Source organism: Arachis hypogaea, chromosome 14, assembly GCF_003086295.3.
Source record: "Arachis hypogaea cultivar Tifrunner chromosome 14, arahy.Tifrunner.gnm2.J5K5, whole genome shotgun sequence".
In the NCBI taxonomy this organism is placed as follows: Eukaryota; Viridiplantae; Streptophyta; class Magnoliopsida; order Fabales; family Fabaceae; genus Arachis; species Arachis hypogaea.
In genome coordinates, this window is record NC_092049.1 from 118,466,523 (window position 1) to 118,538,611 (window position 72,089).

Consider the following 72,089-nt stretch of genomic DNA (forward strand, 5'->3'; position numbering starts at 1 on the left):
GGTGGTGGGTTTAAGTACTGTGTTAAAAATGTTCAGAGAGAGAGTGGAGTATGATAACGAAAAAACATGGAAAGAAACTGATACATGAGAGACGGGTAAAATTGAAAAGAAAAATATTGACCACACGTTTACTATTAAAAATTAATCATAAGAATAAAATTAAAATTTATTGAAAACGTTGAGGATAACATTGAACAAAATTAAACGTTAAAGGTATTTTTTAAAATTTTCGAAAACATTAGGGACAAAAAGTATACTTTAGCCGATATATTTTTATTCATTATATTTTAACTTATTTGTAATTTTAGATAAGATGTATTTGTAATTTTGTATGTTGTTCCAATATATTATGATTTTTTTTAAAAAAATTCAATATTTTTAAGACATTCTCATTAGAATTTTCATAGAAAATTGTAAAGAAAATATGGAAAATGGACTCCGCGGAGACTACAAATGGCAGTGGGGTAAATATTATCCCATGGTGGGAATGGGAATGGAGAAAAGGATCCTCTCCAGTTTTTTTAACAATTGATAGAATATAGTGTGATCTATCACTTTTGATTCTATGAGTGGGACCAAAAATAAATAAGAGAGAGAACAATGAATAGTTAGATTGAACACTGGATACCATCCAGTTTTTTTCTCATTAGAGAGGATCACTCCCTGAGAACGGGTACAAAAAAAAAAAGGAGCCCTCTGCTGAGGATGGTGTGGCTGGCATTGATGATTGTCTATCATCCAAGGAGGCAATACATGTTCCTACTAAGAAGGATGAGCCACCCAAGCATGATTTAAAGCATCTGCTTCCTTCTGTCAAATATGTTTTTTTTTTGTGATAATAACAATTTTCAGTGATTATAAGTTTTTCTTTGAGTTTGTTGAGGAAATTGAATTGCTTAGGTAGCGTTTGGTAGAGAGATAGAGACGGAAAGACTAAGACTGAAAGACTGAGACTAAGAGACAGGGATTGAAATAAATCTCAGTATTCTGTTTAGTGCAAAATGGGAGATAGGAATTGAAACAAGAATGAAACTCTAATTTAATTTGCACAAAGGGTAAAATTGGAATTAATTAATTGAAATGAAAGTATTTTAGGTATAAAATGTTATTAAAGTTTCAGTCTCCATCTCTAAAAATTTCAGTCCCCTGTGTCCCTACTTTTTGGAGGTACTGAAATACTGAGATTTTAGAGACAGAGACAGAAATTTTAGTACCAGTCTCTAAACTAACAAACACGATCCTGAGTCTCAGTCTCTCAGTCTCTGTCTCAGTACCTCAAAACAAACGCTACCTTAAAGTACTAAGAGACTACAGAATAACAAGATCAAGATTTGAAGACTGGGAGCATGGAAGCATCCCCGCTTCCGTCTTGTCTCTAGGGGTGTCCGCGGATCGGATCGGATCGGATATGGCCAAAAATTCGATCCAATCCGCATTAAAATTATCGGATCGGATCGGATCCAATATCCGCAGCTTTTAAGGTTGGATCCGATCCAATCCGATCCGCACATTTGCGGATCGGATTGGATCGGATATCGGATATATCCGCAAAACACAAAAATATTTTTAAAAGCTTATTTTTATTAAAAAATATCAATAAAATTCATTTTTTCTATTCTTTTAAATATGTTTACTCTTAAAATAATATTAAACATACTTTTTTTAAATAATAAATTAAAATAATATAACATATATGATAATTATTAATTGAAATAAAACATAAAAAGAATATTTATTTATTTATTTCTTTAATTTTGCGGATACGCGGATATGCGGATCGGATATGCGGATACCAACACAAAATCCGCAATCCGATCCGATTAGTGTGCGGATCCAATCCGATCCGATCCAAAAGCCTTGCGGATCGGATCCATATCCGCAATTTTCGGATCGAATTCGGATAAATACCGTGGATATACGGATCGGATCCGATCCATGGACACCCCTACTTGTCTCGTTGATATACCCTCTCGAATCACATACATAAAATAGCTTATTTCACCACAATAAATCTAATTGTTTGTTAAAGAAGGATCCATATACAGTTATTAGTTACTCTTTATAAAATTTATGATAAAAACTAAAAAATAAACTTAGTATTTAGATATTATAAAAATATATAATGAAGAATAATTATTTATAGGTGAAAAATACAAGCAATTTAATTATAATAACAAAATCAATCTAATATCAAACTAATTAAATATACAATCAATTAAAAAAATTAAATACTATGTTAATTTATTATATCCTAAATATATTATAACATTTTTTTTTAAAATTCATGCAGCAAACTTATTAAAAGTAGTAAAATTAGAAAACTAAAATACTATTAAGAAAAATGATCAGAATTTAAAACAACTATGAAATTTGGAATATAAATAGAACTGCCAAACAAAGTGCAAACAATTATGTGAGAATTTTGTAGATGTAGATAGAACTGCGAAAAACTCTAGAATAAGAAGAACGGGTAAAATTCAAAAAGTATATAAAATTATTGAATCATGCAGAGATTGGTTCTCCCAGTGACAAATCAAATGTCAGAATAATAGTAAATTTAATGATTGAACAAGTAACAGGACATAAACACCAATTGGAGCTGAATTACATGAGTGGTGAGTCGAGGTGTGAGATGCGTAATAGTCATGTTGAAAACTGGCTTGGCAGAAAATATAAACACTTACTTCATATTCTTAAGTTTTGGATGCAGAAATATTTTTATTTTAACTTTTAATTTTGTTAGGAAACTAACTTTTATTCATTCAATAATCGGCCAACAAAATAGTAAATGAACAAAAAATTAAGGTAAGGGAAATAGAAATTAAAAAAAAAAAAAGATAAATTTTTTATTGTTTTACCTGTTCAAATAATTGATAATTAATTGATAATTACTTATGCCACCAAAATCAGAAAATTAAAATAAATATAACGAACACTACTAATTAAGAATGCATAAGTGGTTAAAATGGTCTCTAAAATTTTACTGTTACTCAAGCTGATGATCCCCTAAATTTTCACTCAATTAAATTAGTCTTCAAAATTTTGTAACATTAAAAACTTTCATCCCTACTTAGGAACCTCCCATTCACACTTTGTTCTTTCTTGTTATTTTCTTTTATAAGTAAATTCACACTTTGTTCTTTTTCATTCGTTTTTTGCTTTGTTATTTTCTAACGTTAATCATGTTCGTTTCTACTCAGATAAAGTTGTTTTTCTCTCATTTTTGTTAGAGAATTGAAATTTTCCAAACAGAAATTTTGCTAATACACATTTGTTTTTCCGAATTTCCTTGCATCTAATTATTAAGAAGCCTATAAAAATAATTGGAATGAGATACAATGTATTAAGATTATTGTCAAACGCTTCTATCTCATTTTGGTAAGACCGTTAGCTGTTATTAGCTGTACAAAATTGATCATAGTAATTGAACACATATTAAACAGCCGCCATTGATGCTCATGTTCACAATCTATCTAAATCAATAATCCGATGGACCCCAGAACAAGTAGAACAACAACCAGTGAATAAAAATTAAATTGGAATATCTAATTACAATTTGAGAATATTCCTTTTATTAAACGTGCTTAAATTGGAGACCATAGTCTCAATGCAACTAGTACTACAAAATTCGTTTCACTTATTTTAATTTGTTTCAGGGATACAAAATGTGTACTTTTTTAGACTAGGTACGATGGCGTTGCTAATTTACAGAAAATTCCAGCTTAGAGTTCTGTTCTCAGTTTGCTTGATGTAATTCAAATTTGACCAAAACAATCCTTATTAGTTATTAATAATTGAAGTCGCCAATGCAAATGCCACCTGTGGAAATTGAAACTGTGGAAATTGAAAGGTGAAAGCAATGGCTTCACCGTGAAATTAAAGCTTAAAAATCAAAGATTTGTTGAATAATATTTTGGCGTCACTTTCCATTTACTTATTATTATTATTATTATTATTATTATTATTATTATTATTATTTGTTTATTAAGTTATTTGGAGCAACATCTTATGATATATTATGTTACGGCCTGGCCCAAAACTCGCGCGGGTCGACCCGACCCGAGTTCGCGCCGGCCCGATGGTTCGCCCTCCACCCGACCCGAACACGTGTCCCGTACGGCTTGTGCACAGCCGTGTAACAACACCCTCGAGAGTGTGGGCCTGTCCACTGGAAGGGCCCACTACTGGCATGTATATAAGGGGAGACTGGCTCTCCCCCCAAGGTACGTCACCTTTCACACATCACTCTCTCCGCCTGCACATATTCTGACAAGGGCGTCGGAGTGTCTTTGCAGGTGGCCCCCCCCCTTTCTCCATCAGAAGTGCTCGGGACCTCGCTCACCCGGAATCTGGAATCCGCGACCAGACGAGCTATCCCATCAACCGAAGCATTGACCTCAGAGTCCTAACCCGAAACGTCCGGTACCCGACCAACCGAACATTGGCGCCGTCTGTGGGGAAAGACGTTCATGGATTTCGTACTGGTCCAGACTGGGACTGGTTCCGAGGTAGCGCCTCCCATACTCGGGGAGGCGCCGTCGCGACGGAATCCCGGCAGCAGCAACGATCGCCCACGAGGGATGCGACGCAGACTCACGAGAGACGCCCCTTCGGGGGGACGGGTGACAACCACGCCAGGATAATGCAAGAACTACGCCACAGAATGCAAGACTTAGAGCGCAGACTAGCAGAAAGAGAGCGCGACCAACGCTCCCCAGAGCGGAGCCCCACCCGTTCCCGTTCAAGAAGCCGCTCGAGGCGCACGCCGAGCCCCCATTGCGAATCGGAGAGCACTGAGGAACGGATACGCCCCCGAAGAAGAAGTCGCGACCCCATTATCTACGCCCGGCACGAAAGGCGGCGCGCGTCGAACAGAGGCAACGAGGAACGTCACCGCGAGAACAATGAGTCGAGAAGAACTGCCCGTGGACCTGTCATAATAGGAGCGACCCCTTTCCACCGCTCTGTACTCGAGGTCCGATTACCAAAACATTTTGACAAACCGACAGACATGAAGTATGACGGAACACAAGACCCCCTAGAACACTTGACGGCCTTCGAGGCCAGGATGAACCTAGAAGGGGTGGGAGACGAGGTCAGATGTCGCGCTTTCCCGGTCACCTTAGCGGGCCCGGCAATACGGTGGTTTAACAACCTCCCGCAAGGCTCGGTGACCCAATTTACCGACATCAGCCGCGCCTTCTTGGCTCAGTTCACAACTAGGATTGTCAAAGCCAAACACCCAATCAATTTGCTGGGGGTGACACAGAGACCCGGAGAGCCGACCAGGAAGTACCTGGACCGTTTTAATGACGAGTGCTTGGAGATTGACGGTCTGACGGACTCAGTGGCAAGTTTGTGCTTAACGAACGGGCTGTCAAATGAGGATTTCAGGAAACACCTCACCACGAAGCCCGTCTGGACGATGCAAGAGATCCAATGCGTGGCCAAAGAATACATTAATGACGAGGAAGTCAGCCGGGTCGTGGCTGCCAATAAGCGGCAGCCCGCCTACAACCCATCCCGGCACTCCGAAGCCAGAGAAAGACCAAAGGAACACGCCAAGGATGGCGGTCCGAGCAAACCATCCAAACCGTTCCCCCGAGTTGGGAGGTTCACCAACTACACCCCCCTTACGGCATCGATCACTGAAGTTTACCAACAGATAGCAGAAAAGGGGATACTGTCGAAGCCCCGACCACTGAAGGACAGGACGGGAGGAAACAAGAACCTCTACTGCGAGTACCACAAGGGTTACGGGCACAAGACCCAAGACTGCTTTGACCTAAAGGACGCCCTCGAGCAAGCTATAAGGGACGGCAAACTCGCCGACTTCTCTCACCTTATAAGGGAACCAAGGAGACGCAACCGGGACAACGACAACGAGGACAGATCCCGACCAACAAGACGACGACAGGAGCCAGAGGGTGACGACCACGGTCTCACGGTGGTAAACGTGGTGACGGCCAGGAATACCGCCCCGAGGTCGAAATCGGCGCAGAAGAAAGATGCCAAGGTCTTAGCGGTCTCCGCCCCACCTGGTAGAGGCCTTAAGGGTCTCCCACCTATCTCTTTCGGCCCGGAGGACCAATGGTTCGACGAAGCGCCGGAAAGTCCGCCCATGGTCATCACGGCTAGGGTCGGAACTGGCCTCGTCAAACGAATCCTGGTAGACACGGGGGCAGACTCAAACATCATGTTCCGAAACGTTTTCGATGCCCTGGGATTGAGAGATTCCGTCCTGACGACCCACCAGCACGGTGTGGTAGGGTTAGGAGACCACTTCATAAAGCCAGATGGAATCATCACACTCCCGACCTCTGTGGGGCAAGGGCAAAGACGAAGGACAATCATGGCAGACTTTGTAATATTACGAGATTCAACGGCCTATAACATCATCCTGGGGAGAAAGACCATTAACGACCTGGGGGCGGCTATCAGTACGAAACTACTGGTGATGAAGTTCATCACCGATGACGGATCCGTGGGATCCCTCCGGGGCGACTTGGAAACGGCAGTCGCTTGCGACCATGCCAGCCTCTCTCTCAGGAAAAAATCAAAGGAGGCGTCAGGAGTTTTCCTGGCCGACCTGGACGCCAGGGTAGACGACAAACCCAGACTAGAGCCAGAAGGAGACTTGGAGAAGTTCAGAGTCGGCGAGGAGCACGATAAGTTCACATTCATAAACAGGAACCTCCCGCACGAAATAAAGGAGCCTTTGATGGAGATGATCAGGGCTAACGCCGATCTCTTTGCCTGGACGCCTGCCGACATGCCAGGAATAGACCCCCAGCTCATGTCACACCACCTGGCCGTAAAGACAGGAGCCAAACCAGTGGCCCAGAGAAGGAGGAAAATGTCGCAGGAAAGGGCGGACGAGGTAGCCAAGCAAACGGCCAGCCTCTTAGAAGCGGGATTCATCCGGGAATTGGATTACTCGACTTGGTTGTCGAATGTGGTTCTGGTTAAAAAACACAACGGGAGGTGGAGAATGTGCGTAGACTACTCTGACCTCAACAAGGCTTGTCCCAAGGACTGCTACCCCCTACCTAATATTGATACGCTCGTTGACGCAGCGGCAGGGTACAGATATCTGAGTTTCATGGACGCCTATTCAGGGTATAATCAGATACCGATGCACCGACCTGACGAGGAAAAAACGGCATTCATAACGCCAGGAGGCATCTATTGTTACAAGGTCATGCCATTTGGCCTAAAAAACGCAGGAGCCACATACCAAAGGTTGATGAATAAGATATTCAGCGAACTCCTGGGTAAAACAATGGAAGTTTACGTAGATGACATACTCGCAAAAACCGCCCGACCTGACGACCTCCTGAGTGACCTTAACGATGTTTTCTCGTCCCTACGACAACACGGCATGAGGCTTAATCCACTCAAATGCGCGTTCGCCATGGAGGCCGGAAAGTTCCTAGGCTTCATGATCACTCAAAGAGGAGTGGAAGCCAATCCCGAAAAATGCCAGGCTATCCTTCAAATGAAGAGTCCGGGTTGCATCAAAGACGTCCAAAGACTCGCTGGGAAATTGACAGCTTTGTCCCGCTTCCTCGGCGCATCGGCGGCAAAGGCCATACCTTTCTTCAACTTAATGAGAAAGGGAGTGACGTTCGAATGGACACCAGCATGCGAAGAAGCATTCAACCACTTCAAGCAAATCTTGGCGGCACCACCAGTCCTCGGGAAACCCAGAGCCGGAGAACCACTCTACCTCTATCTATCAGTAACCGAGGAAGCGCTTGCCGCGGTCCTCGTCACAGAAGAAGCGAGGACACAACAGCCCGTCTACTTCGTGAGCAGGGCACTCCAGGGACCAGAGCTGAGGTACAGCAAACTGGAAAGACTAGCGCTGGCGCTCCTAGTATCCTCCCGAAGGTTAAGACAATACTTCCAAAGTCACCGTATAGTTGTAAGGACAGATCAGGCGATTCGGCAAATATTGCAAAAACCTGATTTGGCTGGAAGGATGATGACCTGGGCCATCGAGCTCTCACAATATGACCTGCAGTATGAGCCTCGACATGCAATCAAGGCACAGGCAATGGCTGACTTCTTAGTGGAGGTAACGGGCGATCCTTCCGAGGAAACGGGCACACGGTGGAGGCTTCATGTGGACGGAGCCTCCAACCAAACGTTCGGAGGAGCAGGGGTCATCTTGGAAAGCCCAGCAGGGGTCATCTATGAGCAATCGACCAAGTTCGAGTTCCCAGTGTCAAACAACCAAGCTGAATATGAGGCTCTCCTAGGCGGATTAGTACTGGCTCGGGAAGTCGGGGCGACAAGGGTTGAAGTATGCAGCGACTCCCAAGTCGTCACCTCGCAGGTAAACGGAAGCTACCAAGCCCGGGACCCCCTCCTCCAAAAATACTTGGAAAAGGTTAAACAAACGATGAGCCAGTTCCAGGAGGTCATTATCCAGCACGTTCCAAGAGAAAAGAACACACGAGCAGACCTTTTGTCGAAGCTAGCGAGCACAAAGCCAGGATCGGGTAACCGGTCGCTCATCCAGGGCATGGTGAAGGAACCAACGGTCGCCCTCCACCTGACGGGGGCGAGCCCCTCATGGCTAGACCCCATTACCACCTTCCTGGAACTTGGCAAGTTACCCGAAGATGAGAAGGCGGCCAAAGCTTTAAGAAGGGAGGCGGCCAGATACGCAATCATACAAGGACAACTATTCAAAAAGGGACTCAGCCAGCCCCTATTGAAGTGTTTGCACCCCGACCAAACGGACTACGTGCTCAGAGAAGTCCACGAAGGGTGTTGCGGACATCACATCGGGGGCAAAGCCCTAGCAAGGAAGCTCGTCCGAGCAGGATACTACTGGCCAACAATGATGAAGGACTCGAAGGAATTTGTCACAAAATGCACAAAGTGTCAACAAAACGCCAACTTTCACAAAGCACCAGCCTCCGAGCTAAGCTCACTAACGACTACGCGTCCTTTTTCACAATGGGGAGTCGACCTCCTGGGACCCTTCCCGGTCGGCCCAGGACAAGTCAAATACCTCATTGTAGCCATTGACTACTACACCAAATGGGTAGAGGCTGAACCACTAGCCACCATATCGTCCTCCAACTGCCGGAAGTTCATGTGGAGGCAGGTGATAACCCGTTTCGGCATCCCAGAGGTCGTTATCTCGGACAATGGAACCCAGTTCACCGACAAGAAATTCATGGAATTCCTCTCTGGCCTGGGAATAAAGCAAAAGTTCTCTTCAGTAGAACATCCCCAAACAAACGGGCAGGTAGAGGCCGCAAACAAAGTCATCCTTCTTGGTCTAAAGAAGCGCCTAGACAGCAAGAAGGGAAACTGGGCCGACGAACTCCCCTCCGTCCTATGGTCCTACCGGACAACCGAGCAAAGCGCCACGGGAGAAACCCCCTTTCGCCTAACCTATGGGGTCGACGCGGTAATACCAGTTGAAATCGGCGAACCAAGCCCCCGACTACTCCTCGCGGGCATGAGCGAAGCGATTGAGAAAGACTTGATCGAAGAAACAAGGGAGATGGCTCACCTAACAGAGACGGCGCTAAGACAAAGAATAGCCCTGCGTTACAACGCAAAAGTCCTCAAACGAGACTTCGAAGAAGGGGACCTCGTCCTGCGACGCAACGACATCGGCGTCCCGACGCCAGGAGAAGGCAAGCTGGCGGTAAACTGGGAGGGCCCCTACAGGGTAAGGGAGGTACTCGGCAAGGGCGCTTACAAACTCGAAAAATTGGACGGCAAGGAAATACCCAGAACATGGAACGCAACCAACCTAAAGAGGTTCTACTCGTGACCCACCGGCTCAACGACCAGAGAGCCTAGCCAGAGAGTTAGTATTCGCCCCGTCCAGATGTTAATTCAACTTGTTTACTTACCTTGTCAAATACTTACCCAACTGTCGACTAATTTTAACTTGTTCAAATTTTTTGTTTAAACTCTCTTACTTGATATCTGTTCCTCGTGTAATCTAAAACGGCACCCCGGGACTGATCACCCCGGGAGCCAGACGGCACATAGGCCTCAACCAATTCAACGACTACGTGACCAAACCGGTCCGAACTGCTACCAAATACGAAAACGGCAAGACGGGCACAAGACATAAGCCCGCCCAGAACAAACGGTAACACGAAAACGACAACACGACAAAATAATGAAATAAGCAAGAAATCATAGCAATCAAACGATGATAACTTACAAAGCGTCAAAACGTGCAACGAACACGTAAAATTGTTCAAGGCAAACAAAACGACAAAGCATCAACAGGTTGTTCGACAAATACATTACAAAATATCCTAAGTTATAAGACCTCACTTCCTCGGCATATCGACAATTTTCCCGTCCTGGATAGTCTTGAAAACACCAATTGACGAGATCTCGAAATCGGGAGCAGCAATCTTCAGCTGGGCCTTCAGGGCATCTTCGGTCATCAAGATGGCACTCTTCCCTTGCTCCTTGGCCACCTTAAGCTTCTTCTTAAGATCAACGGCCTCTGCCTTAGCGGCCTTCGCTTCCGAAATGGCCTGCTCCCGTTCCTTCTCCAAAGCGACAACTCGACCCTGAGCGGCGTTCAGTTGATTTTCTAATGTCATCTCACGCTCAAGAAGCCGAGCCACGGTCTCATCAGACGCCTTCAGCCTCTCCGCAATAAACGACGACTTCTCCTCGGCGGCATTAAGCTTTCCCCCCATCTCGGACAGCTGACCCTGGAGGAGCTCAACTTGAGCCTTAAAGTCATTATTCGCCTTAACAGAAGACTCAAGCTTCCTCCGAAGCGCCTCCATACCAGATAGCTCAAACTCAGCCTTCCGAGCTATCACGGCCCCACGAAGCAAGGTGCGATACATCCACCTCGCCTGTCCGGACAGCTCGGTCGCATGAAAATGCTCTTCCGTCCCGGGTATCAACTGGGAGTCAATGAACTTGGAGGCATCAAAATTCCTCTCCATCACGGTAAGGACCCCTTCCGGGCTGGAAGACATCTTTCGCTTCCTAGGAGTATGGATAAGCTCCACATCGCTATCCGGTTGAGGGGTGTGAGTCACCTGCTCGTCAGCAGGTCCCTCCTCATGAAGAGGGGAAGCCTGATCCCCCAAGCCCTGCTTTCCCGACGCTTCGGCATCCTGAGCAGGGGAAGCTTGGCCCGTTTTTTCCCCCGATGGACCCTCCGACTTGCCGGCGTCTTTCCCTTCGGCATTCTCATCATCACTAGCATCAAAAAAGGTCTTCATTAGGTTCTCAAGACCAGTCACGGTAGCAGACATTTCCACTGCGATAAACAACAAGAACGTTAGCCGTCAAGCCGACAAACGAATAAAGCAAGAAACATACGCAAACAAGAAAAGGAACTCACGAATATAGCTCCGGCCGGCCTCCCGTTCACCCATGAGAAGGTGGGGGTTCACGGGATTCTTTTCAAAGATAGCAAGAAGAACATCCGCTATCTGCCTATCTACAGCCGACAACCTCTTGTACGACACTTTCACAAAAGGATTCGACCCCGCGCCAAAGCTCCAGTAAGTCTGGATAAGGCGCTCCCCCTCTAACGACAACCAGAAGGGATGGCGACCCTTAACGGGACGAACCTTGAAATATTTATCTTTGAAGCCATGGTAGGAATCCTCAAAGAGGCTAAAAATCTTCCTACCCTGAGCAGCACGGAAAGAAAGAAACCCCTTTCTTGCTTTCCCCTGCTTGGAGGGATTGGTAAGGTTGAAATAATAGAGAAAAACGTCCACCGAAGCCGGTAGCTCCAAGTACTCGCAGACCATCTCGAAGCAGCGGATCGAAGCCCAGCTGTTCGGATGAAGTTGAGACGGACAGACGGATATCCGGTTCAGCAACGCCATTTGGAAATCGGAGAACGGTATCCGAACACCGACTTGTGTGAACATGGACTTGTAAAACCAAATCCAATCGGGAACGCGAGGAGAATGGAAATTGAGCTCATAAATACGCTCACGAGGAAGCGGGACAATGGCCTCGTAGTTGGCCTCCTCGTCAGTTCCCCCACATAGGTAACCGGCTTGCCGGAACTCCGTCAATTCCTCCAAGTCCATCTGGTTGGGTGAACTCCTTATATCATCAGTTACCCAAGCATACGGGTCGTAAGCCGCAGCAGATCCGGAAGACCGGGAGACAACACGAGGCATACCTACAGCGGGGTACCACTCCGTTAGTCTATGAGGTCGGAAGCTCGAAAAAACTCAGAAACTACGTCTTTCCAACTCAATCACAACCAGATACGGCTAAAGACTACACCTACTTCACAAACCACCCAAAAAGCCTATCCTGGAATGGTACCCCTTCTCTAACCCACCTATCCCAACACTAGAAAAACCTCTTATCAAAAACAAAACCAGTCATGCAGTAGATGCAAACAACAAATCACGCAATAACAGAGCATAACGCAGATATCAGAAGAAAGAAACCAGAAGATTACCTGGAAAGATGAAGGAAATCTGGGCTGAAAGTTGAAGCAGGAAGGAGTTCGCGCAGGAAGCTTTGGATGTTAGGGAGAGAAGAAGTTAGAAATGATAAGAGTGGGAGGTGGATAGGGCGAAAACCACTTAAAAACCACCCCCAAAGAAGCGCGAAAGGAAGCAGGGGTAAGATAGTCTTTACGCACGGGTTTTTTCAAATCATTATGAGCATTAAATGCCCAGCGCAGAAAACGAAACGGCAAACAAATGCCACAGCAAATCAAGGGGCACGCGCACAAGAGACGCGTCCCTCCCACGACCAGACGACCCAGCGACAACACATGAAGGTAAACGTCACGCGCCACCCATGGCCCTCACGACCATCGCTGACGCGTCGGGGGCACTGTTACGGCCTGGCCCAAAACTCGCGCGGGTCGACCCGACCCGAGTTCGCGCCGGCCCGATGGTTCGCCCTCCACCCGACCCGAACACGTGTCCCGTACGGCTTGTTCACAGCCGTGTAACAACACCCTCGAGAGTGTGGGCCTGCCCACTGGAAGGGCCCACTACTGGCATGTATATAAGGGGAGACTGGCTCTCCCCCCAAGGTACGTCACCTTTCACACATCACTCTCTCCGCCTGCACATATTCTGACAAGGGCGTCGGAGTGTCTTTGCAGGTGGCCCCCCCCTTTCTCCATCAGAAGTGCTCGGGACCTCGCTCACCCGGAATCTGGAATCCGCGACCAGACGAGCTATCCCATCAACCGAAGCATTGACCTCAGAGTCCTAACCCGAAACGTCCGGTACCCGACCAACCGAACATATTATTTAGTAGTAATCTGACGTTGCACACATGAGATTGAACTAATTTTAAGGTTTAAGGTTTAACAAAAGATTCATTCCCATTATTTGTGTGCCATATATTAAAAATTTTAGTGGTTCAACATTAACAAAATATAATTATTGACAAAGCATATGGATATAGTCATATTGAAAGGGAAATGAAGGCAATAATGCAATGAAATATGATTATTTGCAATAAGTGGGATCTGGTTCAACTGGGCCCTTCGCTTTTTTTCACCACACCATATACTCTAACACTACTGTGTTGTCAACTTGTTATCATTGAAATTGAAATGGTTAATTAATAATAATTATGTAAGGAAGAAGCAAGAAGGATACATAAAATCCACGCTGACTTATGGGTAAACCACATTTATTTTCTCACGATTAAAAGAAAAATAAAATGTAAAATTAGAGAAAGGATAAAAGAAGAAGTAAAAGAAAAAAAAAGTTAAAATATATTTTGTTTTTCAAAATTGTTAAAAGTTTTAAATTTTATTTTATTTTAATTTTGTTCAAAAATTTTTATTTTGTATTAATTATATTATTCCTGCCAACTAAAATTTTAAAAAATTTAACACTAATTTAATTATAATACCTAATAATCAGGAATTACTGACAAAATTTTGTATCTTGTTTATGTTAAAGGTTATAAAAAATTAGCTGTCAGAATATATTTGATACAAATCAAAATTTTTTTTGAATAAAATTAAAACAAAATAAAATCCATCGAAAGCAAGAATAATGTCCTTTCTTTCTAGTTGAATTATACATTAACATTCAAGTTAAACAGCTGTATATCTAAATATATCTTAAGCATAAACAAAAACAGTAATTTTTGTGTGTAGCCATGACTCTTCTTTTGTCTTTTTAATATATAGACTTTTTTTTTGAAACAAAGGAAGCTCAACGCAGTAAAGTGAAGCAAAGGAATCAAACAACAAGTACTACATAGAAATACGAAAAATCTCTGTCATTTCCGGCATTGCCATCAACAACCAAAATGATCACTATCGGTCCATTCTTTGTAGCTCAGAAACGTCCTCCTTATTACGAACTCAACACTGGCTTCCTTATTATTGAAGATCCTAGCATTACGTTCCACTCAGATGTTCCAAATCACTGCGAAGAACCCAGTCAGCCACCTCTCCTGCTCTTGTTTTCGCTTATGTCTACCAGTCCAACTCTCAAACAGTTCTCTTATGGTACCAGAAATAGCCCAAGCTTCACTAAAAGACCTCAACCAACTGCACCACACCTGCCATGTTAGTTCACATAGAAGAAATAAATGCTTGACTGATTCTATCTCCTTCTTACAAAGAACACAGATATTATCACTGGGCATAACAATGCCTAGCCTACTCAACCTCTCCTTGATATTAACTCTACCAACAAGCACAAACCATCCAAAAAGCTCAATTCTCGGAGGTACCACTCCTCTCCAGACTGAACTTGTAAAGCTGTAGCTCGTTATCTCATCTGACAGAGTCTCCGATTGAAGGACCTGCATAATAGACTTGGTAGAAAATACCCCTTTACTATCTAACTTCCACACCATATTATCCTCTTTACCATCTGACAACTTCACCGGCCTTAGCCTCTCATGAAACTGGTGGACAAGTTCCATCTCCCATTTGAACAACTCTCTTCTCCACTGAAAATTTCATATCCACTCAAGCCCATCCCAAAATCCACAATCCCCTATCATAGCTCCTTGTTGGTTTGAAATAGAAAAGAGTCTTGGAAAAGTCACTTTCAGGGGCCCATCTTGCAGCCAGTTATCCTCCCAAAGCAGGGTGCTCCTTCCATTCCGTACCTCCATCGCCAGGCCAGTAAGCATTTTGTCTTTTATCCTCTGCTCTTTTATGTTCAATTGGCAGATGTCTTTCCAGGGCCCTCCTTTAACCGGTAGCTGTTGATTTACTAGCATTACATCAGGGTTCAGGTTGTTACACGAGCATACAATCTTCTTCTACAAGGGGCACTCCTCTTTTGAAAACCTCCACCACCACTTAAACAGGAGCGCTGTGTTTCGAAGCATTGCATCCCCAATCCCCAAGTCCCCAGCCTTTTTCGGTGCCTGAACCAGCTCCCACTTAACTAACGGGATACCATCGTTACCATCCCCCTTACGCCACATAAATCTCTTTTGCAACACAATCAGCTTATCCACAACCGCCTTTGGCATCTTGTACAGACTAAGGTAATATATCGGTAGGCTATTCAGCACTGATTTAATGAGAACAAGCTTACCCGCTTTGTTTAGGACCTTTGCTTTCCACAGGCTGAGTTTCTCTTCCACCTTATCTATTATCGGTTTCTAAGTCTTCACCATACGCGGATTCGCACCCAAGGAAATCCCGAGATATCTAACTGGTAATACCGCTTGCTTGCACCCCAGCAGACCACACGCATGATCTATCCATTCCTGCTCACAATTCACCGATATCAGATTTGACTTATCAAAATTGATGCTCAGTCCTGACATCAACTCAAAACACCGCAACAGTCTCTTATAATTCACGATTGTCTCTATTACAGGGGGACAAAATAATATCATATCATCTGCAAATTGTAAGTGCGACAATTTGATATGCTCTCCTCCGACCAGTAGCGGATCAATGCGCCCGTTCCTGACAGCTTCTCCCAGCATCCGATGCAATACATCGACCACTAGTACAAACAGAAATGGAGAAAGAGGATCCCATTGTCTGAGGCCTCTCTCCATGTTAAACGGCTTGGATGGTGACCCATTTACCAGGACAGGCATAATGGCCGTACTAACACACTCCTTCACCCAATTCCTCCAACGCTGTCCAAATCCCATTTTCTGTAACACTATATCCACAAAACTCTATATGCCTCTATCATAAGCTTTATGAAAATCCAGCTTAATGATTGCCGCTTTCTTTCTCCGCGCCTTCAGCCAATAGACCGTCTCACAGGCGATGAGAGCACCGTCATGAATTTTTCTGCCTTTTACAAATGCAGTCTGAGTCTCTCCCACCAAGCCCGGCATAATCGATCTCATTCTTCTCACCAGCACCTTCGAGACCACCTTATACACACATCCCACTAAACTAATCGGCCGAAAATCCTTGATCTCCTTAGCCCCCACAAATTTTGGGGCTAGCATCACCCATGTTATATTCAGATCTGAAGGTAACTTTGCCCTTTGGAAGAATTCCATCACCGCCTCAGTGAACTCCTGACCAATCTCTTCCTAGCATTTCTTGATGAAATTCATATTGTACCCATCACTACCTGGGGCCTTAGAAGATTCACAATCCCATACTGCCTCCCTGATTTTCTCCGCAGACGGTAGAACCTCCAAAGCTTCTGCCTCAGCTCTATCAATTTGCTTCAACAACCCATCCCGAACACCGATTCTTGGAGCATACTCCTGGCGATACAACTCCTTGTAGAATCCCCTGATTGCATGCTTTATTCTTGCATGATTCCTCACAAGCCTTCCGTGAATCATCAGAGCATCAATCCTGTTATTCCGCCTTCTAGCCAAGGCAATGTTATGAAAATATCGAGTATTCCTGTCCATGTCCTTAGCATGTTTGGACCGAGACATCTGCTTCCAATTGATTTCCTTCCTAATGTACCACTTTTTACAAAATCTCACCAACGCCTTCCATCTAGCCTCCGTTGTACTCTCATAGATCCCATCACTAACCTGATCGTCCAGCTTCCTGATCTCATCCTCAAACTTCATCAGTCTGTTTTTCATATCACTAAAATTATCCTTGTGCCATTGCCTCATAGGTATCGTCAAGGCCTTCAGTTTACCAAGAAACGGAGCACCTCTCAAGTTTTGCCATTCATTTTTTACCCTCCTTAGAAAACTTTCATGGGTAAATCAGGAATCTAAGCTCCTGAACAGTCGAGGGCCCCCTCTTACTCTTATATCCTCCACAATCAACGGGCAATGATCTGATAAGCCTCTTGGACCACCTTTCAGTCTAATGTCAGAAAACTCCTCCACCTATTCAATATTAACCAGCACCCTATCAATTCTGCTACAAGATTGACCCCTGAACCATGTGAACTTCCTATCAATAAGGAGTAGATCCACCAACTGCATTTCTTGAACCCAACTCTTAAACTCATTCGCTGATACCGGCAAACTCATCACCCCTTTGCGATCCTCAACTTGTAAAATCTCATTGAAGTCTCCCAACAAACAGAAAAGAACCTGGCACAATTCTGCAATATAGTTCAATTCCTCCCACACCTTCCGTTTTTTCTCTCTCCCATGTGTCCCGTACACCAAACAATAAACACACTAAAAGTTATTTTTTATTAACACTTCTTCAATGCACAACCACCTCTCTTCTTTATAATAATTACTTTTTTTAATATATAGACTTAATTTGGGTTAGTCACCTTTTTTAGTGTATGTGATTACTGAATTATTAGTGAATGTGAAAAGAGTATCTAGTTGTTATATATAGACAAAGTTTTGATTATTTCACCAAAATATAATGAGTCGTTATCATGTTATAGGGATAAAAATCAAATAATAAGTAACGTAATTATGAAAAGAATACAAAATATAATGATTTAATGTTTCATAATACAATATTTTTATTTATATATCATTTAATAAAAATAATTTTATATTTTTATATTCATATCTCAATATCATGTATTTATAAACCAAACGCATCCTTATTTTCTCTTTTTTCTTTCATCTTTTTTACTCTCTCACGAGTTTTATCTTGTTCTCAATCTCATCTGACTCTTTCTCCCTCGTATTCCTAATATTCAGGCATTTTTTGTACAAAATTCCTCTTTGATTTTTAATTTCATCTTCAATTGACATCAACATTGATATAGAAGTTTTAAGCACACATAACGAGGTTGATATTTGAATCAGAAAGTGAAAAACACCTATTTCCATTAATTTTCTTTGATTTTCAATGGCATCTTCCATTGAAATCAACTGTGATGCATAAGATTTCAATTCAAACGACCATTGGTTATTTGGCCCGTGTATTGTGTTGATAATTTTGTTAAACCTGACTAAAATAATAATCTGAATCACTGATAACATAATTATCATAAGTTTTCAGTGACAAACAAAATATTTTTGAGAAAAAAAATATGTATTGAAATAAATTTTTATATAAAAATCAAAATCAAATGTTTAAACAAAATTTGTAACAAAATAAAAATAAAAATTTTAGGAACAACCAAAACTAAGATTTACAAAACACTCAAAAATATATTTAAGTGAATTACTGTATTTACATATTATTAGCAAACTAAGTGGGTATTATAACTCCTCCTCAATTTTTTCCCAAAATCAACAAAATCAACAACCAAATAATTAAAAAATGGCATCCAAAGCATAACTTGTAGCTACCAATTAATTATTCAGTAACCTGAGAAATTAATAAAATAAATTCCTCTAAAATTCTAAAGAGTTATGCCCGTTATCCATGAGGCAACTCATAAAGTTGGGGTTGCAATTCATCTTTCCAATACTCTTGACTTCAACCACCACCAACTCATCCGTTAACCGGTAAACCAACACAAGGGCAACTAAATTACCATCTTGCCCTTCCAACCTTGCACCTTCACATTTCTCATTCCTTGTCACTGTTAAATTGGTCCCCTTAGCCACCTCATCCACCTTCTCTAGTATCCTCTCTACTTTCTCTCTCAGGACAAATCGCTCCACATGATTCAGAACACCGTTATTCACAAATAGACCCGACATGTCCAACCCAGTCGAAAAAGATATCAAGTCAAATGCATTTAACGTTTTAATTTTTATTTGACTCTTCTCCCATTCGGGTTCTTCAACAAGAACCCGATTAAGTTTATACCCACCCGAATTAAACCACGGGTCTTGCATAATCTCGTCAACGGTAATTCGCGTTTCTGGATTTACATCCAACAACCGCGATATAAGGTTTCTTAATCCACAAGATATCCACTTTGGAAACCGAAATTGACCGCGGTAAATCTTCCTGTACAAAACTGTAATATTGTAATCATTGAAGGGTAAAAAACCCGCGGTCAATGCAAACAAAACGACGCCGCAGGACCACACGTCCACCGTGGCGCCATTATATCCCTTCTTGGCCAAGATCTCAGGTGCCACGTAAGCAGGGGTCCCACAAACTGTGTGGAGCAAGCCATCGGGTCGGATCTGGTTCTTCACGGCGCTCAACCCGAAATCGGAGACTTGAAGGTTGCCGTCATCGTCAAGGAGGAGGTTGTCGAGCTTGAGATCACGGTGGTAGACGCCGGCGGAGTGGCAGTGCTTTACGGCGGAGATGAGCTGCCGGAAATATTTTCTGGCGACGTCATCCGTCAAGCGGCCGCCGTGGGCGACCTTCTGGAAAAGTTCTCCGCCGGCGGCGAACTCCATGACAAGGTAGATTTTGGTCTTGGTGGCGAGGACCTCAAGGAGGTTGATGATGTTTGGGTGGTGGCGGAGGCGGCGCGTGACGGAGATCTCGCGCTCCACGTTAGCTGCATGGCAGTTGGAAGCGATGTTGCGTTTGCTAACGGCCTTAACTGCCACGCTTCCACCGTCGGCCACGCGCGTCGCGTGGTATACTTTAGCGGACGCGCCTACGCCCAGAAGTTCGCCGAGCTCGTACTTGCCGAACAAAACGGTGCTGTCGTTTTGTGTTGGCGGTGTCGTTGGCTCGGTTTCCACGACGGCGTCGTTTTTGGAGTAGCTCATAGTTTGGGGTAACTAACTAACTAACTTAACTGATGTAACTAACCAAACTCGCTGGGAAGAAGTGGTTTTTGGTGTGAGAAGATTAGAATAGAAAGAGAAGGAACCAAGTGGCCTGGTGACATAGAAGAATAGGTGGGAAGTGTTTGTTTACTATTTGGGTGTAGGGAGAGAGATAAAGAATGAGTATTTAAAGACTCATCTGGTGTGTGTTGTATACTATTTTTGTATTTCATCATTTACTTTTAAGACAACGATATGGTTTTAAAAAATTGATAAAAATTCTATTTGCGTGCTAAGTAAAATTTGTTGGAAAAATAAAATTATGTATACATTGCGCATAAAACATATTATATACATATTTAAAATGATAAAATTTAGTTGAGAATTATTTGATGGTAATTTAGTTAAATTTATTAAATTATTTAATAATTTTTAATTATTAATTTTATATTAAGACAACTGTAATATAAATTTTTACTATTAATAATTAGTTATTAAATTAATTATTATATATTTGTAAAATTTACATATTGATTTAGATTATTTTTTAATTAAATAATCGATTATTAGAAAAATTAAATTTATCTTAATAAAATAATTAAATTTTATCAAAAAATAATCCTAAAAATTTTTAATCGTGATACAAATTTTTTTTTTAAATTTTGACACAATTTTTTAATCGATACATGAATTTTTTAATGAATAAATGATCATTTGTATCCATAAAAAATGAAAACACTGACATATGTACCCACACTAGATCGAAACTAAACTTGTACCCATGTAAGATGCCCTTTGTGTGACAAAAGTACCCTACGTGGCGCTCCAACCCTCCAAAGACAGGGTATTTTTGTCACACGGAGGGTATCTTACGTGGGTACAAGTTTAGTTTCGATTTAGTGTGGTACATATGTCAGCGTTTTCATCTTTTATAGATACAAATGGTCATTTATTCTTTTTTAATCGTGTCATTTCAAATTAAATAATGTACTTTTCTCAATATTAAACTAGTTTGAGTCATATTAAATTTATATATAAGAGGTTTAGTTATTCCTATGTCATTTACAATAAATTGATTTATATTTTAATTCTAAAACATATTTAAATGTATTTTGTTGGTTGAGTGAGTTTAGATTTTGGAATTGTAATATTTTAAAGATTTCTTATGTCATTTACTAAAAATTTATGCGTCATTCTAATTAAATAATGTGTTTTTGTTATTATTGAATTGATTGTGTGACATTAAACTAATATATAAAAGATCTAGTCATTCAGGTTTCATTTGTAATAATTTGATGTGTCTTTTGAATTTAAAATACATTTAAATATATTTTGTTGGTGAAGCGAGTTGGTTTTGGACTCGTAGTCTTTTGAAGATTTCTTGTGCCATTTACCAAAATTTTTTTTGTCATTCATAAAAAAATTCAGTGTTATTTACAACTAAATGATGTATTTTTATTATCGTTAAACTAATTGTGTAATATTTAATTAAAAAGAAGAAGAAGACGATGATGATGATACTAACGAAGGAGGAGGAAAAAAAAAGAGAAAGATAAAAAAAATATTAGAAAAATAAAAAAAGAAGCAACGAACACAGTGCACGTAAAAAGAAGAAGAAAACACGTAAGAAAAAAATACACAAAATATTTTGATTAGACTTGATTAAAATTTTTTTTAATTGTCTAACTTTTTTGTTTAATAATAACATTAATCTACTAAATCACTCGCCATAAAATAAATTTTTAAAAATAAAATTTATTCTTCATTTTTATACATTATACATTATGCTAAATAATATATATATACATACATGTTAATAAAAATTTAAATCTTAACTCAAGAAAATAACTTAAATAGAAAAATAAAGACTTCAATAGAAAAACAAACAAATATGAACCAAGAAAAAAAATACCCTATTCGATTTTGGACTTTTTTTTTATGAGTTATAGTGCACCTTAATTATCTTTAAATTTAAAACAGGTTTCTGACCATTATCAAAAAAAAAAAAGACAAATCAACCCCTCCTACCGGATGACAAATGATTACTCGCTGACGTGTCAGAAAGTAATACCAAGTATTAACTCCAAATAATTAGAGAGACTAAAAATTTCTACTCTACCTCTTTTTCTTCCTTTCCTTTCTCTTTTTTTTCTTCTTCTTTCATGAATCTTTTGCTCCAAGCTGTTAAGCTTGTTCCTTTAGTCTAAACTCTGATACCAATTGAAAGTTTTCAAATGAATTGAGAAAGGAGATTGAATTAATGAACCACTTTTAGAAATTATGCCGCGGACAGATAAATTAGGAGATTATTCGTGATTTTGTCTCTCTAAAGTGAAAAACAGAAAGTTCAGCAAATAGAAAAAAAGAAGAGTGACACATCGATATATCCTAGTAGAATTTTCACTATAATCAAGATTAATACAATCACCAATTTCTAGAGGCTCACATTCTTGTAAACCACCTAAGCTATCTTAAATTTAGTAAATCACCTAGGTGTTAACCCAATCTAGTTAAAGGGAGCCAAGTGGACTCTAACTAAGTACACTTTCAAAATCAAAACACTCAAACAAAAGATTAAATGACTTTTGTAGCACTAATTTTTTTTGTCAAATTATATAAAGATAAAAGTAAAGCATTTAAAGCATGCTAAAATATCAGAGCATATGATAATAGAACATAAAGCAATAAAAGATAGCAAAATGCTCCAAAAAATAGTGCTCTATTCACCACGTTTAGAAAAATTTTGTTTCGATCTGAGAGATAAAAATGATTTTTCTGTAGAATTTTCTAGTTCAAGTTGTAACGGTGCTGTCTTCTCTTGAGTATTAGATGAATTTGTTGTAACTCTTTCACATATTCTTTAATCTTATCCATTTCAATGATTTCGCCTTTTTCATCAACTATAACAATCTCAAATCCTCCGTCATATTTGTTTAACTTGATGAAAAAAATTAACTATCTTATTATATGTCTTGAACAACATCTACTTATCAAATATCATATTTCTCTTTTATTTTTAGATGTAAGGCAAACTTGCAACATCTTTTTTAAAACTTTTGGTATTCAAATTCTTTTGAATTCTTTTATATTAATTTTTTTTTATTATCCAAAAGCATTATAATCATGAACAATCTTATAATTTTTATCACCAAATTTTTTTTAAATGAAACTTGAGGTAAAAAATGTCTAATTTTATTATAATTAGAACAAATATTGCTTCTTGCTGAAATTTTAAAATGATAAAGAAAATTTTTGTTTTTGATAGAATTGGCCTTATGATTTTGATTAAAAACAGGATCGTCTCTTTTGGTTTTGGAAGAGGATGCTTCATAAGCATTTTTAAAATTGATTTTTCTTTCCACCACAAAATCAAAATCAGATTTTATAAAAAGAGACCTTTAATTAGTAAAAACTTTGCCCAAATTTTTAGAACCTTGAGCAAATCTTATTAAGTCAATATTTAAGTTCTTGATATTCTCTTGCAATTTTACATTTTTAGCAAGAACATCATTTGATACCACAGTCAAATTTCTCATTTTTAATTCATCAATTTCAATTTTTAAAAAGATTTTTTTCTGTTTTAAAACACAAGAGGATTTGGCCATATGATCAATTGCTCTTTGAGCTGATTGCTTTTCAATTTCAAACTTTCATTTTCGTTTTTGCATCTAGTATATTTATCAAAATTTTTTTTAGAATTAACAATTAAATCATTAATGATAATATACAATCTACTAGGTGATAGTTCAGAAAATCTACCTCATCAATATTATCTTGATTAGTCATGAGACAAATGTGAGCTTCATGATAAGATTTTTCTCTTTTATTGTCGCTTTTTAAGTCATCCCATGAGGCCATCAACAACTTTTTTTTGTGGATATTCTACCTTGTAGTGACTTTTTTTTTTATCAGCTTTCTCAATCTTCTAGCAATAAATTTCATCTCATCACCAGATAGGTTGTCTTCACATTCTTCTTCTTTTGATGTGATTTTTGATTTAAATGCCACTCTTATTTTCTTGTTATCATTGCTGAGATGTGTAGATTCATAGGCCAACAGGTTTCTTCTCAATTCATCATAAGCAATCTTGTTGAGATCATTAGCTTCGGATATGACAGTGCTTAGGGTCTCCCATTATTTGATAAGACTTTTTAAGATTTTCCTAACAAGTTCTACTTCAGAGAAGTATTTTTTTATTGTATCAAGATTATTGATGATGACAGAAAAATTCTCAAATAAAACATTAATTGATTCATCTTCCATCATGAAGAACATTTCATATTCCTTCATAAGCATGTCAATATGGTTTCTTTCACTTGCTCGATTTCCTCTTGTGTGAGCTGCAACTTGTCCCATATCTTTTTTGCTGTTTTGCATCTTGAGACCTTTTTGAATTCTTCAAAGTTAATGACGTAATGCATCATATTGATGAATTTGGCATTTAGTTCCACTTTCTTCTTTTCTTCATCCGTCCATTCAAAATCTTTGTTTGGAAGAACATTGCCTTCAACATTGCATTTGGTAGGAAAATATGAGTCATTCACAATGATCTTTCATAGGTTGTAGTAAGTTGATTGCACAAAAATCCTCATGCTTTCTTTCCAATAAGAATAATTGATTCAATTAAAGAAAGGAGGTCTATAGTATGATTGTCCTTCAGTCAACGTGTAAGTTACAAAAGTTGCCATGGATCTTTTGCTCTAAGCTGTTAAGCTTGCTCCTTGAGTCTAAACTTTGATGCCAATTAAAGGTTTCCAATTGAATTGAGAAGGGAGATTGAATCCAGAAACCACTTTTAGAGATTATACAGCAAACAGATAAATCAGGAGATTATATGCGATTTTGTCTCCTCCGAAGTGCAGAAAATAAAAAAGAAGAAAAGTGACACAATGATATATCCTAGTTTGGCCACGAAGTGCAATGTGACCTACGTCCAATCTCCTCCACAACAATAGTAGAATTTCCACTATAATCAAAATTGATTACAATTACCAATTCCAAGAGACTCACACTCTTGTAAACCACCTAAGTTATCTCAAGTTTAGTGAATCACCTAGGTGCTAACCCAACCTAGTTAAGAGGAACCAAGTGCATACTTTCGAAATCAAAACACTCAAACAAAGATTAAACGGCTTTTGTATGCACTACTCTCTTTTTCCTTTGTATCTCTTAAAATAAGCTTGAATCTAGACAAAAGAGAAGTAAGAACACACTCAAAAATAAGAAAAATAAGGCTTGTTTGTATGATCTTCAATATACACAAAATAGTTGCTTCTTTCTTGAAAGAAATCTTTATATATAGAGCTTGGTTGCTCATTTAATGTTGGAATAATTCCTAATATGATTAAACTAGTTGTTGCTGCTTTAATGCTCTTAGACGTTAGCATTAAAAGGAAAATCTTTCCTTCTTTGTTCTTGAATAACAAGTGCAATAGCTTTCTTTTCTTTTTGTTGCCTTTTTATTTTCGTAAGAATATATGACAACAAATATTGGAAAAGTATTGGTGAATAATGATACTAGTGAACAATGGAACTAAAAAGAAAAGTTAAAATCAAAATATTTAATTAGATAATTAATTAATTTCTAATAATATCATATTTTGAATTAAAAAAAATCAGAATTTTCACATTTGGCAGTTACCCATTTGATCACCTCTAACCCACGTTCTGCATTCACTACAACATTTTGGATCTATGGCCACGGTTTTTTTGGTCACGGTAAAAAATCGTGACCATAGACCCTCTATGGTCACGATTTTTTAGGGTGACCAAAAAAAAAAAAGCTATGGTCACGATTTTTTTTGGAAAGGGTGACCATAGAGTACCTATGGTCATGGTTTTTTAAAAAAGGGTGGCCTAAAAGAGCCTATGGTCACGGTTTTGAGGGGTGACCTAAAGGGGTCTATGGTCACGATTTTTTACAGTGACCAAAAAGGGTCTATGGTCACGATTTTTCAAAAAAGGGTGACCTAAAAGGGTCTATGGTCACGGTTTTCGGGGGTGGCCTAAAGGGGTCTATGGTCACGGTTTTGGGGGTGGCCTAAAATGGTCTATGGTCATGGTTTTTGAGGTGACCTAAAAGGGTCTATGGTCACAGTTTTTTACAGTGACAAAAAAGGGGCTATGGTCACGATTTTTCAAAAAAGGGTGACCTAAAAGGGTCTATGGTCACGGTTTTAGGGAGTGACCTAAAGGGGTCTATGGTCACGGTTTTGAGGGTGGCCTAAAAGTGTCTATGGTCACGGTTTTGGGGGGTGGCCTAAAGGTGTCTATGGTCACGGTTTTTTACAGTGACCAAAAAGGGGCTATGGTCACGGTTTTTCAAAAATAGTGACCTAAAAAGTTCTATGGTTACGGTTTTGGAGGGCGACCTAAAGGAGTCTATGGTCACGGTTTTGAGGGTGGCCTAAAAGGGTCTATGGTCACGGTTTTGGAGGGTGGCCTAAAGGTGTCTATGGTCACGGTTTTTTACAGTGACCAAAAAGGGTCTATGGTCACTGTTTTTCAGAAGGGTGGCCTAAAAAGGTCTATGGTCACGGTTTTGGGGGGTGGCCTAAAGGTGTCTATGCTCACGATTTTTTACAGTGACCAAAAAGGGTCTATGGTTATGGTTTTTCGGAAGGGTGGCCTAAAAGGGTCTATGGTCACGGTTTTGGGGGTGACCTAAAGGTGTCTATGGTCACGGTTTTTCAAAAGGATGGCCTAAAAGGGTTTAGGGTCACAGTTTTGGGAGTGATCTAAAGGGGTCTATAGTCACAGTTTTAATCATTTGAGTTTTAATTAATTAATATTTTTATGTATTTTTTATTATTTTAAATATTTTTTCTTTTTAAAATTAAAAAATTTTAATAATTAAAAACTAATAATAATTTTATATAATTTACTTTAAATATTAAAATTTTAAATCTAATTTTATAAATATAAAATTAGGTTGAATACTATTAATAATTTTAAATTAAAAAATAATTTAAAACTTATTAAAATGATTGTAGAATATTAAAATAAAAGATTCATCATATCGGAATTAATTTAAATTATTTGAGTGGTTAATTTTGTTCGTTTATTTAAATGCATATGATAAATTAATTCTTGATATGTTAGATAAAATAATTTTATAAAAAATAAAATATAAGGCTCATTATATATAATATATCAATTTTATTATCTTAATTTAAAAAAAATTAAAAACTCATTTTCTTAACCTATACTACTCGTAAGTTAGGTGAACCGTGAACAAGAACTGAAGGAAATTCAAGCAACCCCCCTTCTTTCTTTCCCCAATTCATAACCCTAGCCCCTCATTGCCGCCGCCGTCCGAAGCTCGTCGGCGCCGTCGCCGTCCCAAGCTCTCAGCACATCGTCTTCATCTTCGTTGGCTTCTCCGTTCATCGAAGGTTAGTGGTGTCCGCTCTTGGGGTACTGCGCTCATTAAGATCTCTCCTTACACCTTTTCCGCCGTCGGCATCGGCGTCTCCATCGGTGTCTCAGTTCTCAGTGCTGCTTGGTACGCCGTTTCACTTTTCCGTTTTAGATTTTGTTAATTTATTTTCCTGATAATCTTCTTTTTGGATTTGCGAAGGGGGATTTATGTGCTGCAATCAAGGCTCTCTGAATCACTTCTACGAATCTCATTAGGTACGAGCCATATATGAAATAAAATCGTTGCTGAGGCATCTTCTTCTTGTTGCTATTAGCCTTCTGTTGTGCTGATTTCACATGGTTCTTGGCACCTTGAGCTACTGATTTCATGGTGGTGTTCCACCTGCAATAGCCTTGATCCTTCAGCACCTCCACCACTCCAATAGTGGTGGATGCAACAGCCATAACTCCGCGACACATTTCGGTGTTTAAGTAGTAGTTGAAACTATGTTATCAACGGTAGAAAATGTTGCTATGATTGAGAATACTTTCAATAACAATAACTGCTTTATATAGAGAATAACACTTCGATTTTTGAGAAAAACCAGAGCCTGTTGTTTTAGTGGATGGTGTGGACCCAATGCAGTTGCTAATGAGTTACATCTTGGTTTCTTTTCTTTTGTGAAACTTCCTTTTCTTTTTTAGTATATAAAGCATTTTTATTGATGGAGATGATGTATTTCATTATTTCTGATATATGATGAGTTGCCGAGTAGGCTTTTGTTTTGTGCGGCACCGCACATTGTTTTTTGGCATCAGCAAATATAGTGAAGAGATTGAAAACTTTAAGAATCATATATGGCTCCTATGTATACTTCAAGACTTGTTAATAATCGTATAATTTGAAAGGTAAATGACGATGAATTAAAAAAACTTCATTCAAAGAAAAGTTCAATTTATCTTATACCAATTTTTTTCTTCAACTATCTAAGATTCTGAGTACCTTTTAACACTCATATTCAAATTTTTCCAGGTCTTATTTTTCTATCCTCCATAAAAAAGTGGCCTCTTAAATGCCTGGATCTTCTCTCTTTTTGCTTCCCTGGAATATTGGAGGTTAGATGTATGGTTAATGAACTTTTATCTTTCCCATATTCAAATCAACAGCTAATGATATTCTTACTTGTATTTAAACTCTTGTCAACAGTAGTTTATATATGTATTTGTACAGGGAGCAGGAATAAAGTCTTCTACTTGTTTCTCTTACAATTTAAATTTATGTTCATACGATCATTTAGTTAAGTTTCAGTGTTTTTGGTTTCAATTATGGTCCATTGAGTGAACCCCTTCCATGAGTGAGTTGAATGAAAAAAAATGCTTGTAAATTGACTTTAATATAAAAATACTAATTTTTGTGTTTAATTCTTAAGACTAAATAATACATTTCTAGCATAAAGCCCATATCATAGTCCCAACTACTCAATGATTTTTTATTTTTCAAAGGCTACAATTGAATTCAAATCCAGGTCACTAGACCCAAGTTTTGCAATATATATATATATATATACACCACGTGCGTGATGCCGATTGAGAAAGGTTTCTACAATCACATATGCCATTTCTCTCTGAGTACTCCTGGGTAGGGGGAAAGAGGATGGACCTTTGGGAGTGAATCTGGCTAGGGCGCCCTCGTAAGGCGTAGGGTAGGGATTTGAAACCGTAGCGTAGGCAAAACCTGGCAGCCCGCCCAGAGTTTGACCTTATCCGGTCCTGGAAGGAAAGCGACTCTTTTCTTTTTCACCAGGAACATGAACGGCATTCGTCAGACTTGCGCAGTAGGTTTTGACTCGGATATATATATATATATATATATATATATATATATATATATATATATATATATATATATATTGTGTAGATGGGCCACAGTCACCGTGGATAACATGGCCTTCAAATTGGAGAACTCTTATAATAGCCTTCTTACAAATAACTTTATTCTCCAAAACCCAAAAAGAAAAAAACGATTCTTAATATTAGTATTACTTTTAACTTTTAAAATTTTTGTAAGCTTGAAAATATATTTTCAGATGCACATTCTAATAGATAGTTTACACAAAATAAATAAAGTAATAATAAAATATTGATTAGTGACTTGTTAAGCTGCTGTTTTGTTATGGACTGATGGCACTGAGTGTTTTAAATTTTGAATTTGTGATAAGTGATTTGTGATTTGTGATTAGTGATTAGTGATTTTGTTATGCTGCTGGTTTGATTTAATTTAGGGGTGATTATTTTGACTTTGTTTTGTGTACAGGATAATTTTTTCGTACTGGTAAAGACAACAGAAGTTGCTGCGACACCGTTTATAACAACTTCATATGGCATCTCAAAATGAAGGAACTAAGCAGTAAGTTTATCTTGTAATTGCCATATATAATAATTTGATAGCACATTTAACTAGGGTAGTAAGCGGATATATGGTAGTTAGATTGTCTCTATAATTGACCTATTAGATCATGTTTAGTAAGTTCAGATATTTGCATTCTTAGGTTTAATCATGTTTTGTCAAAAGATTGGATGGATTTACCAAGATTTGAGAACGAGTACATAGTTGGTGTAAATAATTTTTTAGAGTTTGCCTTCGTAATTGGAAAACCGGTTGGAAAAGAAATCCAATGTCCGTGTGCAAAGTGTGGAAACACTTATTGGCGTGATTGACTTAATAGTGGCTGATTGCTGTTTGCTTAATAGTGGCTGATTGCTTAATAGTGGCTGAAGGGGTAGCAATCAGCATTGAATCAGTACTCAGTAATATATAGCAATAAGCATTATTATTATTTTAAATTTGACTTTGTCTATTGATTTCATACTCGATCTGGTTTTTCTGTTTCGCTGGTGTTGATTACTTGATTTGTTTGATGGGTTGGAAGCTAATAATAGTATTTCGGTATTACCTTGTTTTTAAGCTTCTATTTTGGTTGTGGTTGTTTCTTTGTGCTGGATTTTTTTCAGTTTTAAGCGACTTCAACAGGGCAGTTGAAGTTCCACTCAAAGATAGATTAAAAACATATAAACATTACTAAATGGCTCAAAACCTTAGCAAATGCTCCTTGTTATTTAGTGGTTGAAATTTTCATATTGATTGACTTATTTAACTTGTGCTCCATATTCATTACTCAACTGCACTGCATGCATCATTTAAAACATTTTCGTTCTGTTCTAACTTCTTTATTTCTTTTGCTAACAGGAGGATATGATGTGAAGAAAATATGTTCTATACAAATATAAGATGGGATGGCTCTTATAATGATTTTGGTTATCTAAATGTATTATTTTGATGTGTTCTTTACATTTTGATAAGAGACTTTATCCGATATTACATGTAATGGATAAATGACACCCTATTTTGATTAGTGTTGTAATGGATATCTACTTTTTTATGAAACTTTTATGATTTACATTTATTGAATTTTTCATTCTAAGATTTATTTTGTGATTATCATCATTTTGGAATGTGATTATGCTTTAAAAAAACAGGTTACCAAAGATAAGTTATGGCTACGGTGAAAACCGTGACCATAGATAAGCTATGGCCACGGTTTTAAGGCAGGGTGACCATAGACGCTATGGTCACGGCAAAAAATCGTGACCATAGATAAGGCTATGGTCACGGTTTAAGGAGGGGTGACCATAGGGGCTATGGTCACGGCCAAAACCGTGACCATAAATAAGGCTATGGTCACGGTTTTTAGGTGGGGTGACCATAGAGGCTATGGTCACGGTTTTGAGAAGGGGTGACCATAGAGGCTATGGTCACGGTTTTTGGTGGAGTGACCATAGAGGCTATGGTCACGGTCAAAACCGTGACCATAGATATGGCTATGGTTACGGTTTTGGATGGAGTGACCATAGAGGCTATGGTCACGGCCAAAACCGTGACCATAGCCTTATCTATGGTCACGGTTTTAGGAGGGGGTAACTATAGAGGCTATGGTCACGACCAAAACCGTGACCATAGATAGGCTATGGTCACAGTAAAAAAATGTGACCTAAAGTGCCAGAATTTGAACATTACAACCGTGACCATAGAAACCGTGACCATAGATAAAAAAATCGTGACCATAGGTCTATGGCCACGAGAGAATAGGCCACGGCAGAAAAACCGTGACCATAGGTTAAAAACCGTGACCATAGACCTATGGTCACCCTTTTCACTAGCTATAGTCACAGTTTTTCACTGTGACCATAGACCTTTTTTTGTAGTGATTGGTAAATTGTGTTCTTCAACCAGCCACCAATTGTCTCCCACTATCGCCAGATTGTCGCCGCCCAGATCACGAGCCACCGCCGCCCACCCGCAACCGACGCCGCTACCTCTATGGCAACGTCCGAGCAAGAGCCCCGTTCGTGTACAAGTTGTTGTCCTTTGCACAACCCACAAACATGCTCACCGTGCAGTCCCCACGCAGCCCACCGCATCCACCGTTTGTCCCCCTTGTGTTTCTTCTGTTGCTAACTATTGCGGCACTAAATGATCAACACAACGAAGAGAGCATATACTTTGGCAACCACTACTGCTACATTGTGAAGCCTAGAGTGTTTGCAAGGTGTGCAATTTTATCCTTTACAAGTGTTGCCTTTGGTATTGTCTATTATATTACCTTAGTTGAGGAAAAAAATTGTAACAACTCTTGTGATTCCATGTATCCAAATCATGGGGGCATAGCCATGGGACAACCTCAGATACCAACTCAAGTTAGCCATGACCCAGTGTTTGTGCATGAAAACAAATACGTCAGAAGACAGATCACATGATAATTAGCAGTAGTCCCTATTTTTTATAATTAAAAAAGGTCTATAATTATATTGTTGTGCCTAGCAGGTGGATTAGGACACAAATATAGAGATAGTATAAAAAATACATCATTTATGTTTTGAGATATGTACATATTTATCTAGTTTTTCAAGGTAAGCCAAGCTTTATGTGGAGGTTGTTTGAAATTTGATGATTGTTTTCAATAGCTAAATAAATGTTTCTCGCTGAACAGAAGAGACTCTTTGAGGCTTTCTTGGGTTCATCATCAAGTTGGCAGCCTTGTAAGGATCATCATACAAGCATGATGCCATCATCAATGATGAACAATAAGGTAGCGGCACAGAATGAATTCGTCGATGAAAACATCAATTCCAACATACAACAATAAATCCAGCACCACCACTAATGTAGAAAAGTACCAAACTTGTTAGTGCCATGTTGGGGAATAATTCACTCAATGTTGCAGCCCCACCATTTTATGTATCAAAATCTTCTTTGTCTTTCAAGGAGCAGCCTATGCCACAACCACCTATTGAGAATCCTTTCTCGGAGACCCTTAAGAGAACAAGGTCTGAAAATGCTACAGGATCCATGAGGGTGTTGAATGATGTGGGAGAGCTCAATAACAACAAGTTGCATAGGGATTGAGATACATCATGTACTATACTTTAAGCCATTTAAATTGAGGCAGATGTTTGTTTTACTATGATTGCGCATGGTTCTTTCCATTCTAAAGTGAATGGTTATTTTGGGTATACCATTTGTAGTATAATTTATTACCCTACTGTGTTAATGTAAACAAAAAAATTAAAAGAAAATCTAAAATAGGTCGGATGTTCTTTTTACCAGGTACGCCGACGGTTATTTTCATTCTAATTTGGATGTTTATTTTGATTTGGATTGGATTTAATATAATTTTTCCTGATTAAAAAGCTTTGTTATAGAATATTATGAGTATGGTGCCTATTATAAACTGGAATTTTACAAACACGCTTAATTCTATTTAAGTTAGACATTTTCTTGAAATATAAATTAATAAATTATAAAATGTATGTCACTATTAAATTAAGTGTCTAACAAATGAGAAAATTAATTGGTATGTTTAAAACTTGTGGTCAATCCAAAATAGGTCGGATGTTCATTTTACTAGGTAGGTGGATGATTGTTTTCATTCTAATTTGAATGTTTATTTGATTTGGATTTAATTTAACATAATTTTACCTGATTTTGCAACAATAGAATCATCCAAGTTGAAAAATGAATGAAGCATCCATACGTTTGTGCTTGGAACAACATAAATTCAACAAATCTAAATAACCTCTCAATCGAACATCCGTGCACACTACCTGAGTTCTAGATTCACCAAAAATATCGATTCAAAAATGCCAACCTAAGTTGTACCTTTTATTTATTTATTTATTTATTTATTTTTAAATTCCAAGACAAAGTGAGAAACATATAAAATTAGGTTGATTCTAGCACAACTAAAATAAGTTTCAACCAATTATTTAATTAACTCACAATCCACATAGTGAATCAAGTAAAAGACCAAGTACATAACCAAAACAAACATCTATATATTGAATGCAAGCAACCATCCGTATACATAGTAAACTAAACATCCGAGGAATCAACATTGGCAGTGCTTTTCGATTGGTCTGATCACATAGTTTTATTTTGCTGTATCTAGCTAAAATTATGTGATGCTATTGCAGTTCCTCTTTGTATCAAATTCCTTGATGTGTGTCATTTACTATTGGTGAGGCACTTGTGTTGGGCTAGTTGCTATCTTCATCTGCATATATAAGAAATCTTAGCCTCAATATTCAAACTATCTATTGGTAGCTTGCTTAGGGTAGAATTTGATGTGACCCTTTTTTAAATTTTATGTAAAGCATACAGCTTTGGTGTTGCTAGAACTTTTGTTTGTTAATCTTAATTATAGAAATTCTGTGTTGCATAATTGACAAGAATCATAAAGGTTTCATGCTTTAAAATAATGAGATCAAACAAAGTTCTGTTATTAGAGATTTGACGTGAGTTGATGCAAGAAATTACAACTAATAGTTATGAGTTCTTTGTCATTATAAAGAACTATTCCTTATCTAAAAGGGTTATATATCAATTAAACAATCTTAGTGGCACTGAACTCTATAAGAGGCCAAAATAGTGTAATAATGAGTCTCCAAAGTTTCAAACACCTTTAACAACAACACCATTTAGTGAGTTATTTAGGCCATTCTTGCTTAAAATCTTAGTGGCACTGAACTCTAACGACCCCAAGAGCACGACACACAGAGCAACATGACATTAAAATTTATAACCAATAATTATGGACGCCTTTTCACATAACCAGAGCAACTAATGTTGTGAAGTATTAATTAAACCAATGATGAATCTCAACAAAAAAATGTTAATCAATCACATGATCAACCACTAGAACAAACAGGCAAACAACCAAACACCGGGTAAAATAATCATCTGGCTTAGTAAGCAGTTCAAGTAGAACATCCATAGTCAAAAGGTACCATACTAACAAAGTAAAGGTGTGGAGAAGTAGCATATTACACTTTTCATTGTGATTAAAAACACAAACAAATAATACCAACCCAATTCCAGAACCATATACATATAGGTTTTGTCGACATTATAATTTGGCTTCCATAATATTAATAAGCGAATTAATACGTAACAAGTTAAACCACCACCTATGATGCACAGACACTGACACGGACACGAGACACGACATGACATGACACGGGACATGTCGACACGCGAATTATAAAATCTTATATGACACGGGGACACGTATACATATAAAATATAAATTAAATTTTTTAATTATTTTTAATGTCTTATTTTAATTATATCAAATATTTATAATATTTTTTGTTTTAATAAACAATAATATATACTATATCTAAATTTATTTTAAGAATATATATGTTAAGAATAAGACTAGATATGCTGACACGTGATGGTATTTAGGTGTGTCCAGGCGTGTCCGGAGAAGAATTTTTTATTTTTTATTGAGACATGGTTGGACACAGCAGACACGCGTGTCGGACGAGTGTCGGTGAGTGTCGTGTCCAAAATGTGTCCGACACGCGAACACGACAACTTAGCGAAGTGTCCGTGCTTCATAGACCACCACAAAAGGCCTTCACATGTTTGTCTCATAGAGTTTTAATTTTTAAAAAACTAAACATACCTAATGGTTAAATTTCAAAGTAAATCACATCTAACACACAAATACACAAACTAAAGCAAGCTAAAAATTGGCCACTAAACTCAAACAAATTTCAAAATCTTGACTTTAATCTAAGCATCCAGGCACTGGGTAATGTAACCATCTGTGTTACAATGAATAAAAAATGGAGAACAACAAGGGTACAATATCAGTAGTGAGCAATGTGATTAACCAGGCAAACAACCAAAAACCTAGTATAATAATCTTCCTGCATAGTAAGCAGTCAAAATTAAACATCCAGGGTCAAAAGATAACATAATAACCAAGTTATCGTGTGGAGAATAAGCATATTACACTTTCAACTGTGATTAAAAATCTAACAAACAAATCCAACCGAGTTCCAGAACCGTACACAGATAGGTCTTGTCACATTATAATTTGGCTTGCACATTATTCTGAAGCTAAAAAATATGAAACCACTAAAACCAGAGTTTTACAAAACCAAACATACCTAATGGGTATATTGCATGGTATATCACATGTAACACACAAATAGATGAACTAATGGAAGCAAAAAATTGGTCACTAGACTCAAACTGTAAATCCCATTAAATTAGTAGATAATTAGTCAATAAATTAGTTTTTAATAAGAAAGATTAGAAATATGAATATTATATCAAATTAGAATAGAGCTCATCGAAACGAGAATTTTGACACTAATTTTGAAGAAAACGGCCCAAGATTGGACCGAACGGACCGAACCGGTTGAACAGGACCCAAACTGAGCCCGTGGGCCCAACCGGACCAGCCAATTAAATGAGCTTAAAGCTCATTTCTTTCTTTATGTGCAGCAGAAGCAGCAACGTAAATGGGGCAAGGAGAGGAGAAGCGTACCGAAATCTTACGGTAACTTCAACCGCCGTAGCTTCTCCGTCCGAGCTCCGATCGCTGCACCGTTTGTGGCCACGCGTCCACCGCGTTGAGCTCTACATTTCTACCGGAACAATTTCATAGGTAACTCGTTTTTCTGTTCCCAGCCATCTTTTCCCCCAATTTTGGAAAATAAAGTGGGGATATTGAATTTCTTTATTCTTTAATGTTTTAGAATCCAATTAGCTTGAGGAAAACATTCACTCTTGCTTATGTGAAGCTTGAGTGAGGTGAGGAAACTATAATTCCATTTTAATTTCATTGAATTTGAGCTTTGAGTATTAAATTAGGTATATATGCATTATAAATGTGTATTAGGTTGTGAATAAATAATTGGAGCTTGAAATTATAAATATTGGAACTTAGAGGAAGCTGAGCTTAGAGTCTGTTGAATTTTGAGGAGCTGCCTTGGTTTTAAATAAATTGATTGGGTCGTTACGTGGAAATCGGTCAAGGTATGGTTTAGGTTTCTTGCATTTAATATATAATGTTCTGTGAAAACTTAGGCTAGATGACCTAGGATAATTTGGATTGCATGTGTATATTTAATATTTAGTATCCTGTTGATGAACATGGTTGGTTTGGTACTTGTTGAGTAACTGGTGCTTTGGTGAATTATTGATTTGAGGTATTTTGTGTTAAAAGCCTAGGATTTGTGAACTATGATTCTTAGTTGAATTTTGGTTGTTGGATTTGAATATTGTATGAGTATAATTGTTGATCTGAGGTAGATTTATTGTGGTGATTGTTATGATGATGAGGAAGGGTATGTTGAATTGAAAAGAATGTAGGTTTGGACCCGAAAATGGTGGCAAAGTCCGAGTTTTAGAGGAAATGCTGCCGAAATTTTATACAAATTAGAGATTTTGTTTAGCTGATTATTTGAAAAGATTTAGATTCAAAGGTAGGTTTGATTTTGAGTTATTAAAAAAATGAGTATGTTTTAAGTTTGATTTATTTAGAAAGGAATGAATTATGTTTTGAATTGGAACTGTTGATGGACGGAATGGGGGGTGTGTTAATGAAGGATAAGGATTGAATATGATTGATATATGATGATGAATGAGATGCGATTGAGAATGATGTGGATGTTGATGAATTATAATTGAATTATTTATATGGCTTATGAATTTGAATGATCTGAGATACGAGATTCTCTGGATTAAGTGTCGTGGCTTGCCACCACGTGTACCAGGTTGAAAACTCGATACTCTGTTGACCTTACGACGTAAGTCTGACCGGGCACTATATAAATTCCCGGGAATGTTACCCCCATTGAGCAATATTGATTATTTGAGATAAAGCTATGCATAGACTCTTGGGGATGCACGTTGGGGGACAGTCTAAGTCCAATTCAGACTTGTCAGGTTGGCTGGATAACCGACAGATGAGCCCCATCAGCCATAGGACAGGCATGCATCATATGCATATTACTTGAATTACTTGCTTGTGCTTTAATTGGGTGTGCCTACATGTACTTGTCATGTTAAATGTGTATTTGTTACCTGCAGTATTTGTAATCTTCTTGTGCTTGCCTTTATCTGTCTATTTGTCAGTGAAAATGCATGATGGAGTTGGAGGTATGGAGGAATGGCAGTATGGGACTTAGATTTAAGGTTAAGTTAAGTTATGTTTAGATACTCTTAGAAAACCACCTTTTATGGCTTCTGTTTAATACTTTAAGCTCTATAATCTGAGTGTCGGCATTTTAGGATTGCCTCTGGCATTCCCAGGACCTTATATATTATGTGTGTGGCACCTTTACCATACTGAGAACCTCCGGTTCTCATTCCATACTATGTTATTGCTTTTCAGATGCAGGTCGAGAGGCGTCTCGTTAGGCGTCTGGGCTCCTGAAGCAAAGTGGTTACTGGGTTATGTTGTTGTACAGTGGTATATATATATGTACTTAGCTTTCTCTCCACATAACTTGTTCTTTTGATTCTCTTAGAGGTTTATGGAGAGGCAGAATTTTGTTTATGTATATTTGGGTTTTGGATATGTATATATATATATATATGTGTGTGTGTGTGTGTGTGTGTGTGTGTGTGTGTAAATATTTTCCGGCCAGCCTTGACTTCGCGGGCTGAGTTAGGAGCTTGCTATTTTGTATCTTTGGCACTCTATTCCTATTTTTACAATCTTATGTTTGATGGATATAGCTTTCTTAGCACGCAAGTTAACTCGTTTCTTAAGCGTTGCGCTTTTATTCCGCGATTTTTATTCCCTCTATTCTTCAAGGCTCCTAGTATATTATAATCTTTCTACTATTATATGTACACGTTTTATTTTAGAGGTCGTAATACCACATCACCTCTGCTTTATGACTTAAGCGTAAAGCTCAGAATGGTAGGGTGTTACATTATGGTATCAGACAATTCGTTCCTATAGAGCCTAAAGACGGATTGAATATGCTTTTGTGCATTCTCTGTGTATGTGTCTATACATGCTGATTAGGATATCTAGCTGATATATGTGGCATGAATGTTCATGAGCATGCACTTGGGGCTTTGAAACACTAGACTTGCGATATTAAGACTGATCACCTTAATATCACTTGTTTAATGTGTATAAAGACCATATGTCGACTCGCGGTCGCGGTCGCGGGCGAGGTAGAGATAGGATAGGCACCGTTACTCCTAGCCTAGCAGGGACTGATCCAGTAGACTTTATGGCTGCCCTGGGAAATATGGTTGCAGCTATGCAGGCAACAGCCGAGGTACTGGGTAATGCAATAAACCAGGGTAATGACGGGAACAATAATGAGGAAGACGGCGCTATGACACTTGCTACATTTCTGAAATTTCACCCTTCGATTTTTAGGGAAACCTCAAATCCCACTGATGCAGATAATTGGATTCAGGCTATGGAAAGGGCGTTGCAGACTCAGCAGGTTCCTGAGGAGCAATGGGTTGAGTTTGGAACTTATCAGCTGCAAGGCAAGGCTCAGCATTGGTGGTAGGGAATACGTCGTATCCTGCAGCCAGATGATGCTTGGATAACTGGGAGGTTGGTTATCTAAGAATCATGTTTTACCTGATTGCTCTGAGAAGCCAGTACAGTTTATGCCAGAAGGGTCAGAAGCACCGGTTGTAGTGAACCGTTACTATTTGAACTCTATGATAGTAATTCTGAAATTGAATATCAGGGTATTATGTTACTAATTGCGGGAATATCAGGTGATGATCAGAGTTTAGAGCAGATTCCGGTTGTATGTGAATTTCCAGACGTGTTTCCGGATGATATTAATAAATTTTCACCTAATCGGGAGGTTGAATTTGCAATTGAATTGGTGCCTAGAGCCGGTTCAATTTCGATTATTCTTTACAGGATGTCACCTTTAGAAATATCTGAACTAAAAGCTCAACTAAAAGATCTGTTGGGTAAGCATTTTATCCGACCAAGTGTTTCTCCGTGGGGAGCTTCAGTGTTACTGGTAAAGAAGAATGACGGAAGTATGCGCTTGTGTGTCAATTATCGGCAATTGAATAAGATTACTGTGAAGAATAAATATCCGCCACCTAGAATCGATGACCTAATGGATCTGTTACAAGGTGCAGGTGTGTTTTCTAAGATTTATCTGTGATCTGGGTATCATCAGATAAGGGTTAGAGATGAAGATATTCCAAAAACTACTTTCAGGACACGTTATGGTCATTATGAGTATACGGTTATGTCTTTTGGGTTAACTAATGCCCCAGTAGTATTCATGGATTATATGAACAGGATTTTTCGACCGTATCTGGACAAGTTTGTTATTGTCTTCATTGATGATATTCTTGTTTATTCTAAGACTGAAGAGGAGCATGCTGATCATTTGCGAACTGTGCTACAAATTCTAAAGAATAGGAAGTTATATACTAAGTTATCTAAATGTGAGTTCTGGAAGAGTGAGGTGAAGTTTCTCGGTTACGTGATGAGTAAATAGGGAATAGCTGTAGATCCTGCTAAGGTGGAAGCAGTAATGAATTGGGAGCGACCAACTTCATTGACAGAGATCAGGAGTTTCCTAGGTTTGGCGGGATAGTATCGCATATTCATTAAGGGATTTTCACAGCTCGCCTTACCTTTAACTAAGTTGACTAGGAATGATATGCCTTTTATCTGGACTCCGGAGTGTGAGGAGAATTTTCAAGCATTGAAGCACAGGTTGACTACTGCACCCGTGTTGGTATTGCATTGCCTGAACCTAGTGAACCATTTGAAGTGTACTATGATGCATCACTGAAGGGTTTGGGGTGCGTTCTAATGCAGCACCGGAATGTTGTAGCATACGCCTCACGGCAATTAAGGCTGCATGAGATGAACTATCTGACTCACTATTTAGAACTTGCTGTTGTTGTGTTTGCTCTGAAAATCTAGAGGCATTATCTCTATGGCATTAAGTTTCATGTCTTCTCAGGCCATAAGAGTTTGAAGTATCTCTTTGAGCAAAAAGAATTGAATATGCGTCAGAGGAGATGGATGGAGTTTCTGAAGGATTATGATTTCGAATTGAATTATCATCCAGGAAAAGCAAACGTTGTGGCGGACGCCCTGAGTCGGAAGTCCTTATATGCAGCTTGGATGATGTTACGAGAAAAAGAGTTACTAAAGGTATTTCAAGGTTTGAACTTAGGAGTTAGAGAATAATCTGGAATTCTGCGTTTGAGTCAGTTGCAGATTTCAAGTGAATTTAAATAAGAACTTCTGAAGGCTCATCGAGACAGTGAAGCGTTACATAAGGTATTACCAGCAGTTGAACAGGGGAAACAGTGGAGAGTGTCAGAAGGGCAGGATGGTTTGTGGAGGTTCAAGAACCGGATTGTTGTGCCAGATATTGGAGACCTGCGACAGAGAATCTTGAAGGAAGCTTATAAGAGAGGGTTTTCAATCCATCCAGGGAGCACTAAAATGTATCAAGATCTGAAAGCGATGTTCTGGTGGACAGGTATGAAGAATGATGTGGCATTACATGTATCTAAATATTTAACGTGTCAGAAAGTTAAGATTGAGCATCAGAGACCATCAGGGACCCTTCACCCTTTAGCTTTTGGAGATTCCACAATGGAAATGGGAGTGTATCACAATGGATTTTATGATAGGTTTGCCTAGAATCCGATCTGGTTGTGACGCTATTTGGGTGGTTGTGGACCGACTGACAAAACCAGCTCACTTCCTTCCCATTCGAATAAGTTGCACAATGGAAGAATTTGCTCGAATGTACATCAAAGAGATTGTCAGGTTGCATAGTGTGCCTTCTACCATTATATTTGACAGAGATCCTCATTTCACATCAAGGTTCTGGGGAGCTTTTAGCGTGCATTTGGGACTCAGTTAAGTTTGAGTACTGCGTATCACCCTTAGACAGATAGCCAGTCAGAGAGAACTATTCAGACCTTGGAGGATATGCTAAGGGCTTGTGTTTTGGACCAACCGGCGAGCTGGGACCGGTATATGCCATTAATGGAATTTGCTTATAATAATAGCTACAATGCGAGCATCGGAATGGCTCCATATGAAGCTCTGTATGGCAGAAAATGTCAATCTTCGCTATGTTGGTATGAAACTGGAGAAAGAAGTTTGTTAGGGCCTGATATGATAGCCAAAACTACTGAGCAAATAAAGAAGATTTGTAACCGAATGCTTATAGCCCAAAGCCGCCAAAAGAGCTATGCTGATCAGAGGCGAAAGCCTTTGGAGTTTGAAGAAGGGGAACATGTCTTTCTAAAAGTTACACCAACCACTAGAGTGGGAAGAGCTATTAAGACGAAGAAACTAAATCCCCGTTATGTTGGACCGTTTGAGATCCTGAAGAAAATTGGGCCAGTGGCTTATAGAATTGCCTTACCACCGTATCTTTTGAATTCACATGACGTGTTTCATGTGTCACAACTTCGGAAGTATACTCCTGACGCAAGTTATGTTCTGGAGCCGGAACCAATTCAAGTGAAAGAAGATCTAACGCTTCCAGTAATTCCGATGAGAATTGATGACACTAGCATTAAACGATTACGCGGGAAGGAAGTATCATTGATAAAAGTAGCTTGGAGTCGAGCTGGTATCGAGGAACATACTTGGGAACTCGAATCAGATATACGGAAGGACTACCCATATCTTTTTCAGGTAACTAAATTTGAATTTTGAGGGAAAAATTCTTTGTTAGGTGGGTAGGATGTAAACCCCGTTAAATTAGTAGGTAATTAGTCAATAAATTAGTTTTTAATAAGGAAGATTAGAAATGTGAATATTATATCAAATTAGAATAGAGCTCATCGAATTTGAGCTTTGAGTATTAAATTGGGTATATATGCGTTATAAATGTGTATTAGGTTGTGAATAAATAATTGGAGCTTGAAATTGTGAATATTGGAACTTGGAGGAAGCTGAGCTTAGAGTCTGTTGAATTTTGAGGAGCTGCCTTGGTTTTAAATAAATTGATTTGGTCGTTACGTGGAAATCGGCCAAGGTATGGTTTAGGTTTCTTGCATTTAATATATAATGTTCTGTGAAAACTTAGGCCAGATGACCATAGGATAAGTTGGATTGCATGTGTATATTTAATACTTAGTATCCTGTTGATGAACATGGTTGGTTTGGTACTTGTTGAGTAACTGATGCTTTGGTGAATTATTGATTTGAGGTATTTTGTGTTAAAAGCCTAGGATTTGTGAACTATGATTCTTAGTTGAATTTTGGCTGTTGGATTTGAATATTGTATGAGTATAATTGTTGATCTGAGGTAGATTTATTATGGTGATTGTTATGATGATGAGGAATGGTATGTTGAATTGAAAAGAATGTAGGTTTGGACCCGAAAAGGGTGGCAAAGTCTGAGTTTTAGAGGAAATACTGCCGAAATTTTATAAAAATTAGAGATTTTGTTTAGATGATTATTTGAAAAGATTTAGATTCAAAGGTTATAGGGTTTGATTTTGAGTTATTAAGAAACTAAGTTTGATTTATTTAGAAAGGAATGAATTATGTTTTGAATTGGAACTATTGATGGACGGAATGGGAGGTGTGTTAATGAAGGATAAGGATTGAATATGATTGATGTATGATGATGAATGAGATGCGATTGAGAATGATGTGGATGTTGATGAATTATAATTGAATTATTTATATGGCTTATAAATTTGAATGATCTGAGATACGAGATTCCCTGGATAAAGTGCCGTGGCTTGTCACCACGTGTACCAGGTTGAAAACTCGATATTCTGTTGACCCTACAATGTAAGTGTGACCGGGCACTATATAAATTCCCGGGAATGTTACCCCCATTGAGCAATATTGATTATTTGAGATAAAGCTATACATAGACTCTTGGGGATGCACGTCGGGGGACAGTCTAAGTCCAATTCAAACTTGTCGGGTTGGTTGGATAACCGACAGATGAGCCTTATCAGCCTTAGGACATGCATGCATCATATGCATATTACTTGAATTACTTGCTTGTGCTTTAATTGGGTGTGCCTACATGTACTTGTCATGTTAAATGTGTATTTGTTACCTGCAGTATTTGTAATATTCTTGTGCTTGCCTTTATCTGTCTATTTGTCAGTGAAAATGCATGATGGAGTTGGAGGTATGGAGGAATGGCAATATGGGACTTAGATTTAAGGTTAAGTTAAGTTAGGTTTAGATACTCTTAGATAACCACCTTTTATGGCTTCTGTTTAATACTTTAAGCTCTATAATCCGAGTGTCGGCGTTCTAGGATTGCCTTTGGCATTCCCAGGACCTTATATATTATGTGTGTGGCACTTTTACCATACTGAGAACCTCCGGTTCTCATTCCATACTATGTTGTTGCTTTTCAGATGCAGGTCGAGAGGCGTCTCGTTAGGCGTCTGGGCTCCTGAAGCAAAGTGGTTACTGGGTTATGTTGTTGTACAGTGGTATATATATATATGTACTTAGATTTCTCTCCACATAACTTGTTCTTTTGATCCTCTTAGAGGTTTATAGAGAGGCAGGAATTTGTTTATGTATATTTGGGTTTTGGATATGTATATATATATGTGTAAATATTTTCCGGCCAGCCTTGACTTCGCGGGTTGAGTTAGGAGCTTGTTATTTTGTATCTTTGGCACTCTATTCCTATTTTTACAATCTTATGTTTGATGGATATAGCTTTCTTAGCACGCAAGTTAACTCGTTTCTTGAGCGTTGCGCTTTTATTCCGCGATTTTTATTCCCTCTATTCTTCAAGACTCCTAGTATATTATAATCTTTCTACTATTATATGTACACGTTTTATTTTAGAGTGGTCGTAATATCACATCACCTCTGCTTTACAACTTAAGCGTAAAGCTCAGAATGGTAGGGTGTTACACAAACAAATTTTGCATTCTTGAATTTAATCCAACCATCCATGCACTTGGTGAAATAACCATCCGTTTTACAATGAATAAACAATTCATATGTCAACCAATTTAAAAAACTTGAGTCAAAACCAACTACTGACTAACTAATACCCGGTGACAGAACAAACTTGAATTCAGTCAACCATAAAAAAACAAGACGAAAAAAAAGGAAATTCAGCAACAACAATCGGTGATTTTCTTCAAAGTCACTCCTGGAACTCAAACAGATTCAGCGATGCGCACAAGCAGCACAACCGTTCAAAACAACCATTACCTAAAGACTTTTATGAACATCTAATCAGTAAAAAAACAGCTAGCCTTGAACTGACCTTTGTTAGTAGCGATTAGGCACACAGAACGGTGGCATCGGGGTTGTTCACGGCAGACCACAGGGGACGCAAAGAAGACCTGGCGATCAACGGCGAGTGTGTGGCAACAGTGGACGACGCAGGGGTGCAGCTGTGCAATGGCCAGGCGACAGCGACGGGGAACTCGTGCACGACGATCGACGCTTGACGGCTACACGAGTGAGGCGCTTAGGATGACAGCAGCAGCGGAGAGACAGGAAGAATGCAATCTGGCGGTGAGAAGCTGTTGGGTTCCGATGACTGTTCAGGTTGCAGTGGGCTTGGTGGGGATTGGTAATGCAGCACCGGCGGTGGGGCTCTCTTCCGTGGCTGCTCCTTCAAATTGGGGGTAAGGGAAACGTGTTTACTGCTAAGTCAAAGAGGGGGTTGGATGATTAGGATAGTAAAAACTAGGATGGTTAAAATTAGGGTTTCGGAGAAAATTAAGGGTGTAGCGTATTTTTATTTTAATTGTGCCAATTTTAGAGTCTATTGTTCACATTGTTCACAAAAGTCATTGTCTACCTAACAAAATCCATAAATATTTATATGTTTAATGTTTTCTTGTTATTGAACCTATCAAATCTTTCTTGCAATACTTGAAATATTTAATTAATACACTCAATCAATTATATCTCAATGAAATATTTGTCATCATGAAAATTGTTAGATATTTTTTTAATTTAACTCCTTTAAATTAAGCCGTTACAACTTCTAAAAGAGCGTCTGTCTACAAAATCTGTATAAATGAGTTTACTTAGTTTCATGTTTTATTTGCCTATTTTTTTAAATATAAGAAAATTATTGTAAATGTTAATTATTTTTTAATTTTGATAATTTTAAAATTTATTATTTTTACAAATATAATTTTATGACAAAATTATATTATTTATCACACTTTATTACTTTTTTGACGTTATATTAATGAAATGAAATCGAATTTTCATTTAAAGAATTAAAACGTATATCGTGTTCAATTCATCTGATTTTTCAACTGAATTTTATGATGCTAATTTGATCTGTCCATGTCCTTAAAAAGTTCATTTTTTAACCAAATTTGTATTCATATTTCTTGCAAAATAAAACCATTAATTTGTCTTGGCTCATATTTATTCTCTTGTTAATTCTGTTTTTTCAACTGAAACATAATTACAAATAGTGAATTGTGCTTATAATGTTGATGTAACAAATGGATATGACAGAGCACCGAACGTGGTTACTGGCTAAGAAAAGATTACGAGGTAGAAAGCTTAGTTAGCAATGCAAGGAGCCGTGATGAATTTGAATGACTGTGGTACACACGGTTTGAAATTGAAATTGAAATCGAATTTTAGAATTTAAAATCAGTGTTGGTTCATGGTGGCCATGAACGTGTTTTATTCTGATGTGATGGCAGTGATTCAGTGTGAGGAGTGACTAAAGAAGCAACGGTGAAAGGACAAATGTGAAACCAATTTTGCGACAAGCACGTAGGTATGGAGATAAGGTACGGTTGGTACTGATTTCTCGTCACGACATTAACTAATATTAGCAGAATTTTTTTTTTTCTACAATGTTTATTAGGCTAAGACTAATCTATCACTGTACTGATCTTAATTTTATTTAAAAATTTATTATTAATTAATAAATTATTATATATACTAAATAAAATTTAAATTTTTAATATTTATTTAAATAAATAATAAATTAACTACTGGATTTACTAATTATTATTATTATTATTATTATTATTATTATTATTATTGTGGGATTACTCAACCCCCAATTATGTTGAACGGTGGTTGTTAACTTTCCTTAGATCAATAGACTTATAATTTGGACATTCGGTGGTTAGAGTCGATACTTAATCCCTAATTATAATCAGGTGAATATTTACATCTAATTTGGAATAAAAATTCATTTTGATTTTTAACTATTTATTTGATGGACATTACGTCTTTTAATTATTATAAAAATAAAAATCAATTTATACCTATTTTTGTATTTGTTCAATTCAGTTTCTGCAACCGATTGATAGCGGGTCACATATTAACGTATTAGATAACATGTCTACATAGTTGTTTCTTTCGTAATAGAGATAAATAATCTCCTGACTCCTGAGCCCCTTATCCATCCAGCGTGATCCCTCCTCCACTTTTCTCATATTCTCTCTGCGAGTGCCTCTTCCCTCTCCCTCCGAAAATCTCTCTCCCTCTTCCTCTCTTATCTCTTCGCCATTGCCTTCCTCAACTCCAAAATTCTAACCCCAACACCCCCAATCCGCCTCATTTTCTCTCCAGAATCATTATCAAAATTATTACCACCGCGCTCACACTCTTCCTTATCCTCATCAGAATAATCATCGTCACCAATAATATTATTACCAGAACTCAAAATTTCAAGAAAAGACGGAGGAATTCCAGTGCTGGTAGAGGAAGTTGACATGGTCAGTGACGAATTTGAACTTCTTCTTGCAGGTCTTGAGCTTAGGGAGGGATTTAGGTGGAGGTATAGAGAGAATTTTGGAGGGAGAGGGAGGAGGCGACGACAAAGAGGGAGCGAAAGAAACGGTGGAAAGATCACGTTGGACAGTTGAGAAATTGAGGAGCTCAGGAGGCAATTTGTCCCTCTTACGAAGGAGACAGTCATGTAGACACGTTACCTGATACGTCAGCATGTGATCTACTATCAACCAATTGCAGGAACTGGATTGAACAAATACAAAAGTAGATGGGGACTGGTTTGTATTTTTATAATTAGGGACGGAATGTCTATTGGATAAATAGTTAGAAACTGAAAATAGCTTTTACTCATTTGAAGTTAATAATTGAGATCGGTAGATGATTTAACATATTTGACTAAATAGTCGTTTAATGATTTTTAACTATCAACTTTATATGAAAATAATTACATATAAATTTTCACTTTATATTCAATGGTTGTCAATTAGTTATATTCATGCTATTACAAGCTTTCTTTAGGCTAAACTTGATCTCTACTAGATCAGCATATGAAAAGTATAATGATTTTGTGCATGAGATATGCATATATGACTTGAGATCTATTATAAGACATTGTCTAATGAAGAAAGAACTCACATATGTGTTTGGGTAATCTGGTATGTGAATGAAAATATAAAAGAGAGATTATAAACACCAAATTATTCTCTTATGAGATGAAAAATGATTTACAAAGTGAAATAACAAGAATATAAGAATTAAACTAATGAAGATTTAGAATATTTTCAAACAATATTTCGGTGATTCTTTTTTACTCATATTTATAAAATAAGAGAATCTTTTGCTCATTGAAACCCTTTCTTTTTTACTTTTAATTACTTGATACATTAAACAACATGGAAATGCCATTTGTTTTTCGGATGTGCAATGCTTTCTTCATATGAAGCATGGTTTCATACAATTGTGTACCGTGGAGAGAGAAAGCATTTTAAATGCTTGACCTATTGAGAACGCTTATAAATGTTTGGAGTTAAAACTATCAGTTTTGTATGTAGCACTAATTGTGAGCTGCATTTCACGCATCTTTCATTTTTTGAGGAATGGAATAGTAATTATTTTCAATATCACCATAAGGTACATTTTGATTTTATTGAACCCTCCATTCTAATTTTTCACTCTATATTTTTATTTATTTATGAGATTATCTCCTATGTTCTTTGACTTATTTGGAGAGTTTTTATGTCAAAACTCATTATTTGTTAGCCCAGAATCACAAGATCCATCTCCCTAGTGCTACTTAGTCCATGGCTATATCCAATATGTTACTCCCATTGTTCCTACTTATGAAACCTCCTTCTAGGTCTGAGTCTAATCTAAGGAACTCAAGTTAATTAGTTGATTCTTTCGAATTTGGAACAAATGATTTTGTCCTATCCTAGACCTCGAACACCGACTATTTTGCTTCCATCCCCTTTATTGATGGATTCATCTATCTCAACTAAAAGATTTTTATATTAATGGACATCCATCTTCCCATTTCAACATTCATTCTTCCTATCACATATGAAATCTCTTAATAGATTTTCACAAATCTATACCCATCTTCCTCGAGGCATCCTCTATCTTATTCCTATTAAAAAGGTTTCTGATAAGAAGTAGTAAGGTTAATGATGCAAAAAATAAAATAGCAGAATACAAAAAAAAAAATAAAATAAAATAAAAGAGAAGTGAATTGAGAGAAAATCAGAATTAACTATTATATATTGAACTAACTTTTTTTTTTTTGTATATATAAGGCATTGCTATTTATAGATGCATAGAGACATATTGTGTAACTGAATTTTATAACAGAATTTTAATTATTGATTCAGCTACACATAGTTAACCAAATTCTGTGGCTTCTTAATCTTGATCCTTGACAGCCCTCCTCAAACTGAGTGTATGGAATGAACAAACATGAAGTTTGCCACAAAATTTAGAAAAGAATGTCATCGATAGTGGCTTGGTAAATATTTCAGCTACCTGATCTGAGAATGGAATATTAGTGACAAACAGTTTTTTATTTGTAACTTGGTCCCTCACAAAGTGAAGATCCAACTTGAAATACTTAGATTTGCTTTATAAAATTGGATTTGCAGTAAGAAGGCAAGCACTTTGGTTGTCACAGTAGAGAGTGGGAGTCGTGGTGAGAGATAGACGTAACTCGTGAAGCAGATTTTGTGTCCAAATGACTTCAGATTGAACTGCAGCAATTGTACGAAACTCAGCTTCTGTGCTTGATTGGCTAACAGCACGTTGCTTGTTGCTTTTTCATGCAATCAAGTTTGTTCTTAGGTAGACACAGTATCCAGTAACACTCTTTCTATCATCAGCATCTGCTCTCCAATCAGCATCTGAAAAAGCAAATAATCAAAAGTCAGTATAAGTTGTAAATAAGAGACCCTGATCCATACTTTCTTTAATATATCTAAGTATCCTTTAATGATTGACAATGGGATTGTGCATATATTAACAAATCTTGCTAACAGTAAATGTGAGGTCTGACCTAGTAAGTGTGAGATATTGAATAGCCCGTGCAATAGAACGAAATAATTTTGGATCTTCAAAATGAGAGGAATCATTAGCTGACAATTTTGAAGAAGCAACCATAGGAGTTGTGGCCGAGTTAGCCATAGTCATTTTGGTTCTATTAAGTAAGTCAGTTATATATTTCTTTTGATGTAGTAAAATTTGAGAATTATTCACATAATTGGCTTCTAAGCCAAGAAAAAAAATTAAATTTGCCAAGGTCTTTAAGAGAGAAAATAAAGTGAAGTTGCTGAATTAATAATTGTAATTCAGAGGGGTTATCTCCAGTTAAAAGAATGTCATCAACATATGCACATAATAGAATCACAATTGTATTAATATGTCTTATAAATAAAGAAGGATCTGAACGAGTACTAGTAAAACCAAACTTCTTTAATGTGGTAGATAAGGTTAGAAACCAAGCTCTAGGAGCTTGTTTGAGTCCATAAATAACTTTTCGTAATCTGCAAACAAGAGAAGGATTAATGTCACAAAATCCTTGAGGTTGTTGCATATAAACCATTTTATGCAAATTACCATTGAGAAATGCATTGTCAAAATCATAAGGTCCCACATCGGTTGGGGAGGAAAATGAAGCATGCCTTATAAGGGTGTGGATACCTCTCTCTAGCATGATGCATTTTGACGAGTGAGTGTGGGGGGCTTCCGCTATCATCCCTATCGTCAAAGACAAAACCGTGAGGCCTTGTGTGCCAAAGCGGATAATATCGTGCTAGCGGGTGGTTTGGGTTGTTACAAATTGTCTCAATTGCCAACCTCGAGATAAGGCAATTTAAAGCACAATTCAGATAGTTTGAGATTTAATCACAGGACTATAGATTTGCTCAAAGTCCACACCCTCTATTTGATGAAACCCCTTGGCCACAAGTCTAGATTTATATCTAATGACTTGGTCTTGAGGGTTCTTTTTCCATGCAAAGACCCATTTGCTGCCTATAATGACAGCACTAGATGGTGGGAAGGTCAAATCCCATGTTTGGCATTTTAAAAGTGCAAAATACTCACTTTGCATTACCTGTTTCCAATGAGCATGTTTTAATGCTTATGAAGCTATTTTTGGTGTATTACATATAAACTTTGAATCACTAAGCAAGGAAGTTATAGTAGAAAAGACTCGAGGTTTAGAGATTTCAGATTTAGTTTTGATTTTCATTAGGTGAATGTTGGATGGTGGTGGAGGAAGAGAAGGTGATACTTGTGATGAAGAAGAAGAGATAATGGGTGGTTGTAGAGGTAACACTATTTTCATATCTGAAGTAGGAATTAGACCAATAGGTAATGTGGGAGATTGAAGGTCATGATTTATTGATGTAGGATGTGAAGTTGAGTGAGGCAGATTTGAAGAAGGAGGGGAGGAGATGGAAAGAGAAATTGGTATTTCTAAAGGAGGTGTGTGTGACTGAATTGGTGATGGTGGTCCAGGGATAACTTGTGGTATAGGTAAGAGAAGTGAGCAGTCTGAAATAGAAAAATATTTTGAAGTAAAATGGAAAGAGTATGAAAATCTTGTTTCATAAAAAACAACATTTCTTGATATGTATAATTTACCTGATGGAAAAAGACACTTATAGCCTTTGTGGCTAAAATTATAGCCTAAGAATAAACATAAATGGGACTTGTAATCAAATTTATGTTTGTTGTAAGGCCTCAAGAGAGGATAGCTAGCACAAACAAATACTTCAAGGAAAATATAATCTGGTTGCTGATGAAAGAGTTTCTCCAAGGGAGATAATTGATTGAGATTGGGAGTGAAAAGTCTATTAATGAGATAAGCAGCAGTTTGGAATGCATAATTTCAGAACTATAATGGAAGAGCAGCTGTGGCAAGAAGTGATAGACCAACTTCTGTAAGATGTCAATGTTTTCTTTCCACTGTCCCTTGTTGTTGATGTGTTTAAGGACATGAAAGTATGTGAATGATTTCCTACTCAGTCAAATACGTCTCGAAGAAATTCGACAAAAATTCAAGACCATGATCACTTTGTATAGCTTTAAGTTGATGCCCAGTTTTTCTTTCCAAAGTAGTTTTATATTGCTTAAAAGTTGTTAATGCTTTAGATTTATTAACGAGAATTGTATCTACTATAAGCATCTACAAAACTAATATAATACCTAAAACCATTCTTAGAAACTATAGGAGCTGGTCCCTAAATATTTATGTAGACAATTTCTAAGAGATGCACATACACAGATTGAGAATCTAGAAAAGGAAATTGATGTAACCTTGCCATAGAACAGAATTCACAAACAGATATAGGAGTAGAGCATTTTAAATGTGAAATTTAATTTTTATTTAGAATTTGTGAGACAATTTTCATAGAAGGATGGCCAAGTCTCTTATGCCATGTATCTATAGAATTATTGAGAACAGAAGTAGCAGTCAATGCAGTTTGTTGCTTTACACAATTTGGGATTGGGAAAAGAGTTTCTGGTACAAATAGATTGGGAAACACATAAATTTCATTCTTAGCTATCCTTTGCAGTAGATGATTCCTGGTAGCCTGATCACAAACAAAGCAATGGTGAGGCCAAAACTAAAAAAAGACTGAGTTATTAGCTGCAAATTTAGAAACGCTCAAGAGATTTTGGGTTATTTGAGGCACAATTAATATAAATTGGTTAATTTGAAAGAAAGAGCAGTATTTGAATCATAAAGAGTAGAAGAACCAAAGTTAGAAATATTGGTACCTTGACCATTACCTATATACGACTGATCTCACCCATCTAATTCTCAGCAGCTTGAAAAAGGTAATTAGGTTTAGCTGTCACATGGTGACTGGCTCCAGAATCAGGATACCATGCTGTATTTTGTGAGGATAATGATGGTGGTGGTGCTGCCAAAAATGCCCTAGGTTGTTGAAAGGATGGTGGAGGAGCTGAAGGGTGATATGATTGAGCTGAAAATGTTGCATTAGATGACTCAAATTGCTGGTCAAATTTGTAATAACAACTCCAAGCAGCATGTCCGGGGCGATTACAGATCTGACAAAACAAGTGAATTGAGTTGGTAAATCTGCCACCTCTCATGAATCTTCCTCCTCTTTCTCTGCCTCTAAAAGGATTAAAGTTTCTTTGAAAATTCTGATCTGAAGGGATAGAAGATTGAGATAAATTGGCTAAAGAAATTGGTTGTGAAGGTTTCTTAAATCAATTTAGCATGTCTTCATATGCTACCAAGTATGATACTGTTTCAACTACTGTTTCAACTACCATTTTTGCCATGACAGTGCCAACGAAGCCTTGATATTCTTCAGTGACTCCATCAAGAATGGTTTGAATATATTCATCTTAGAGAACGGTGCTTCTAAGGCAATTGATGAATCTACTAATTGTCTAATTTTTGTAAGATATTCAGTAGTGGTAGTAGTGAATCTTACATACTTTAATTGTGATCGATGACTCTGAATTCTTGCCCTTGACAATGCTGTAAATAATTCAAGAATAGTATCCTACATCTCATAAAAGAATTTGTAGTGCACAATCTTGTTTTTGAAGGTTGTATCCATAGATGCCAATAGCCATGTCATAAGAGATTTGTCCTGGAGTCTCTATTTTTTGAAGGTTTCTGATTCAGTCTTTGTTGGCTTTGCTGGGTCTCTATAATCCACCGTTTGAGCTGGAATGTTCTCCTTCTTAAAGTGGCTTTTAAGATTCTAACTTTCTACTATGATGATTGCAGTTCGTCTCCACGTTAGGAAGTTATTATCATTGAGCTTATTAGAGATAACTAGTAAACAATATTTGGAGTTGGAAGCGTTAGAAAGGATCATAGCTATGGTGTCAATCATTAAGCTCTGGATACCATGAAAAGGTTTCTGATAAGAAGTAGTAAGGTTAATGATGCAGAAAATAAAATTGTAGAATGCAGAAAGAAGAACAGAGGAGAAGTGAATTGGGAGGAAATCAGAATTAACTATCATGTATTGAACTAACTTCTTTATGTACAAGACATTGCTATTTATAGATGCATAGAGACATATTGTGTAACTGAGTTTTGTAACAGAATTTCAATTATTGACTCAGCTGCACATAGTTAACCAAATTATGTAGCTTCTTAATCTTGATCCTTGACACCTATAAGCTAGTTATTGATTGGAATTTCTCCTTATCCCAGCCATGAAATAGGACACTAGTACAGATTATTCATGTTTCTCTTACTTAGAAGTATTTTGAATCTATTCGTAGTTTGACGTACTCAAACACCTCAATGATCACCTTTCCATAATCTTTATTTTCTCTTCCATCAATAAAAATTCCAAGAACGCTAGGTCAAGGGCTTTGATTATAGTGATACCTATTTTTGCTTCAATGAATATGCTCTTCCAATATCTCATCATGAAGCAAGTTTTTTGCATAAGTAACACAACTTTTTTCTTCTTTCCCAATTTTCATTGTTGATCATGCCATTTAAGAAAAATGGGTTGTTTGCCTATCCAGAAACAGATTCAAACTTCCAACCCTCTATTTGTTTGAATTCCCGTGAAAGTTGTCCATGAATCTCGCTCTAAATATTGGGTCAAAATTAATCATGTATAACGACATCTTTGATTCTTCTTTCAGTGGGCCTCCATGTCTTAACACTGGTATGGTTCTGCCACCTTTTCTCTTTTAATATTGGCATGCAGATTCTACTTTTTGATAGCCTCGCTCTTACATTCACACCTTTTAACTTCTATTCCTTCTACTTTTTATCACTTTAATAACTTCCTCCTGTGTTTGAATTCGAACAAAGTTGAACAAAATTTTGTGTATTGGTCTCGTCTTCCTTGATAGATAGAGAAACAGATTGCCACCTAGTGCCAATCTGGGACTAACTAGCTTTCCTTTTCTGTTTTGTAACTAACTCATTCTTGCAATTTGTTTTTGTTTTTCAATCTATTTTGCTCTCTTTGCTATACACTACAAGAAAGACGCTGAATATTGTCAAATTTTTCGTTAGATTTGGCGTCACAAGTTACCGATGGATTTACCGATGAATTTACTAGCAGATTTGACAATTAATTCATCAGGTCTAAACAATATTGGCATATTCTATTTTTTTTACGGTAAATTCACCGGTAAAAATTGGAGGAAAATAACCAAAAATTGGCACGACTTTTATCGGCAAATGAATCTAACGCAAGCTCTTTTAATGAAACGTCGCATTTTAGTCACTGTAATATGTTACTAGCAGATAATCCATTAGTAAATGTGCCCTAAATTTGAACCGCGCGCCATCTCCTCCTCATTTCGAAAGAACCTCTCTCTCTCTTTCTATGCCAACCAACTTCGGGAGTTACCTCACCTAGCGTCATCACCACCAACATTCTCCAAGGACTATGTGGAGTCGACTGGAACTCATTGCGTCGTGTGAGGAACTACTGCCATTTGTGCTGCTGCCGCTGTTGTTGTCGTCGCTAGTCCCTCCTAAAAGTAGGTTGTCCTCCTCCCGCTCCTTTTTCCTACTATTTTTTGGTAATTTTAATTAATGGTATCCCTAATCGCAGCCCTGATGTTAGTTTATTTTGATAAAGCATTTTGAAATTTAGATTGAAATTAGTGAACTTGGAATATAAATGTGGCTACCCTTGTGTTTATTGGACAGATATTTCTTTTTTTAGATCCCCATTTGTTTAAGGTTCTTATTAGGCTAGATCCTGCAATTTGGCACTTAGTCTATGGGATAGCTACTATTTATTTTCTTGCTCTCACATTTTTTGCATTCTCAGTATTGAGTTCAAAGAATACATGACAACTTTGATGATGACAAATATTTGATTGAGATATAATTGAGTGCATTAATTATATATTCCAAGTATTGCATAAAAGATTTGATAGGTTTTGATTTTCAGCAAGCAATCATCAAGCATATAAGAATTTATTATGATATATTCTTACCAAAATAAGAAGGAAACAAAAATGAAAGATTCTATGAATTCAGATTTCAAATATTCAATATTGTAGATCGGCCTTCATTATATAGTTGACAATCCTTCAAGGATGAATACAAGAAAAAAGAATCAATCATAAGTAAGAACCATGTCACATAAATTGGACACCTGCTACACTTGTTATTGATGAATAAAGAAGGAAAGATTCTCTCCACAATGCCAACGGTTAGAGCATTAAAGAGTGCAACGACTATCTTGATCAAAAGGAAAATTATTCCTACATTAAATAAGAGATATGAAACTCTATATATTGATGAATCATCAAGGAAGAAGACAACTATTTTTGTGCACATTGAATATCATAAAAAACAACCCTTATTTTTCTTACTTCTCTTTTGTCTAGATTCAAGTTTATTTTGAGAGATACAAAAGACAAAGAGAGTAGTGCATACGAAAGCCATTTAACCTTTGTTTGAGTGTTTTGATTTTGAGTACACTTGGTTTTCCTTAACTAGGTTGGGTTAGCACCTAGGTGATTTACTAAACTTGGGATAGCTTAGGTGAGTTACAAGAGTGTGAGTCTCTTGGAATTGGTGGTGTTTGTAATCAATCTTGATTATAGTAGAAATTCTACCATTGTTGTGGTGGAGACTGGACGTAGGTCACATTGCACTTCGTGGCCGAACCAAGATATATCGTGGTGTTACTCTTCTTCTTTCCTAAAATCTGCAACTTTCATTTTCACTTTATTTTCCTACTATGGGATGAGACAAAAACAAAAATAATCTCCTGTGTATCAGTTCAGCTATGTTATCTAAAAACGTGTTATCACTGGCGTTTTCTTGATTCAACCCTTCTTCTCAACGGACTTGGAAACTTTCAATTGGCATTAGAGCTTAGGCTCAAGGGACAAGCTTAATAGTTTGAAGTAAAAGATCCATAACAACCTTTGTGGCTTACACGTTTACTGAAGGACAATCATGTTTTAGACCTTCTTTCTTCATTGGAAACAACTATTCTTATTGGAAAGAATGGATGAGGATTTTCGTGCAATTAACAGACTATAACATATGGTCATATGGATGATCATTGTAAATGGCCCAGATGTTCCTACCAAACGCGATGTTAAAGGTAATATTGTTCTGAAGAAAGATTCCGAATGGACAGCTGAAGAAAAGAAGAATGTGGAGATAAAAGCCAAAGCTATCAATATAATACATTGCGCCACTAGCTTTGAGAAATTCACAAAAGTTTCAAGGCGCAAAATAGCAAAAGGGATATGGGACAAGTTGCAGCTCACACATGAGGGAACTAAACAAGACAAAGAAACTCGTGTTAACATGATTATGAATGAATATGAAATGTTCTTCATGATAAAAAATGAATCTATTGATGCACTGTTTGAGAGGTTCTCCATCATCATCAATAACCTTGATGCAATGGGTAAATACTTCTTTGAAGTAAAACTTGGTAGGAAGATCTTAAGAAGTCGTACCAAGCAATGAGAGACCATGAGCATTGCCATATCTGAAACTAATGATCTCAACAAGATTATTATGATGAATTGAGAGGAAAGCTTTTGGCCTATGAATATACTCATCTCAGCAATGATAATAAGAAAATAGAAGTGGCATTTAAAACAAAAATTACATCAAAAGAGGAAGATGAAGAAAGCTTATCCGATGATTCATATTAACTCCGCTCTTTATTCAAGTAGTTTTCTGTTGGCAAAATTACCCGAAGCCTATGCTTTTTTGAATCCAATTGTAGATATTATGCCAGTAATACCCTTACTCTTTTTTCTTTTAGCTTTTGTTTGGCAAGCTGCTGTAAGTTTTCGATGAAATAGTCAATTGGAATAAATATCCGAAAAAAATTCGGAATTTATTCGCAACTAAAAATTAGAACATTTCAAAAATTTAAAAGATCAGATAAGTAAGAGTTAGAATTCATTGTTGAAAAATTGAAAAAAGATGATGAAACAAAAGGGCAGAGGCAAAGAATGTCCATAAAAGAAAGTGCTAATGGCCTCGTAGGATGGCTTGAAAAGTGACAAATCTGATTGTGAAGCTCATATTTGTCTCATGGCAAATCAAGATGATTTTAAGGAGGTAAATTTTTCTAAACTATCACCCAATTCATCGTATATTATCATTGATGATTTAATTATAAATTCTAAAAAGCTTTTTGATAAATATGCTAAATGCAAGAAAGAAAATGAAGCTTTCAAATTGAAAGACAATCAGCTTAAAGAGCAATTGATCATGGTCGAATAATCTTGTGTTTTAGAATAAGAAAATGTGTTTTTGAAAATTCAAATTGAGGATTTAAACTTGAGGCATTCGGTTGCTGCATCAAGTGATGTTCTTGCTGAAAGTGAGAAACTTGATGAGAGAATTAAGAACTTAAATGTTGATTTAACAAAGTTTGCTCAAAGTTCTAAAAATTTAGACAAAGTTCTTCCTAATCAAAATTCTCTTTTTATAAAATTTGGTCTTGGTTTTGCAAAGGAAAGAAAACTAGTTTTGAAAAATGATTATGAAGCCTCCTCTTCCAAAACCAAATGGCCTTCGAACCTGTTTTTAATAAAAATCATAAGGACACCTTTTTCAAACACAAGAATCCTCCTTATCAATCAAAAATTCTAGCAAGAAGCAACATTTGTTCCAACTACAATAAAGTTAGACATTTTTCACCTTAATGCTTTATTTTCGAAAAGAAAATTAGTGATAAAGTTTATAATATTGTTCGTGATTATAATGCTTTTGGAAAACCATTTAGACTTAACATAAAAGGATCCAAAATGATTTGGATACCAAAAATTTCATAAAAGATGTTGCAGGTTTGTCTTATATCCAAAAAGCAAAAGAGAGATGTGATATTTTTGATACATGGATGTTCAAAGCATATAATGAGATGGTCAACTTTCTTCATCAAGCTAAACAATTATGGTGGAAGATTTATGACTTTTGGAGTTGATGAAAAAGGAAAAATCATTGAAATGAATGAGATTAGAGAATATCTAAAGAAGTTACATCAAGTTCATCCAATACTGAGAAGATAACACTATGGCAACATAAACTAGAAAATTCTGCAGAAGAATTATGTAGGAGACAAAATTCTGAATCATCTCCCGGCACTACAATATTCTAAAGCTAAGACCTATATTGATCCATCTGAACTTAATACTATTTAATATAGCTAATGTTGATTTTTAGTTTTCTCTCTCAAGTTTAGACGAGATTTTTCTAGGCTTAATGTATAGGGCATTTTCTTTTTGAACTTTTTGCTATCCTTTATTACTTTATGTTCTCTTATCATATGCTCTATTTTTTTAACCATTCTTTAATGCTTTGCTTTCATCCATGCTTGATTTGATACATGTATGTTTTGCATTTATGATATTTACTATGATTTTATACATTGATTGAGAAGTTTTGACATATTATGTTTTGATATATGTTTATATATTCTCACCGTTGCAGCTACAGATTTTATGTTTTAATCTTTTATTTTTGTTTTGTTGCTGCATGACTATCATGACTATTTTTCTTGTATATTTTTTAGACGTTTTATACTAATGCAATATTGTAGGTGTTTTTTGTTTTCTTCCCTTGATAACAAAAGGGGGAGAAGGATTGAACCTATGTTTGTTTTCTTGCTGCTATAGTTATTTTAAGCATATAAACAAGGAGAACTTGTTACATTATCAAAGAAGTCATCTATATCTTATTCTCTCTGTTCAATCAGAATGTTTACCATCAAGGGAGAGATTGTTGAGTTCAGAGAATATATGACAACATTGATAATGACAAACATTTGATTGAGATATAATTAATTGAGTGCATTAATTATATATTCCAAGTGTTGCATAAAAGATTTGATAGGTTCTGATTTTTAGCAAGCAAACATGAAGCATATAAAGCATTCATTGTGATATATTCTTACAAAAACAAGAAGGCAACAAAAAGAAAAGATTCTATGAATTCAGATTTGGAATATTCAATCTTGAAGATTGGCTTTTATTATATAGTTGGCGATTCTTCAATGATAAATTCAAGGAAAATAAATCAATCATAAGCAAGAACCATGTCACATAAATTGGACAGCTGCTGCACTTGTTATTGATGAACAAAGAAGGAAAGATTCTCTTCTCAATGCCAACAGTTAGAGCATTAAAGAGTGCAACGACTAACTTGATCAAAAGGAAAATTACTCCTACATTAAAGAAGAGATATGAAACTTTATATATTGATGAATCATCAAGGAAGAACGCAACAATTTTTTTGTTCACATTGAAGATCATAAAAAACAGCCCTTGTTTTTCTTGTTTTTGAGTGTGTTCTTACTTCTCTTTTGTCTAGATTCAAGCTTATTTTGAAAGATACAAAAGATAAAGAGAGTAATTCATACGAAATTCATTTAACCTTTGTTTGAGTGTTTTGATTTCAAAAGTGTGTTGGGTTAAAGTGTACTTGGTTTTTCTTAACTAGGTTGGGTTAGCACCTAGGTGATTTACTAAGCTTGGTATAGCTTAGGTGAGTTACAAGAGTGTGAGTCTCTTGGAATTGGTGGTGTTTGTAATCAATATTGATTATAGTGAAAATTCTTTCATTGTTGTGGTGGAGACTAGACGTAGGTCACATTGCACTTCGTGACCGAACTAGAATATATTGTGGTATTACCCTTCTTCTTTCCTAAAATCTGCAACTTCCATTTTCGTTTTATTTTCTTATTGCGGGACGAGACAAAAATAAAAATAATCTCCTATATATTAGTTCTGCTGTATTATCTAAAAAAGTATTTATCACTTACGTTTCCTTCATTCAACCCCCTTCTCAACGAACTTGGAAACTTTCACTCAAGTTTGCAATAATGTTTTGTTTTGGAAGTGTTTTTTAGTGAGAAAATATCAATATATATGATGTATGCACATCAATTTTAAAGTTAGATTTTCTACTAATGAGAAATTTATAAATGCAATCTTGTGTTGCTTTTTTGCATTTTTATTTTTTGAAACTTCCATCTTTTTGCTTGCTCCACTTCTAATCTTCTATGTCTTGCGTACGTGATTTTTGCCAATTTTTTGCTAATTAAAATGAATAAAAGTGAGTTGAACTAATATGTGTCTTCATTTATTTTTCACATAAGCTACCCAATTGTTAAGTTATTGTGTTTTAGTTCCAATTTGATAGTGTTAAGTATCGTGCCCAAATTCATTGAAGGTTATAAAAATTGATGAATTTGTAAATCCTAAAGCTTTAAATATGTCAGATTTTACAGCTTTTGTACTTATTTAGGATTGTTTTAAATCAATTTTGGGTGACTTTATAGTATACTATTTTTTAAATAAAATTTTACATTTTTAGGTTGTTTCTTTGTAAAGTTTATAGTAATTTGGATAGTTTATTATTTGTATAAATTTTTTCATTGCTACTTGTTTATTTGTGTGTGTGTGTGTGTGTGTTTTTTTTTTTTGCTGTTATAAATTAAATATTTACTGATCTAAATGTTGTCACTAGAAATCATCACTGAACTTGTAACACTCCGAGTTTTTAGAATTTAAATAATAAATTATTTATAATTTATTATATTTGTTCAAGATTTTATTTCTAGAAATTCTTTTATTAAAGATACTTAAATATAATTTTTAATACTTTGAGTTTAAATTAATTAGTACTCAGATATTTTTATATTAATTGAGTATTTTCTTATTTAGAATTTAAAGTTTCAGTAATTGAATAATTGAAAGTTTTGGTTAATTTTATGAATAAAAGAAAAATTAATTTATTCATATCTAAATTTTAAATTTGAGTGCTTATTTGAAAATCAATGAGTACACTGATAAATAAATAATGTTCTTGAAATAATTTTATTAGGTTGAAATTTGTTTGAAATTACTACTCTACTCTTTAATTTTATTAAAATTTCTACACTACCCAAAACCTTAATTTTACCCTAACCTAATCCCAGCACACATACACACCCACACCCCCCAGCCGCCGCACCTCTCTCATTAACGAAACACACCCCCACAAAAAGAGAGAAAGCACGAGAGATCAGAGAAGAAGGAAAGGGTGACAGTGCCGGTGAATGTCAGTGCCACCGCCTCCGTCAACGTTGTTTAGAGAGGGAGGAAGAAACGTGCGAAGGAGGGAGCTACCAAGCTGTCGTCGTCGCCTTCGAGATCGTCGTCACCATTGCTGGAAGGAAGCTTCATCCTTGTCAATGTCACATCGCTGCTGAACCGCCATCAAGCCCAGGGAAAGAACAAGTAGAACGTGAGAAGAGAGAAGAGTTGTCTTTCATCGTTACCATCGAGCCATGATTGCGCCACTGTGCCTTGTCTCTGTCACTGCTGAAGCTTCATCATTGCCGTCATTGGGTCTATCATGGCCATAGAGAGGAGCGCGAATGAGAGAGAGAACTGGGAGGTTGCTGCTGCGGGAATCACTGCCAGAGGAGGAGAAGACAGTGTCGCCATGATTCTGGTTACTGAGTATGGCGCTGTTGTCGCCGAAACTACCGCCGAAGCTACTGCTACTCTGTTCCGTCATTCCTCCTTAGTTGCAATAAGTGTTTTTGTTCCAGAACTCTCGCCATTAGTATTCTGTCATAGTTTGTTGAGGATTTTGCAACGTTAATATCTCAAAGTAAAGTTACTGTGATTACATACTGCGTTTGTGGCTGTTGTTGCTGTGGGGAATGGTTGGAACGGATGCGAATTTGTTGCATTTAATTATCGAGTTTTGATAATTTGAGGTTGGAGCTTTTATTAAAACTTATTTTTTTATTGTTATAAATTGATATCAATGTGAAATATATATTTTTTTTATGTAATTGTGCGAGTCTTAATAAGGACTAAATTGGGTTGTGCTGCATAAATGTGATTGAGTAAATGCTTAAATAGAATGTGGCTGCTTTGTGCAACTAATTGGTGAAGTTGAATTGTCTGTGGTTATGAACGGTGAATGATTGGTCGCTTGAATTCTGGATTTTGTCGATTTTCTTGAGTTGAATTGGTATTGTTGTGTAGTGGTTAATGCAAGTTTGATGGAACCTTGAAGGGTAGGAAAGTCCGAGTTTCAGGGGAGGTTCTACCGAAATTTTTATAAGAATTTGAGTGAACATTGTTGAATAATAATAATAATAATAATAATAATAATAATAATAATAATAATAATAATAATAATAATAATAATAATAATAATAATAATGGAAACCAGTGCTATTTTTATAAAAAACTAGAGACTTTATTTTGAAGTCGTATTTGAAAAATTTGGATTGAAGAATTATGTTTTGAGAAGTTTTTAGCGAATTTAAAAACAATTGAATTTGATTGGAGAAACGAAATGATTTCTGAGTTTTTTGGGAAAGTCGTAAACTCAAGAATGAAGTTGAAATTATTTTGGGTAACTTGGTTAAACAAAAATGAGATTCATTTGATTTTGAATAACCATGGAAAGGATTAAGTTTTTGGAGCGTTCTAGTGATTTTAAAGTAATTGTTTAAGAACAAAATGATTATGTTTTCAATTAAGATTTTGATTTGGGAAAATAAGGTAATTTTTTAGTCTTCTGGTGAAAAGAATTTGGGGTGAGTATAACGGATTGAATTGGGTAATTCCCAATGAAAAATTGTTAAACGGAATATAACTGTTGTGGGATTGTGGTTCGTCCCGCCCATGGTGAGAACGGTGGCTCTGTGAGCTCACGGATAGACAAGTTGAGGTTGAGGATTCCCTCTCTTAAGTTGCGATGAATAATTTAGGTTGAAGATTTCCTCTCTTGTTGCATCAGAGAATTGGATAGAAGGTTGAGGATTCCCTTTAGTTCAATTCCCAACTGTGGTGAGGATGATGATTTTATCCCACTCACGGTTTGAGGATAATTATCCTAGTGATAAATGTGAACATAATGAATTATGATTTTGATTTTGATTTTGGTTATGATTATAATGAGGTTTGATTGAAATATGATTATGTATAATTGTGGTTTTGATTTTGATCTTGGTTATGTTTGATTGTGATTATGATTGAAATGAGATTATGATTGATGTTGTGGGATGGTTGTTCGTCCTGCCTATGGTAAGGATGGTGGCACTATCCTACTCTATATACAAGTTGAGGTTGAGAATTTCCTCTCTTGTGTTACAGTGGACAAGTGGGGTTGATGATTCCCTCTCTTGTTACATTCAGGGACTGGATAGAAGGTTGAAAATTTCCTTCTATTCAATTTCCGATTGTGGTATATGTAACACCCTAATATTCAAATCCTTATGCTCGAGTCATAAGTCAATGATATTACGGTGGTACGACTCTCAGGTGGATTTTTAATAAATAAATATAGGTAATTTCGAAAGCAGTATTAATTGAGAAGCCTGAAAAGAGTAGAAATAAAATCGCGAAGACGTATCTCTCACGTTTCGACAACAAAAGATAAACCGTGAAGCCGAAAACGATATACGGACAAGGCGTAGAGGAGATTAAGAGATAGATAACAGATAGATATATATAACATAAGTAAATAGCTACTAGTCGCGACCCACGAAGTTTAGGTCGGCTAGAGTACATTATGAAATTAGTTGACAACAGTATATCCTAATCTCTCCCGAAGGAAACATGAGAGCCTCTATAGGCAAATTCAAAGAGTTCAATACATAATATAAACTTTCCAAAACAAAGGTGGAGAGATTCTAATCAAAACACAAAGTAGAGGAAATAAAGATCTTCGCCGTCTCTCAGACGACCCACAACTCACTTCTGAGCACCTGGACCTGTATCTGAAAAACAAGAGATATATACGGAATGAAAACCCCGGGCCCATGGGTTCCCAGTACGGTAAAAGTGCCAAATAAATTCAATGTACTGTAACAAAAACTCACTAAGCATCCTAAACTTCTTCACCAATTATTCATCCTAGGTTCTCGCTAATCCATGAATAGGCAACTGTCATAAGGGAGTGCTAAATTCAATTCATGTTTCACATGTTTCCCAACTCGCTGACTCTTCCACGAATCAGACTCAGAATCATAAGCAAAACCATCACCAGTTGTTCTGCCTCAACAGTTCTATATCAATACATCATCATGCAATCGCATCATCAATTCATCCCATCAAGAACAGCCCTCACACCCACCGACACCAGCATGAGGGGCCTCTCAGTTGTACAAACACAAGCAATACAGGCAAGTAATACACAAACATGATACAAGTAGAACAAGTAGTATATAGTCAGGTAACATGGCATATATGATGTAGAAATCCAAGACAAATGGCAAACCCAAACAATTCAAACATATGCAAATGATGAATGCCTGCCCTATGGCTGATGATATCATCTGTCGGTTATATAGCCAACCCGACATGTCCTGGTAGCTAACCATTGGACAGAAACACCCCTTCCGGAGCAAGTTGGTTTGAGCTACAACCCCCTTGCTACTGCCCGCTCAACCCAGAGCCAGTGAAATAATCACTACTGCGGCTACTACCCAGGCGGGTGTCTAAAAGCTCAACCTGGAGCGAGTGGATTCACCACTACTGCCACTACTACCCAGGCGTCGCAATCTCTGACCTGGAGCAAGTGGGACGAACCACAACCCTTGCTACTACCCAGGTATCTCAAGCATTGGCCCGGAGCAAGTGGGACGAACCACAACCCTTGCTACTGCCCAGGCATCTCAAACATATATTCATTCAATCTCAATTCATATTATCAACATTCATTGTTACCAAATCTCAAACATTAACTTGGAGCAAGTGGGACGAACCACAACTCTTGCTACTACCCAAGTATCACAAATAAACATTTATTCATAATCACCCTTCATTATTATCAATCCTCAGACAATGACCCGGAGCAAGCGGGACGAACCACGACCCTTGCTACTACCCAGGTATCACAAATACACATTTATTCAAAACCCCACGATTAAACTCGTTTATCATAATCCTCCTTTCCCGTCTCATACCCGGAGCAAGTGGACAACGCCACTGCCTACTACCCGGGGTTGCACATCACATTTCAATATTTTTTCATTATTATCCATTTAACATATTCATTCATTAATCATATATGCATTTATACTCAGCCATAAACAATAATGGCTTTGCCGTAACCCGGCAATAACTCAGCCATCCGGCTCATGGTCCAATCAAGAACGGGCCATTTATCAATAAATATAGCCCTCCGGCTCATGGCATACACGGTACTTCCACCGTCATCCTCCATATCTCATATAATCATCTTTGATCATCATTGATCATAACTTTTCCCCTAGCTCATTGCTAGGCATATCAGAATGATTTAATACATAAGAGGTGAGATCGGAGGCTTAGAAGTATGAGATTTGGCTTTTAAAACTCAAAAATCAACTTTGGCATGAAAACAGGACCACGCGTACGCGCACTCCACGCGCACGCGTGGATGGCCACAAAACTCATCGACGCGCAAGCGTCATACGCGCGGACGCGCGGGTTGAAAAATAGCCAAACGACGCGCAAGCGTCAGCCACGCGTACGCGTGGGTGCTCTTGCGCCCCAGGCACAAAACTGGCACAACTCTGGCACAACTCTCGGGAAAATAGCTGGACATTTGGTGCAGAGCATCGACGCGCCCGCGCACACCACGCGCACGCGTGGATAGTGCCTTCTTGAAGAACGACGCGTACGCGCCAAGTGCGCCTACGCGTGGAGGGTCATTCTGCTAAAAATTTTCTAAGTTAAAAGCTGCAGAATTTACAGATTCAACCCCCAATCTTCCGACGAACATAACTTTCTCATTTTAAATCATTTTTCACCCGTTCTTCAAACGGCATGGACATCCCGGATCCAATTTCATTTCTAAACAGATTTGGCACAAAACAGAGATCCGTAGTCCAAGTTATGTCCCGTCAAAGTATGCCCAAAAACCATGTTTTCATACAAAACCACTAGGTGCCATTTTCAAAACAAGCCATTTTCAACTCTTTTCAAAATCAACCAAAACATGCCAATTTCAACCCTTTTTGAAATCAATCAAAATGTACCAAAATCCACATCAAGCCATCCTCAACTCACACATTGACACTTTACCAGAAATTCCCAAAACCACATCTAACCATTTTAACACTTCTCAATCAAATGGCTAAAGGACAAACACAATATCATGTCATACATCCTTCCTCATCCCAATTTCCAATAATACCATTTCCAATCAACCATCATTATACGTAATCAATATCATACTCACTATCATGTGATTTCACCCACAAATCAACCTTAATCATTCCCCAAGCATATATCACAACATACATATCTCTAATGCATCATCATACCATCAAGGCATCAATAATCATAATCACATATATGATCACATAATATATCTCAACCGAACCAAACATACCTCGTCTACATAATTTCACCCAAAATTACCAAATTCCACACTTCAACTTCTCAAACCTTATTATTCAATAACCAACCTAATCATTCATATATTCATTATCTAAAATTCATCCAATCACTTGTGCCATCATACAATGCACACATCGACTTACCTTTCTTACCTCTTTCCGGCCTCCGGCCCAAAATTCACGGCCTCCGGCCCAATTTTCACAATTTAAATGCATAAACCACAAATCAATACTCATTACCCAGTACATCAAATTCTCAATACACCAAGCATACAAGGTCACACAATTCTCAACCCAATCATTAATTCACATTACATATCAACTATGCATATTAGCACCAACCATTTACACAATCCAAACTTAATCCTAGGGGCATCTAGCCTAGGAATTCTCATCACAACACACGGTACTTAAATGAAACTTAAACCGTACCTCTTGTAGCCAAACCAATTGAGCCTCTTCTTTGAAATTCTTCACCAACCTTAGCTCCAAGCCTTACCAAAGCTCCTCAAGCAATACCAATCTCCCAATTGTGCACCAACATCACCAAATACACTAACATAACCAATGTCACATACATACATCAACCTAGGGCTCATAAAAATGACAAATCACAAGGGTTTGAGCACTTCTTACCTCAGCCCATATGAAGTAGGGATAGAACCCACTTAGAATCTATGTTGGAGTATCCCTAAACACCCAAAATCACAAGATTTTAACACTAACTACCCAAAAACGTGTAACAGTGGGGAATTTCGAAAACTGGGCAGAGATGAATGAAATACTCACCACCAAACTTAGATAGAATTGTAGAGGATGATAAGAGCGACGCGTGGCTGCAAACGGCTCGTCAATCGGAGCTCTGTAGCTCAAGTTATGGTGGTTTGAAGATCAAAGAGAGTTAGATTTCCTCTCTTCTCTTCTCTCTTCTCAAATCAGCGCCCCAACCCTTCTTTTTAGGGTAAAATGAGCTGAAATGCTCACAACTAATGTTTATATATGTTGGGTCTTGGGCCCACTTAGACCCGGTTCACTTATTTTTGCCCATTGGCCCAATTTTGGGCCAAAACCTTTAAGATTAGCGCTCTAAATCGCACTTTAAATATTTCTACCTTCCCTAATTATAATTCCTCATTTCTTAATCTTATTTACCCATAATCAATTTCCTCAGTTGTAGTACCAGACAGATCTCAGCCGGTACTGCCGGTCAAAATTCCACTGCGCACTTTTACGCAGAAAACTATATTTTCCGACTCGGAAAAATTCACTGAATCCAAATATCGTATTTAAATTATCAAATTCCAATTGCCAAATCTTCCAACCATATTCGCTCCTATTTAACTTATTATTTACTAAATTTCGGTTAGACCGGGTATTACAGTATAAACAAGTTAGGTTGAGGATTCCCTATCATTGCATCACAGTCTCTCTCTGATTGTGAAGTGTGACGAACACTATATCCCAAGAGTGTGGCGGACAATATATCCCAGATAGCGTAGCTTCCAGTAAGATGGTGGAGGGTTGAGGATTCCCTTCCAAAAGGTTGAGGATTCCCTTCTTGTTGTTCTTCTTGGTGATGCACGACAAAGAGACAATGTTTGGGTTGGCTACCAGATGTGTCAGGTCTGGGATTTTAACTGACACGTGAGCTCACGGCCAGTAAGACAGGCATGAATCATACTGCATTTGTTTGCAATTGTTTGGGTGTGTTATAATTGCTTGGTTTGCCTAATTGATAATTTGGGTAACTGTTAATTGTACTACTTGTCATAATTATTCTCTGTGATTGTTTATTTGACTGTCTAATTTCTTGTGATTGTGATTTCTTGGTTTAGATTTATTATAGAGTGTGGTGGCTTGTAAAAGATTGACTAGATGATTGAATGAATTTTGGGCCGGAGGCCGTGATTAATTGAGTTATATCTCTTAATGTGTATGTGTTATGGTGTATTTTGGGCCAGAGGTCGTGATTGTTTGAACGTGAACAAATTTTGGGCCAGAGGCCGTGATTGGGTAAGTTATATCCCTTGGTAAGTTTGGTGAAAATTCATATGTATGGATGTGTTTGTTGATGTTGGAATCCTTGTGAAATTAGATTTGGGATGATTAATTGTTATTGTTTGAAAAGTTGTATTAAGACGGGATTTTAAAAATGAGATTGACGAGGGTTATAGCCTAAATCTGATATAAATTGGAGTTTTGATGATTTTTTGTTTTGGAAGGAAAATCACATGATTTTGAATTAGTGAATAATATGCCCATTGATCGAGAATTAAGGAAAGGATAGTTTGGCGAAAAGATTCATAAGACGAGCAATGATCACTGCTGTTAAACGAATTTTCTTTATATATATATATCCTTTTATAACGATTCTGAAATCCTTCTACTGAGACTGTGTGCAGTGGTTAAGTTCTCACCCCCTACAGTCCTATCTTTTTTAGGAAAAATACGGAAAGCCTATGAAAATTTTACTGAGTATTTGGTTGTACTCTATTTGTTTTATTATCTTAGATATTTTTCCTCGCCTTGTTATCGATATTTGTATTTTTGTGAAGAGAGATAGGAATTGTTATTTTATGATATGTGTTTGTATATTAGTTTTGTAATTATTCTTGAATAAGTTATTCTTGTGACTGTAAAGTGTGATGAGATGTATCTCTGTGTGTGTGTGTGTGTGTGTGTGTTTTCGATTTTTCGAAGAATAGTCAATAAGGATTTCAGGTAAAGACTCTTAGTAACGCAAACTATGTATGGTCATATATAAAAGTCGTTGTAATATTCTCATTATCAGAGTAACGCAAACTATGTATGGTCATATATAAAAGTCGTTGTAATATTCTCGTTATCAGAGTGACGCAACTAAAACCGTGACACTCTGGTGGTGAGAGTGTTACAAAACTAATGTTGATGTAAATCATCGTTGAACTAACGTTATTGTAAATCATCTCTATTTTTTATTGCTAATCACTGAACTTCAATAGATATCTTGTTGCTATTTTGAACTTAGTATTGGACTAATTGATTTTATAAATTAGTTAAAATTTATAAATTGTTGCTATTTTTGTATGTGTTGGAATATTTTAGATTTGATCTTTTCTAATTTGATATTTTGTTTATGAGATTTGTTGAAATTAATCGAATTTTAACTGATGTCGTGGATTGATGTTGGTCAAATTTGTGGGAACCGTAAAGGTGGATATGTCCATATTTTAGGAGAGGTTATGCCAAAATTTTGCTGATTAGCAGTCTGCGGATTATTATGTGAGTAAACGTTATGTGGTATAAAGTTTAGCATGTATTCGATTTCAATTAACTATCGTCCTAATCATAACATGCGTTATACAGGAGTCCTACACTGTAGATTGGAGGTCGCGACCCAACAATCTCAACATAGTGGGGAGGATGGCAACAACTCCGCTACTTCAGTCGTCGATCCTAATACGGTTTGGCGTGAGACTGCATCTGAGCCGTACAAGAATCGGGTCTACAGGTTGGGGTCGTTCTTCGCCAGCAACCTCTGCACCTCCCCATTGAGGGCTTCGACCACCTCTGCCACTATCCCTATCGATCCTGAGGACAACGTCGATTTAAGGAAGCAGGTGCAGAATCTCACCCAGAGCCTTCACAAACAAGCTCAATAGCTGCAATAGTCTGAGCAGAGATATAACGAGATCCTTGTACGTGCAGATACAAATTTCCTCATTCTAGAGCTTAGGCAGGAGCTAGAGCAGATTCAGCTTTGCGGCAACAGATAGCGGTGTAGCAAGAGAAGATGCGCGCTCGTGGCTGCGACATTGCTGGAGAGGTAGCGACATCACTGCCTAAACCGCTATCTCAGTAGGACCAGGAGAAAGATGACGACGACGACTATTAAGATCCGTAGAGGTTAGGGTTTTATTATGCTTTATTTGATTGTAACTTATTTATTTGACTTATTAATATATATGTACACTTGATATTTTACATTGCATATGTAGCTGACGGTATTTAATAAGATTCTTATTTGATTTTCATTAATTAGAATTTGACTACTAATTGTGTTCAAAAAAATTTAAAAAAAAATAAAAAATTAATTGAACTTACCGTAAGATTCGCCGGAAAAAAATCTGATGGTACGTGGGCGCAAAACCATATATTTGGTGCCAAATTATTGGCAGATTATTTCTGTAATTCTGTCGGTAAATCCAACAGTATTCAACGATTTTTTTGTAGTGACAATTAGTTTTAGATTCTGCAATACTAATTACCTGATTAGTCTTAACAGAAAAAACACAAAAATTTTCATTTAAAAACACTAATATTTTAGTTAAAAAGTACATAAATTATTTTGAATTATACATATTTTTAGTTGAATAACAAGAGAAAAAAAATAAAGAAATTCCTGTAAAAAATACCGATATTTTAGTTAAAAGGATATAAAGTTTAGTTGTAAAAATATAGAAATTTTAATTGTGGAGATTCTTCTTTTTTTTTTTTTCTTCCTTTCAATAGATTTTTTTTATTCTCTTCTTGTCATTGTTCTTTTTTGAGAGAGAAAAATTAAAAAAATAAAGAAAAAATATGCATGATAATGGAACAAAAAAAGAGGAATAAAAAAGAGAAAAAAATACAAAAAAAGAAGTAAAAAAAATTATTGACAAAAGAAATCGCAAACTAAGAAAAAAAAGAGAACCCATATGAAAGTTGCGTAAAAAAAAAGAGATAAAAAAAGACGTACATAAATATATAATATAGTTAGACTTAGTTTAAAAAAAATAATTAATTACCTAATATTTCTATTTTAAATTTAAATAGAAGCGATGAGCATGACATTAGTAAGTTGAATTAT

The 72,089-nt window shown here is 37.1% G+C and overlaps 2 protein-coding genes and 1 long non-coding RNA gene across 4 annotated transcripts; 1 reads left to right on the forward strand and 2 right to left on the reverse strand.

Moving 5' to 3' along the window:
• Positions 1 to 16,497: 16,497 nt before the first annotated feature.
• Positions 16,498 to 17,046, reverse strand: LOC112743004 (uncharacterized). Its single transcript, XM_025792239.1, has one exon. It carries the CDS (start codon positions 17,044 to 17,046, stop codon positions 16,498 to 16,500), a length of 549 nt encoding a protein of 182 aa, XP_025648024.1.
• Positions 17,047 to 18,490: 1,444 nt separating this feature from the next.
• Positions 18,491 to 20,250, reverse strand: LOC112743820 (CBL-interacting serine/threonine-protein kinase 14). The gene has a single exon (XM_025793171.3). The coding sequence runs from the start codon at positions 19,984 to 19,986 to the stop codon at positions 18,697 to 18,699; it is 1,290 nt and encodes a 429-aa protein (XP_025648956.1). The 5' UTR covers positions 19,987 to 20,250; the 3' UTR covers positions 18,491 to 18,696.
• A 6,904-nt stretch (positions 20,251 to 27,154) lies between these two features.
• On the forward strand, positions 27,155 to 30,809 carry LOC112743821 (uncharacterized). Of its 2 annotated transcripts, none has more exons than XR_003172450.3 (5): positions 27,155 to 27,490; positions 27,566 to 27,621; positions 28,379 to 28,461; positions 29,660 to 29,752; positions 30,593 to 30,809. It is a non-coding gene; the product is annotated as an uncharacterized lncRNA (long non-coding RNA). The 2 variants fall into 2 exon arrangements; XR_003172451.2 differs by having other exon boundaries at positions 27,165 to 27,490; positions 28,379 to 28,468.
• The last annotated feature ends 41,280 nt before the right edge of the window (positions 30,810 to 72,089 follow it).

Bases quoted from the DNA above. Each gene is read 5' to 3' on its own strand.
- LOC112743004 (XM_025792239.1), bottom strand. From the start codon at position 17,046: ATGAGGCAATGGCACAAGGATAATTTTAGTGATATGAAAAACAGACTG.
- LOC112743820 (XM_025793171.3), bottom strand. From the start codon at position 19,986: ATGAGCTACTCCAAAAACGACGCCGTCGTGGAAACCGAGCCAACGACA.